At 43.4% G+C, this 70,471-nt stretch overlaps 1 protein-coding gene across 3 annotated transcripts; it reads left to right on the top strand.

The window, feature by feature from the left end:
• The first annotated feature begins 11,816 nt into the window (after positions 1-11,816).
• On the top strand, positions 11,817-57,384 carry COPB1 (coat protein complex I subunit beta 1). 3 transcript variants are annotated; one of them, XM_006126326.4, is made up of 22 exons: positions 11,817-11,988; positions 21,023-21,173; positions 25,242-25,471; positions 28,445-28,614; positions 29,612-29,726; positions 33,865-33,957; positions 35,323-35,460; positions 37,681-37,800; positions 38,346-38,453; positions 38,546-38,692; positions 39,320-39,465; positions 41,196-41,292; positions 41,949-42,109; positions 43,303-43,423; positions 43,736-43,963; positions 44,318-44,497; positions 46,164-46,308; positions 48,367-48,486; positions 48,873-49,018; positions 53,960-54,049; positions 55,118-55,273; positions 57,010-57,384. In XM_006126326.4, the coding sequence occupies exons 2-22, from the start codon at positions 21,083-21,085 to the stop codon at positions 57,067-57,069; spliced, it is 2,862 nt and encodes a 953-aa protein (XP_006126388.1). In that variant the 5' UTR covers positions 11,817-11,988; positions 21,023-21,082; the 3' UTR covers positions 57,070-57,384. The 3 variants fall into 3 exon arrangements, with proteins under 3 accessions (XP_006126388.1, XP_006126387.1, XP_075784131.1); XM_006126325.4 differs by having other exon boundaries at positions 11,817-11,992; XM_075928016.1 differs by lacking the exon at positions 11,817-11,988 and adding an exon at positions 19,841-19,939.
• Positions 57,385-70,471: the final 13,087 nt, after the last annotated feature.

Genomic DNA, 70,471 nt, shown 5'->3' with positions numbered 1-70,471 from the left:
TTCAGCAGGCCATGCTTCAGGCCCTGCAGTCTGTGGGTTTGCTTGGGCAGAGGTCCCCTAGCTCTGCCTTGCCTTGCCTCCCCAGCCCTTCCCTAGCTCCAGGGAGCCTCCTACTCCCCCAGCAGCCAGGCTCTCACTGCGGCCTCAGCTGGGGCTAAACTCCAAGGCCCTGCTCCAGGCTGGGATTTGCCCTTGAAGGGCCAGTGCAGGGCAAGTGCCATGTCACACCATCACAGCAGTGTCTAGGTATCAATAGATATCTAAAAATTTACTACACTAGCTACTTAAATAACAGCTGATCAATGGGTTTTCATTATTTATTTTAAAACTAGCTGGAGTTACCTGGCATTGCTCGGGAAACTGGAGCAACAAAACGTAGAAAAACAGCAGTCCATTACCTTTTTTTGAATGGTAGAAAAGTTGCACTGATTTCTATAGAGATTACAATATAGGTCTACATCCAACCTGGCGAGGGTGGGAGGGGGGTGCGACCCTGGGTGGAGGAGAGGTTACATGCTGGAGGGGCGCGCCAGTTTGTACCCGGGGCTGCAGGTGATGCGGGGGGGGGGGGGACAGGGTAGGGCAGGTGCCTGAGCCATTGTGCGCGTGGGGGTCAGGGCACTGCATGCCGGCACGGGGGAGGGACGGCGGGAAGCGGGTCGCTTACGTAACCTCGGCGCTGGGGGCTGCAGGCAGCAGGCATGGGACCTAGAGTGGGCGGGGCAGTGGGCACGGGACCTAGGGTGGTCCCTGCAATTCAGCATGGTGGGTTACTTTTTGATTTTTACAGCTTAAGCTCAGACCAGATCAGGTCCAAAAGTACTTTAAGAACTTCTCCTGGATGAAAGGTTATCCCGTGCAAAGTTTCGTTGCAGTAGCTCTTACAGTATCCAAGTTATTAGTGCACAAACTTACAAACATTCTCCTTTATATATTAGATACATTTAGTGCTTTTGAAAAATACTGATGTGACAAATGGAAAACGAAAGTCTGTTTGTCTTCAGAAGGGATCCAGAACCACTAGGCTACTTCTAGACTGGCATGATTTTCCGGAAATGCTTTTAACAGAAAAGTTTTCCATTAAAAGCATTTTCGGAAAAGAGCATCTAGATTGGCACTGACGCTTTTCCGCAAAATCACTTTTTGCAGAAAATCGGCTGTGGCCAATCTAGATGCACTTTTCCGCAAAAAAGCCCCAATCACCATTTTCACGATCGGGGCTTTTTTGCACAAAACAAATCTCAGCTGTCTACACTGGCCTTTTTGCGCAAAAGGACTTTTGCCCGAATGGGAGCAGCATAGTATTTCCGCAAAAAGCACTGATTTCTTACAGTAGGAAGTCAGTGCTTTTGCGGAAATTCAAGCGGCCAGTGTAGACAGCTGGCAAGTTTTTCCGGAAAACTGGCCAGTCTAGACACAGCCATAGAGTACAGCACAAGGTTCCCTGCAGCTTTTCAATATCTAACCCTTGACCTGGAAGCCTAGTAATGAAGTTTGTTCACTTCTCTGTGCCTAGTCAGTTCTTGGTATTTCTGGTGAGGCCTCCACTCAGTGATCTCCACTTTTACTGATGGTGGTTTTAATGATGTTGGATCCCTGCTTATTTAGAAATGGATTGAATAAATTCATTTCACGAGAGCCACTAAAACAGTTATCAGGTAGGTACGGGTTTTCAGAGCACTAAGGTCTAAAATGAACTGATAAAGGAAACTTATGTAATAGGCCACATTTTATACTGAATAAATGGTGAGCTTGGGGATTGGGACGACACCCATCACCAAGCCCCCTAAGTTGTTGTGTCCATGTTGTGACTTAACCGTGTGGCTTTAGTGTCATGTGCCAAACTGAGACCCATAATCCGTATTTAGCCACAGTTTGGGTTATATTGAATACCATAGAATTAAAATAAAATAATACTTTCCATGACACAGTGTTATAGATCCACTTCTCTAGAGTTCTCATCGAGGTTCCATAAACCATATCAACATTAAGCATTTTATTTGATTAAATAATATACATTTGATAAAGCAACATGAAAACAATTTGCAATTCTAACATTGGGCTGCAATAGAGATATCTGTAAAGAGACTGCTGCCACTAGCATAGCTATAGATTCTGATATGCCAACTTGAGCTAGTGTGCTAAATGCAAAATGTATATGAAACTCAGTGGTGCTCTATCAATGTGATTAACCAGAGGGGGTGAACCTAAGTCCCAGGGACTGGATGCAGCCTTTAGCTTGCCTGGATCCGGCCCCCGTGGCTCGGAGCTTCCCCCACCCAGCAATGGGGAGCCTCCGCTTGTGCTTCAGTAGTCCCACGGTGGGGCTTGAGCACACAAAATCTACTAGCCTAGGCTCCCCTAGGCTCTGGTGTGCAAAGACAATGTGGGGAGTGCTTTTCTCCTCAGTTGGGATCCATGTCAGTGAGGGGTTGGTTTTTCTTTTTTGCTTTTCATTTGTTTTCAGCCCGACTGATTTTTCTGTGGATCAGTGGCCTCCGACCCAAAAAAGTATCCCTACCCCTGTGATTAAACTCAGCATTAGTTTTTCATTTCCACAGTGTTTTACACTCTTACCTTTTCTATTAGATTTGTTTTGTTGTTAGATATTTGTAAGATATGAATGGAGGTGGGGGCTCATTCATTGTCTTAAATGTCAGGTTAAAATATATTCTTTATTTTCTTGTGTAAGTTACTGACAAGTAATCATAGAATCTAGGACTGGAAGGGACCTTGAGAGGTCATCAAGTCCAGTCCGCTGCCCCCATGGCAGGACCAAATACTGTCTAAACCATCCCTGATAGACATTTATCTAACCTACTCTTAAATATCTCAAGAGATGGGGATTCCACAACCTCCCTAGGCAATTTATTCCAGTTTAACTACCCTGACAGTTAGGAACTTTTCCCTAATGTCCAATCTAAACCTCCCTTGCTGTAATTTAAGACCATTGCTTCTTGTTCTATCCTTAGAGGCCAAGATGAACAAGTTTTATCCCTCCTCCTCCTCATGACACCCTTTTAGATATCTGAAAACAGCTATCATGTCCCCCCTCAATATTCTCTTTCTTAAACTAAACAAACCCAATTCTTTCAGTCTTCCTTCATGGGTCATGTTCTCTAGACCTTTAATCATTCTTGTTGCTCTTCTCTGGACCCTCTCCATTTTCTCCACATCTTTCTTGAAATGCGGTGCCCAGAACTGGACACAATACTCCAACTGAGGCCTAACCAGTGCAGAGTAGAGCGGAAGAATGACTTCTCGTGTTTTGCTCACAACACACCTGTTAATGCATCCCAGAATCATGTTTGCTTTTTTTTTTTTTTGCAACAGCATCACACTGCTGACTCATATTCAGCTTGTGGTCCACTATAACCCCTAGATCCCTTTCTGCTGTACTCCTTTCTAGACAGACAATATTGATTATTTGCACTTTCTGGCTCTTATGTACTTAAACACAATATCATGATAGATTTCAATCACTACATGGGAGTGTTTAAATACTTATCAACTAAAGAAAACATTTTTATTTAAAAAGTGTTCTACTCTAATCCGTTATCTAAGTCATTAATGAAAATATTGAAAACTCAGACTTAGAACTAACCCTGACTACATATGCCCTCCAAGTTTGACAGCAAACTATTTATATTTTGAGTAAGGTTTTTCAACTACTTGAGCACCCACTTGCATAGAAAATTCATCTGGATTGCATTTCCCTAATTTGCCTGTAAGAATGCCATGTGGCACTGCACCAAATGCCTTACCGTATTTTCCGGCGTATAAGGCTACTGGGTGTATAAGACGACCCCCTAATTTTTTAGTTAAAAGATAGGTTTTCGTCTTATACCCCAGCGCCCCTCCGCCTCCCCGGCTTTGCTCCCGGTGTCCCTGGTCTGCTGGAGACGGTCCCCAGCAGACCAGAGGCACTGGGAGCAAAGCCGCAGCAGCAGTGGGGTCCCGCGTCTCTGAGGCTTTGCCAGAGTAAAGCCTCAGAAGTGCGGCACCCCGCCGCCACTTTGGCTTTGCTCCCGGTGCCTCTGGTCTGCTGGGGACCGTCTCCAGCAGACCAGAGACACCAGGAGCAAAACCTCTGAGGACGCCCCGGCAGCGGGACAGCCCCGGCGCGCCTGGGCTGCCCCGCCGCCGGAGCCCCTCCGCGGCTTTGCAAAGCCTCGGGGGAAAGCCGCGGAGGGGCTCGGGCGGCGGGGCAGCCCAGGCACGCCTGGGCTGCCCCGCCGCCTGTATACCCGGCGTATAAGACGACCCCTGATTTTTGGGGGATGTTTTTTAGCATCAAAAGTTGTCTTATACGCCGGAAAATACGGTACTTTAATCAAGGTATATAATGTTTATGGCTTCCCCGTATACACAAGGCCAGTATTCCAGTTAACAAAGAAAATTGGGTTGCTTGGCATGTTCTTGGTAAGTTCATACTGGCTATTCCTTATACATCTTTTTTTTGCTAGGTGCTTATATCTGGATTATTTAATCATCCATTACAGAATCTTTCCAGCTCTCTAAGTCAAGCTGACTGGTATATAATTCCTTTTTGTTTTCCTTCTTAAAGATCAGTACTAAGTTTGCCCTTCTCTAGCCTTCTGTGACTTCACCTGTCTTCTATGAGGTCTGAGTTGCTAAGGGTTCCAAAACTGAGGACTAATTTCATCTGAATCTGCTGACTTGAATACATCTGACATATCCTAAATAGTGTCCCACCTGGTTAATATTGTGTTGAGTATTTGGTCACCATTTTACTTTTTAGTGAAGACTCAGGCAAAATAGGCAGACTTGGCTGCCTTGATGTCAGCAGTAATTAGAGCTCCTTCTATGCTAAGCCGAGGATGTGCAGTTTCCTTTGTCTTTCTCTTGCTCTTAATAGCTGTGTCGACACGACAACAAAAAGTCAGAAAAGGATACGCAAATTGCGAACCACAATTTGCATATCTTGTTCCGCTTTTCTTTTGGAAGAGGCTTTCCCAAAATTTGCTGCATTTCCACAGTACCAAATTTTAGAAAAACCTCCTCTTTCGGCACATCCTTTCTTGTACAATGAGGTTTAAAGTGATGGTGAAAGAATGCGTCCGCTTTTCCAAATTTTTTTTTCAGAAAAGCGGACGTGTTCCTTAGACACGGCTGCAATGTGGACGTAGCTAATTTATTTGAAGAGTTTTTATATCCCTTGGTAATTGTAACACACTTTGTGCCTTTCTGATATTTTTCTCTGAGTGCTTTTGTATTCCTTATTCATTCATAGTTCCACTTTTTGAGGCCTTTAATGAGCTGAGAATCAAATAAAAGAGTTCCCAATGGAGCCATATTGACCACCTACTATTCTTTTTCTATCTTTCCATATAATCTTATTGTTAGCTTTTGTGTCTTCAGTATTATCTCTTTGAAAAACTACTAGCTCTTCTTTATTCCTTGATTTTTCTTCCCATGGGATTCAACAGACTCAGAACTCATAGGCATAAGTCTGCTCTTTGAAGTCCATTGTCCTTATTCTGCTATTTTCATCTAGGCCATTTGATCGAATCATAAAATCTACCATTTCATAATCACTTTAACCTAGCTGCTTTTCACCTTCAGATTTGCAACCGAATCCTTGTTCATCAGGATCAAGTTGTAGCCTGGGGGAGAAGTATACTAGAATTTATATGAGGGAGGCTCACCAATCTGGCTAGAAGGTTCTAGGTTTCATCCTCCTTACCCCAGGTCACAAAAGTTGAGAACTATAAAGTTATTTCTGAATGTGGATCTGGGGACCCACAACAGCAGATCACAATAAAGACAGTGCCAACTTGAAACAATTTTTTATTATGACAGATATTAAGATGACAGACAAAACACAGCATACAGCATCCAATTACACAGTTGGATTCATTCACCCCTGAGGGTCATTAACAAAATCTGGTTATATAAATTGTGCTTATCTAGGTATATAGATAGAATTACCTAACATAATACCATACTCACATACCCTTCTTCCAGATGACCGAGTGTGGAAGGACCAGCCTCCCTCTGCTTGTGGGACTTTGGTGCAAGGTCAAGTATGGAAAACTTAGAAGCAAAGACTTAGAATAAGTGAAGCAAAGAGCTTAAATGAACTAAAGAGATGCTTGATGAGGGAGAAGATAGAGCTTGTGCTGGAGTCCCGAGCTTCCTTATTCCCATAGCTTTTATCTCTCTTTTGCATCATGATACCCAGCCTCCATTAACCATGAACAAATTTCTGCACCCTGAGATTTTGTGTGTACACATACTTGTTTGGATGGTGATATTGGGACATCTTTTGAATATGTGTGAATAAAATCATCTGATGCCCCACCTTGGACTCATTCCCGGACATGGAAAATCGGGAACCTTGCGGTTAGGTGCAAGAAGGCCTGGTTCCTCCTGTTTCCTTAATCCAAAATGTCAGTTAGCTGGGTCTTGCAGTTTTGGACCTATTTTAGATTTCAGGAGGCACTGAGTCATGCACCCCATCTGTGCACTGATCCAACTGAAGATTTTACCACAAGCTCTTTCATACTTTCTAAAAAGATATTAAGGTTATTTAATTTCTAGAAGATAATTAACCCTTACATATCACACTACACTACTGTTAAACCCAGCTCTTACAGGATAAGTCAAGTCCTGCAGGCCTTGCATTACTGGCATTACTATTAAAATATAGAAAAAGGGATAGGATAGGAAAAGATATAGCTGGGCAGGCTACAAAATTTAAAATGGCTATACCTTGGTTACTTCCTTTACTTCCTGAAACAAGAAGCTGTCCCTATTGTCTTCTATGCACTTATTAGGCATTTCGTGTTTGGTCATACTGTTTTTCCACCAGGTCTTGTGTTTTTGGACATTTTTGTTATTCTAGAAATGCCTTATACACCTCCTGCTATGCTCTTGCCCCTTTATCCTTTGGTCTTTTACCTGGTCTGCCTTTCATTTCCTTCTGGACCTTGGAACAAGCATACCATTACTTCCCTATTTATCATGTCTGTCCTTTTGAAACAAACTATGACAATCCATACCAATTTTTCAATGGCAAGACTTATTCCAAGTCTCCCTGCTGCCAATTAAATACTTGACCTTATGTACTAACATTCCCGTTCTTTCTGTGTATTCCTTGTGCTCTTTGCATTTGTGTATCAACATGCCAGATGTTGAGTGGATTCCCCCACCATTTTCTCTCTTGTTGCATTTCCCTTTTGCCCCTCCCCCCCAACTCGTCTTCTGTTAAGGTCACCTGCTGGTTTTTTTTTTTAACCTACCATCAGGCTTTTGTCACCTGCTCACTTTTGAACACTGCTGAAAGCCCTCCTTGATAGGTTCATGACTCTGTGTACAAAGATGCTCTTCCTCTTTTGGGGCAAGTTAACCCCATTTCTTCTCAGCAGTTTTCCTTCCCAGAATAGAATCCTATGCTTGAGGAAGCCAAAGCCCTACCATCAACACCATCTGTGTGGCCACATTTTCATCTCCAGGATGCCAGTAGGAGCCTCGCAGGCACACATAAGAGGGAAAGTGGCTCATAAGGGAAATCATGCGCTACTAATCTACTAGATAAACTTAAACAACAAATAGTCTGGTAGCACTTTAAAGACTAACAAAACATGTAGATGGTATCATGAGCTTTTGTGCGCACAGCCCACTTCTTCAGATGACCAGCATATACTAGAGTTCTTTGAGGGGGTCAACAAACATGTGGACAAGGGGGATCCAGTGGATATAGTGTACTTAGATTTCCAGAAAGCCTTTGACAAGGTCCCTCACCAAAGGCTCTTAAGTAAAGTGAGTTGTCATGGGATAAGAGGGAAGATCCTGTCATGGACTGATAACTGTTTAAAAGAGAGGAATCAAAGGGTAGGAATAAATGGTAAGTTTTCAGAGTGAAGAGAAGTAGCTAGTGGGGTTCCCTAAGGGTCTATCCTGGGACCAATCCTATTCAACTTATTTATAAATGATCTAGAGAAAGGGAAACAAAATACAGGACTATGTAGCACTTTAAAGACTAACAAGATGGTTTATTAAATGATGAGCTTTCGTGGGCCAGACCCACTTCCTCAGATCAAATAGTGGAAGAAAATAGTCACAACCATATATACCAAAGGATATAAAATGAACACATTTTTTTAATTGTATCCTTTGGTATATATGGTTGTGACTATTTTCTTCCACTATTTGATTTGAGGAAGTGGGTCTGGCCCACGAAAGCTCATCATCTAATAAACCATCTTGTTAGTCTTTAAAGTGCTACATCGTCCTGTATTTTGTTTTAGCTACACCAGACTAACACGGCTACATTTCTATCACTAGAGAAAGGGGTAAATGGTGACATGGCAAAATTTGCACATGATATCAAAAGTCTCAAGATAGTTAAGACCAAAGCAGACTGTGAAGAGCTTCAAAAAGATCTCACCAAAGTAAATGACTGGGCAACAAAATGGCAAATTAAATTTCATGTTGATAAATGTGAAGTAATGCACATTGGAAAAAATAATCCCAACTATACATACAATATGATGGGGACTCATTTAGTTACAGCTACTCAAGAGAGATAGCTTGGAGTCATTGTGGCATGAGAGGGCAGTGCCCAGCAGCTGGAGGGAGCTGGGATGAGCCGAGGCTTCCCCGGACCAATGGATGGAGGCAGGGTGGTGGTGGGAGAAGGGGGGGACAGGGATTGCTGGGACTAAGAACTGGGGAGGAGAGAGAGAGGAGAAAGCCTGAGATTGGTTGCGAGAGGGCAGTGTGGACTGGAGTGGCTGTCAGGCCAGCTGAGTCTAGGGCAAGGAATCAGATGGGCCCAGGCTGGGAGCCAGGATGGTGTGTGTTAGGGTAGTTTTGACAGGAAGGAGGGAAGGAGATAAATGGAACAAGCTGGGCAGGACTCCTGGGAGTGGTCCGAGTATGTTGGGCAGGCTGGAATCAGAGAGGCGGGTGGGGGGATCCTGCTGGGTGTGCTGGGCACTGACTGTGTAATCGCCTCATGGGGAAGTGTCAGTGGAGCCTGAATCTCCTATTCCTTTGCCTCACAGGGACTTATTGAGGAGCTGTCAGGCGCTATCCTTACCAACTCCCTCACTACTGTGAGCAGGCTCAGGTACTAAGCCCTTCGCAACTGGCTCCCTAACCACGGTGCTGCCCCTCCCACTCTGAGGCTCCCTCCCAAGCATGGTTTCTCCAGCAGAAGGGGCAGGAAGGTTCCTTGTTTTCTGCCTGAACTCTTCTTTTTGCTCCAATAATGCTATGGGGTTCTTGAGGAGAGGATCCCTCCCAGGTCAGATACAGGAGAACAGCAGAGTCAGGCCATTGTCTGTCTGGGAAGCCTTCACATCCCCTGTGTCAGTGCCTCAGTTTCCATTTTTGCCTGCCTGGGCCTGTTCCCTGTGGTTTCACATCCAGGTTGGTGCCAGTCCCACTCCTGCACTGCAGTCTAGTATCAACACCTCTCTCTTGCCAGCATCATAAATCCTGCCCTGGAGCCAGAGCTGGAGATGTACTTCCTGAGAGCTGCCCTGCATGCCGTCTTCACCTCAGGCAGGACACCTCCTAAGGGGAGAGAGATCTTCAGCTCCTCCCTGCCAGGATCAGAAGTGACCTTTGGTCCCTGCTCCCTTGATTGGCTGGAGCTCCAGAGCTAGGGGTTGGTGTGCAGAGATGGAAGAAGATGCAGTGTTGGATCCTTCCCTCGAGGGGCATCATGTTACCCTCCCAGGAGGACTTCTTCCTTCCTTCCTTACATAGCAGGCTATGTTTTGCCTAGGTGCCATCCATAGCAGCTTGGGTCTTCCCTACTTTGTTACCTACGAGGCCCTCCACAGATTCCTCCTAAGGTCATGGATTGAGGAGCCAGCTGGCACCCTGCCCTGAACCCTTGTTAATTGCCTGCATTGGGATCTGAATGAGCCAGGCCAGTACTTTATAGAGACCCACATCCTGTGGCAGGTGTAACCCAAGTTTCCCGAACTCTGACCCATAGCTCTCCTTTGCTTTGCAGAGTCTGAACCTGAATGCCAGGCTGGGGAACCTGCTGGCGAAGTCCTCGGCACAGACAGACCCTGTGGTAAGGCAGAGAGCAATTTTACCTTAACTCTGAGGAAGACTGGCAAGGAAAGACTGGAGGATCTATTTCCCACTTTGTCCTCCTAGTTCAGCCCCCAGTGGACTGTCCTATGTCAGGCAATTGGTGCAATGCACGTGTTTCACGCTCCTCGTTCCTTAGCCTCATCTCTGGGACTTCCCCTCTCTGGCTGCTCTGACCCAAGACTGTCTTTTGAGCTGGGGGTGGGAGTGGAGCACAGATGTACTGAAATCATTGGAAACAGTGAGCGGGGCTGGACAAAGGGAGGGACATTCCTAGGCCAGCTTGGACAACTAGGTCCCAGCTAGGGTTGCCAGGTGTCTGGTACTGAACCGAACAGTTCAGTATTTTCGCCTCCTGTCCGGTAAAAAAATCCAGAAAATACCGGACACCTGAAATGTCCTGTACTTTCTGATTTTTTTCCCGGCTAGGAGGCGAAAATCCCAGGCTATCCAGCTTAATACAGAGAGGTGCTTACCGGATTCTGCAGGTGAACTGTTCAGCCTGACACAGGGAGGCAAGATGGTGAGCGGCCACCATCAGCCTGTTAAGGCCAAAAAGCCTCACCATGCATTTCTTAAAGGGGCCACACTCTGTTTTTTTGTTTTTTGCTTAACAACTCTCAGGGGCCTTTTTTTGGTTCAGTATTTTTTCCAAAACCAGCTGGCAACTGTAGTGCCAGCCTGGCTCAGGCACAGGGCTCGCTCCTCTGCTACAGCCTCACAGCTCTGGGCATGGAGCAGGAGCGATGCAGTGAGAGGGGAGCGATGCAGTGAGTGATGCAACTCCTGGGGCAGGGAGGGGAACAGCCATAGGGAAGGGAAGTCACTGCCCAGATGAAGTGGCTGGGGCTACAGTCAAGCCCAGCAGTGCTGCAATGGGGCAGCTGTGGTGACACAATTGGTGACCGATCAATTTTTCTATCAGTAGTAGGTACCACCAGACATCCTCTTTTTGCTTACTTAGCAAATTCTGTCAGCCAAGATCCCCATCTATCAGCCTCTGCTATTTGCCATGGGTTCAAGACTGCCCTTCACATCCTCTGGTCCAAGACTCCCCTTCTGATTTTTCTTCCCCAGGCAGGCCAGTTCGTCCATTGTCACTATATCTTGCTTGATCCCAGGGCCTGCCCACAACATTTTGGGACCTGAAGCAGGACTCTCAAATGATGCCCCGATGCCCCCTCGCTTGGGCCAAAACTTTGAAAGGTCTCAATTCTGCCTTCTTCCTGCTCTACTCTGCCCATGGTACTGCAGACAGAATACACATGCATCAGCAGCAAACACAATTTTCTACATTCTAGGTCCTAGTGGTGCCCCCTCACAGTCTGGCACTTGAGGCAGCCACCTCAGTTCGCCTCATGGTAAGGCCAGCACTGCATGATCCCCCCCAGACAAGTACATTTCTGCCCCCTACTCAGACCCTGCTCACCCACCGGCTGCGACGTGGCCCCTTTGCAAACTCTCTAAAGAGCAAGCAAGGGCACGTGCCAGGGAACCTGCTCAGTTCGGATGCGCATGCTCAGTACCCTCCTAAGCAGGGCCTTCGGGGCGGGCGCTCGGAGTCGCAGCGTTGGTGTGAGTTGGAGCCACGCCCCCCGCGCTCTGATGAGGACACCCGGGGGCAGTGACGTGGCTGCTCAGCTAGTGCCTGCCTGGAGACCGCGGCTGGAGGTCGCGGTCACGTGGTGTGAGAGCCGCGCATGCGCGGGGCTGTATTCCCCCCTCCCTCCCCCCACACACACGCACCGGAACCAGGCGACTTTGTGCCTTGCTGCGCGCGGAGGAGGCGTGTCCTGCTGCGGCCGCCGTAGTACCGATGTGGCCTGTCGCGGGGAGTGGTTCCACGTCAGCCACCGCCGAACGGGCAGAGACGGGGCTCCGGGGGTCCCGCCGCGGGCAGCACTGGAGGCAGGTACAGCGCTTCCAGGGGCTCGGGGCGTGCTGCGGGCCGTGGTCGGAGAGCGGCCCCCGCCCCCTTCCGGAGCCGGCGGCCTCGCTCCGCTCTGCCGGGGAGTCGGGCCAACGCCTGGCCGCGGGTGCGAGGGCGGGTAACCGGCGCGGCCCCCGCGCAAGGGGGTAGCGCGCCACGGAGCCGGGCCCTGCGAGGTCTGCTCGCGCCCCGGCTTGCTGAGGCAGCGAGGTTTAACCGTCCTGAGATTCGTTTTGCCCCTGTGGGCCCGCAGCAGTTACCCGGGCTGCCCGCAGGATCCCACGCCGCCTGCCCCAGCGCCTCGCACGGGCCGGGGCCGAGGCTGCAGCTTTGCTACGAGTTCACCTCTGCTGGGAAGCGTCGTTCTCTTGGGGCTGAAACTCTCCGTGTCAAGTAAAATTGTGGAGAGTTTCAGCAAAGACCCACTCAGCTGGTGTGTGTGTAACTTCTGGGTTTTAAACGTGCTGCTTGTTGTGATCACGTAGCAGTATCGTTAAATCCATGGCGTTACGGTGCACACAAGGACAATGACAAGTTGTAGCTGTAGGTAGCTATAATAGAGGTTATGAAGTAAATCTTTGTTTACTATTCTTTTTAATAGTACTTTGTGTGCTATTTAAGTTCCTCATCTTGCAAACATTTGAATAACTTTGTGCAGGAGTATTCGCTTTGAAGTTAATGGCCCGTGCTTAAAATTAAGTCAATATGAATTTTCAGGTTTGGGGCCATGGTATTTTTTTTTATATATAGCCATTCTGTGGTATGTTGACATAGAGAATATTATAGTTAGGAGTGTTAGTGTGTAATTGAAGTCATGTGATTGCATCAAAATTTAGCAGTTACATGACTATTACATAGTCCCTGGGGACAGAGCTGGCAGTCAGTGCACTCTGGCCCTACTCATGGGGAGCCCCCTGCCATCCTGTGTTGCTGCCTCTCAGAAGTAGCAGTATGGGGTGGCAGATGGGAGTTGGTCTGCAAGGGGAGCTGGCTTAAAAACAGAGGCAGGAGCGTGGGACGGTATACCCTGTATGCTGCTCCACATCCCACAGAGCAATCTCTGTCCACAGCAAGCCTGGATGTGCCAGGACAGGACAGGACAGGGAGGGTGGGTGGGGGGCAAGCGACTCCACAGAGCCAGTGCTTCTGTCCTCGTCCCCATGCCCCGTTGCCTCTGTAGGAGGCAGAAAGGAGGGGCAGGCAAATCCATATGCGTATTTGGATCCTGCTTGCCCCCTTCACCCTCGGTGCTGCTGCTGGAATTAGCAGTGCAGGGGCAGGGATCCGTGGAGTCGGTGCCCACCTGCCCCCCCTTGCTGCCTCTGATACAAAGGCAGCAAGGGGGAGAGAATGCCTGTAGTCAACAGGATTAACCAATAAGCCTTGGTTTATCAGTTAATCGTGTAGTCATTTACATGTTGACATCCCTAAGTATAGTTACTATCTGAAGTGTTTCATTTTTTCATAAAAAATAGGAAAATGTGAACTAAAACATGCGCTTTAAAATTTTGAACTAATATTGTCGCTAGTTTTCATCAGGGAATAGTTACTTAGAAAAATGACAGTTTTTGAACTGATGATGTAAGCTGGAGATATAAAATCCTGTTTAACTGGTTAATTATATTGTTTAACCAGTTAACCGATTTAAAGAGGGGTGAGTGGGGGGGCCCCTGTCTGCCTCTGGGTGGAATGTCCCCTTCCCTTCCCTTCCTCCTCCTCCCCAGGCAGAGGCTGCTTCAGTCCAGTCAGAGCAGCCCCTGGCTGTAGCCTTCCCACTGCAGGCAGGGGCTGCATGGGCTGGGATGCCAGAACATCCCCTGCTTGTGGAGGTCCAGGGTACATGTCAGGCAGGGGCTGTTCTGGCATCCTGATTGGAGCAGCCCTTGCCTGTGGGGTGCACACCAAAGGCAGGGGCTGTGCTAGAGTAGTCCCCTGGCTGCAGTAGGCAGGGAGCTGCTCCACCACTGGTAAGCCTCAAATCCCTATTATAAGCAATTATAAATTTACCTTGCAATCTTGATATGTTTTAGCCTGTGTCTTCAGAGAGTGCTAAAATATGTGCAGTTGCTGAAAAACAGTTATGCAGCTCTGTAATTCTAGGGAATGGTTTAGGGCATTGGGGCTCAAGCAGAGTGCAAATACCCTGGGGGGATATGCAGGAGAGGAAAAGTCAACTCATACGAATATTTGCCTACTTTTTCAACATGATACATAAAAAGCACTAGCAATATCAGTACAAACTAAATTTTCATACGAACAATGACTTATTTATACTGCACTATATGTGATGCACCAAAACGTATTCCAATTGATTTATAATTGGATGGTAAAAATAAAAGAGCAGTTTTTTTACTAACTGTTGTGATGCTTTTGTATTTTTGTCTGATTTTTATAAGCATTTTTATGCAGTTATGAAATGTTTTATATTAGCACCCTGTTTTATATACACTAATCAACAATACTTGATTATGCTGTCTATGAAGTCTCACATGGGTCTCAAGATAGGGTAGGGGGAGCAGAACATTTGTATTAGATGCCATGTAAAAATTCTCAGCACTTGCTGCATATTTTGTTGCACTTATCATCATCATAAGCTCAAAGTTTCACATTTCTCAAAATGAGTAAGTTCCAGCAGGTGAGCTCATTGGGACACAAGATCACATGGGTAGTTGACATTGATGTAGTCCATTATCATAATTCTGATGGAGCTTTTAACTTTAGCAGACTTTCAGACTTATCACAGTACCCTTAACCATCTTGATGCTGCCTTTTCTTTGCTTTGGAGTGTTTGGAAAAGATATCCACATTGTCCTGTCTCAGAGCCTGAATCCTGATTAGCCTTCAGATCTCTTAGTTTTGAAAGAGAGCTGGACAAATTTTTGAGTGCAATTGTATGAGGGGGTTGCCTGTGATGGTAGTGGGCAGAGCTCAGTAGCCCTGGAGCTCAATTTCAATTTATTTCCTTTGTGCATAAAGCTTATCCTAAAGAGCTTCTGTTTTGTCACCAGGCTCAGGAAGCAGTTCCGGTCTCCCCAATGTATTGGGGAAGATTTTTTTAAAAAAATCTCCTAAAGCATCAGACAATGGCCATGGCTGGAGATGAGACTTGTCGGGGTGGGCTTGGGCCAGGTCTCTGCACGACATTCAGCTTTCTCTCAGATGCTTGACTAGCTGATTATTGCTCATTTACTCAGGATCTAACTGACCACTAGGTGTGAGAGCAGGAAGGAATTCTGTCTTTAAGTCAGATTGACAGTGACATGGCAGGTTGTGCTTTCCTTTGCAGCATATGGGTGCAAAACACCTACTTGGACTAGCTGGGTATATCTCACTTATATATTTCCTGCCATTAGAACATAGGATGGCTGTACTGCGTCAGACCAATGGTCCACCTAACCCACTATTCTGTCCTCTGATAGTGACCAGTGCCATGTTTTAGAAGGAATGAGCAGAACAGGTAATCATCAAATGATCCTTCCCTTGTCAGCTATTCCCAGCTTCTGGCAAAGAGAGGCTGGGGAAGGTGTTCCTGACCATTATGGCTATCATCCATGAATTTATCTAGTTCTTTTTTGAACCCTGTGATAGTCTTGGCCTTCACAACATGCTCTGGCAGTGAGCTCCATGGGTTGACTGCATTCTGTGCAGACATACTTCCTTTTGTTTGTTTTTAAATCTGCTTCCTATTAATTTCATGTGGTGATTTTTAGTTACTGTGTTACGAGTCATGATTTTATATAGACCTCTATCATATCTCTCCCTAGTTGTCTCATTTCCATGTTGAAAAGTCCCATTTTTACTGAATTCTCCTCATATGGAAGCCATTCTATACCCCTAATCACATTTGCTGCCCTTTTCTGAACTTTTTCCTGAATACTGCATGCAGGTATGGTCAAAAAGACACTGGAATTGGAAGTGGACATATCATGAATTTATATAGAGGCAATATACTATTTTTGTCTTACTTTCTATCCCTTTCTTAATGATTTCCAACATTCTGTTGGCTTTTTTGACTGCCGCTGCACATTGAGTGGATATTTTCAGAGAACGATCCACAATGATTCCAAGATCATTTTCCTGAGAGGAAGAGCTAATTTTAAACCCCTTCGTTTTCTATGGCTAGTTGGGATTATGTTTTCCAATGTGTAAGACTGCATTTGTCAACATTGATTCTCATCTGCCGTTTTGTTGCCCAATCACCCAATTTTATGAGATCCCTTTGTAACTCTTCACAATCTGTTTTGGACTTGGCTATCTTGAGTAACTTTACATCTTCTGCTGATTTTGCAACCTCTCTGTCTACATTTTTTCCAGATAATTTATGAATATGTTGAATAATACTGATTCCAGGACAGGTCCCTGGAAGACACCACTATTTACCTCTCTCCATTCAGGAAAACTGTCACTTTATTCCTACCTTTTATTCCCTGCTTTAAAAGCAGATACTGATCCATGAGAGGACCTTCCCTCTTATTCCATGGCTTACTTTGCTTCAGAGCCTTTGGTGAGGGACCTTGCCAAAGATTTTCTTAATTTCAAAGTAAACTATATCGCAGGGATCACCATTGTCCACATGCTTGTTGACACCTTCAATTCTGGTAAGATGGGTGTGGCGTGATTTCCATTTACAAAAACCATGTTGGGTTTTCCCCAACAAATTCTGTATGTCTGTCTAACAATTGTTCTTTACTACATATAAGCCAATTTGACTAGCTTTTGCCTGTAATTGCTGGGATCGCATGGGGAGCCTTTTTAAAAAATTGGTGTCATATTTGCTATCCTCCAGTCATCTAGGACAGAAGCTGATTTGAATGATAAATTATATACAGGCAGTCCCCGGGTTACGTACAAGATAGGGACTGTAGGTTTGTTCTTAAGTTGAATCTGTATGTAAGTCGGAACTGGTGTCCAGATTCAGCCGCTGCTGAAACTGATCAGTTTCAACAGCGGCTGAATCTGGATGCCAGTTCTGACTTACATACAGATTCAACTTAAGAATCCCAGGCATCCCCAAGACAGCTGCTGCTGAAACTGATCAGCGGCTGATTCTAGGAAGCCCCATGCAGGGGCTTCCTATAGTCAGCCACTGGTCAGTTTCAGCAGCGGCTGACTTGGGGGACGCCTGGGGCAGAGCAGCTGGGGTGCTGCCGGGTCGCTCCAGTAGCGCCAAGGAGCGGTGCTGCGGGACCAACCGGCAGCGCCCCACCTGCTCTACCACAGGCCCGAGGCTTTGCTCCACATTTCCCTGATCTGCTGGGGTGGGAGGGCACTAGCTGCGCCCCCCCAGCAGACCAGGGACACGGGGAGCAAAGCAGCAGCGGCGGGGTGCTGCACCTCTGAGGCTTTGCTCTGGCAAAGCCTCAGAGGCGTGGGACTCCGCTGCGGCTGCCGCTTTGCTCGCAGTGCCTCTGGTCTGCTGGGGACCGTCTCCAGCAGACCAGGGACACCGGGAGCAGCTTTTCTCGCCCCGGAGGTCGAGGTGGCGGGACTGCTGCGCTCTGGGTGGTCCCGCTGCCTGCGAGCTCCGGGGGGAGAGAGCCCCGTTCGTAAGTGCGGGTCCGACATAAGTCGGATCCGCGTAACTCGGGGACTGCCTGTATTACGGTTAGTAGTTAGGGACGTAAAATCCCATTTAATCGGTTCACCAGCGCAGTGGGCCTAACCAGGGCTGGAGCGGTCCCTCCCCCTTCTGTGGTGCAGCATGGATGCTTTGGCCATGTCAGGCCTGCCATAGGTGGGAGCTGCTCCAGTCTGACTGGGCCACCGGTTAACCATAAGTGGTAAGCATCACCCAGTAAGGATGATTTGGATTTGAAAACCTTCCTAACAATACTCAGCCATGAAAACCTATTCATAAGAATGGCCATAGTGGGTCAGACCAAAGGTCCATCTAGCCTGGTATCCTGTCTGCCAACAGTGGCCAATACCGGAGGGAACACAACAGGTAATCCTCACACGATTCCTCCCCCTGTCACCCATTTCCAGACCAACAGAGGCTAGGGACATCATTCCTACCTATCCTGGCTAATAGCCAATGATGGACCTAACTTTCATGGATCTATATAGCAATTTTTTGAACCCTGTTAAAGTCCTAGTCTTCATCACATCCTCTGGCAAGGAGTTCCACATATTGACTGTTTGCTGAGTGAAGGAGAACTTCCTTTTGTTTATTTTAAACCTGTTGCCTATTCATTTCATTTGGTGAACTCTAGTTCTTTTATTGAGGGAGTAAGTAAATAACTTTTCCGTATTGACTTTTGCCATATTAGTCATGATTTTATAGACCTCTACCATATCCCTCCCCCCCCACCTTAGTCGCCTCTTTTCTAAGCTGAAAAATCCAAGTCTTTTTAATCTCTCTTCATATGAGACCCGTTCCAAAACCCTCATCATTTTTGTTGCCCTTTTCTGAACCCCTTCCAGTGCCAATATATCTTTTTTCAAAGAATGTTTAAGTTTCCTTCAGTGGCCTTGTTTTCCTTGAGTGATTCTCAGTCCCTTCTGTTTTCTGTCTGTGGCGCATAATATAGTCTAGTCTCCTGGTGGCTGTAAAACTTTGGTCTCATTTCAGTTGTTGACTTAACGTGCAAGTGCTTGTTAGTATTGGTGGTCTGTATTGTATAGAAGTCAGATATAATGATCTCTAAGTCCTTTCTGCCCTTAAGCTCTATGAAGTTTAATCAAGCATGTGGTTATAAGATATTGTACAAGTGATTGTTTTTCATTTTTAAAAAAAAGAACAGTTAACTACCCTGAATAAAAAAATACTATGTAAAGCTTTGAATTTGTTTTATGTATGAGTTCTTAATAAGTACTAGGAATCTCAGCATGTAGACGACTACACGATAAACCCTGGCTTATCGGTTAATCAGTTAATCTTGTTGACTACATGCACTTCCCTCCTCCCCGCTGCCTCTGTATCAGAGGCAGTAAGGGGGGGGGAGGTGGGAGCTGGTGCTAGTGAGATGCTGGCTTTTAAGCTGTCTCCCCCTGAGCACTGGATCCTGTGGTGCCCCCACTGCCACACTGCTGCCTCTGATAGAGGGGCAGCAGCGTGGGGGGGAGGGGGGAGCAGGCAGGAGTTGGTACACTGAGGAAGCTGGCTTTCAAGCCAGTTGCCCCTGTGTATTTGCTCCCGCAGAGCTGCCTGCTCCTCCGCGCTGATGCCTCTCTTATCAGTGGCAGCAGCATGGGTAGGGGGGACAGGCAGGAGCTGATATGTGGGGAGCCGTCTTTTAAGGCATCTCTCCATGTGTGCCAGCTCTGCAGAGCCAGCTACCTCTCACAGAGGCAGTGGGGAGCCCAGGGCATGCTGCCGTGGAGCATCCTCTGTCCATGGGGAGCTTGGGCCAGCAGCCCCTGTCTGCTACAGGCCCAGGCTTGCCTCAGATGGGGCTGTGCCATGGGGTGCGAGAGCAGCCTCTGTCTCTGGGAAGCTCAGGGATAGGGACAGGGACTGCTGGAACCCCACGCTGCTGGACTGCAATGGAATCCCTAGGAGTGGGACCGGGAGTGCACTGATTGCCAGCCCCGCCCCTGGGGACTATGAAATAGTCATGTAACCATTAACATTTGATGAGGTTACACAACTATTCAATTACACACTATCCGACATCCCTAATAAGAACTACAAGTTGAATCTGCAACCTGGTTGTGATGGGGTGAGGTCACAGAAGACCCATTGTGGGTGCTTCCTAGGGTGCTGACAAGGCCACTGTCACTCCTTTTCCTGCTCTCTGGGGGCTTCTTGCTACCATGCCAAGCCAAGGCACAGAGCTGAGATCATTGCCTCCCTCCCTCCCCCCCCCCCCCCCCCCCGCCTCAATACAGACACTGAAACTTTTCAGGTCCAAGGAAATGCAATTTTGGGCCCAGCTTCCTGGGATACCACTCCCCAAATGGGATCAGAACCCCAAAGGAATCCATTAGGTAAGCCCCCTTTAACTATGAAAAGAGGAATGTACACACTGATTGCTCCCCCAGATAACAATTATTTACACTCTGCTTGATAGTAAATAAGTGATTTTATTAAGTACAAGCATTAGGATTTAAGGAGTTATAATGAGAATAGGCAGAGCAAAGTAGATTACAAACTTAAAATAACAGAAAATGCTTAGCTAATTCTAACACTAAAACCTCAGTACAAACTTATTTCCAATTCACCCTCAAACTGTTCTTGTTCCAGCTAAGCTGACAAACTAGGGAAGTTCCCTATCACTGGGGTCTCTGGTTCACTTTATTGGGTGTGCCAGCCAAAGACCAAGAAACTCCTACCTCCCTATTGTTTTATAAATTTCCACTTTGGGCAAGAATTCTCTTTCTGCATTGCACCCTTAGAGGGGAAGTTACCTCACCAGCCCCTACCAATTAGAGAGGTCCCATGACTTTGTAGGACTAACCACTGCTAAGACTTAAAGGACAGAAGGGACTGTTGACTTATGATTGCTAAACATTGAGGCATCCCAGCATTGCAAACACCCTTGCTGGCTTTCCTTTGAATATTTAAAACCACAAAACATTCCATACTGCATGTGTCTAATTGTACACACAAGAATTCTACATATGCCAAAGTGAGATATACAGACCCAACAATTAAAATTTTTAAAAGGTTAAATTACATTTTGTAATCCTGGTTATAGTATTTGTTACTGTTTTATAATACTTTGGTCTTATCAGTCACAAAGTGCTTTGCAGCCTGATTCTCAACTCACTAGACCCTGTAAGACTTGTTGGTAAGTAGCTAAGTAATAAACATATTTCATTGGTTTTTTTTTCCATGTTGCTCTTTGGGGATTTGGCATATTTGTTTTAACATTTTAATACAGTGTGTTAATAAGAACATTTATAAAGTGAAAGAACATCTTTAAGACATTTTGAACAGTTTAGAAAACCTTTACATTTAAAATTGTGGTGAAACAATGTTTAATATTTTTGTGGAAATTGCAATAAAATATTTTTGTGGTGTTTTACTGTGCAGTTATTAACAAGTTGCATTAATTCCATTTTTTCTAGACTGCCTGATATCTTTCAGAAGTAGTTATTCTATTAAGAAGATATTTGTAATCAAGAACAATGACAGCCGCAGAAAATGTATGTTATACGTTGATTAATGTTCCAATGGATTCAGAACCACCATCTGAAATCAGCTTAAAAAATGACCTAGGCAAGTAATATATTTTATGGTTAGCACGAAATTATTTTTCTTGAATTAACACTTGTAATTATTTACAATAACCTTTAATGAGAGACTTTACTTTGTTTCTATATTTTACAATCTCAAACTATGAACTTTTAAAAATAACTAAAACAATTAGTTGTCATATTATGTTTAAACCTAATTTAATAATTGGAAGACTTTTATGCATAACATTGCTATTCTAAGACAATAAAAAGGTCAGAATTCAGATCTGAACTTAAATGCAGAAGTTGAATGGGATTACTCACTCACTTAAATACCTTGATGAATTTAAAGCACCTATCCGAAATATGTCTTGCAATTTAAAAGCAAGAAACATTGGGGTGAAACTATCATTGTGTTTTATGACTTGAATACTTTCCAAGTATCCTCCTAAGGCCTATTGGAAGATGGGAAACAGAGTACAGTAAACTTCCGATAATCTGGCACCTTTAGGACCCAGGGGGTGCCAGGCTATCAGATATGCCGGACTATTGGAAGGGGGGGCTATGAGGGGTCTGGGGTGGCATCCCCCCCACCCGAGACCCCTCATAGCCCCCCCTTTGGATAGTCCGGCTCTGCCCCAGGTGTCCCTGATTCAGCCGCTGCTGGTCAGTTTCAGCAGTGACTGAATCGGGAACGCCTGCAGCAGAGCAGCTGGAGTGCTGCCGGGTTGGTCCGGTAGCGCCAACCCTTCGCGTGGTGAGACCAACCCGTCAGCACCCCAGCTGCTTTTGGGGATGCCTGGGGCAGAGCAGCTGGGGTGCTGCCGGGTTGGTCCGGCAGCACCACTCCTCGGCGCTACTGGACCAAACCGGCAGCATCCCAGCTGCTCTGTCCCAGGTGTACCCAAGTCAGCTGCTGCTGAAAGTGATCAGGGGCTGATTCCAGGAAGCCGGGGCAGAGCTGCTCTGGCCCGGGCTTCCTGGAGTCAGCCGCTGGTCAGTTTCAGCAGCGGCTGAATCGTGGAAGCTGGGGGCAGAGCAGCTCCAATGGTCTGGCTGCCCGGAGCACTTTCGGGTTCCTGATGGTGCCGGACCATCAGGAGTGCCGGACCATCGGAGTTTTAGAATCATAGAATAATAGGACTGGAAGGGACCTCGAGAGGTCATCGAGTCCAGCCCCCCGCCCTCAAGGCAGGATCAAGCTCCGTCTACACCATCCCTGACAGATGTCTATCTAACCTGTTCTTAAATATCTCCAGAGAGGGAGATTCCACCACCTCCCTTTACTGTAGTTACTTTATGGTAAAGCCTTTTTGGCCACTCAAACTGCCTCCTATACACGGAGGGTCAGGGGGGGAAACAATACATTTCTGCATTTTCTGTATGTGGAAAGATAGCACTTCCTACTGAGGTCAGTGAGAGTTAAATTAGTCCTAAATGCAGATTTCAAGGAGCGTGCCTGGTTGCAAGTCCTATTCTATCACATCACATATTGAACTGTTGCAACCATTCTTAAAGCAGAGAAAGGAGAGAGTAGAATACCTCTAAAAGCCACTTGAAATTTCAAAACCCAGTAGTAGTGTAACCACAATTTCCTCCCCATAATTCAAAAGTACCTACCTTAATGTGTTGTCAGAAGTCTGTCCATTGTGATATAAATACTTTATAGCCCTACCAATCTCTTCTAATTAAATACTAACATATGAAGTAATCTGTGAATTTAGGTTTGTTGGATTAATGTTAAACCTAGCTTTGGTTGGTTCAGGGAAAGTACTGTTGACACCCCCACCTTCACCATGCACTTCTCAAGAACTCTGTGTTGTGGAGCCTCAGACAGGGTGGTATGTCTAGTGCTTTTGTGGTAACTGTTCATTAATGGAATCTCATTTATATATCCTGTATTTATTGTATCTGAGAGAGTCTCTTTGTCAATATTTTCTCTTGTCCTATTTTTATAATCCATGTTTGTGCTCCGTATTTCAATGCATTCCTTAATAAATCTACTTGAAGGCTTCAAGTTTTTGCTGCTTTGTAATTGAGTACATATTACCAGCACTTTGGCATCCTTACTAACTCAGAGGTTACTTCTGAGCACATGCTGTGCCAAAAAAAATTTACTGTACACAATATTTTAAAATTCTACAAAATTCTGGAAGTGCTGCCAAATACATCTAGAGTCTCCAGGATGACTTTGGGGAGCACAGGCCACTGGCTGCACTGAGGCAGAGATCACTTTCCCCAGGCTGCAGTCAACCCTGACACATCCCAAGGATTGGTCCAGCCTCAGAAACACCACAGGGCCCTGCCCCCCTGTGGGTGTGGGCAGGCAGGATCCAAGTGTGGAAGGATCCACTTGTGGGCTGAGAGGGTTCTGTGTGGATAGCTCAGTGAGGGATAGGGATGTAAGCCACTAGCTGACTACCCAATAAGCATATGCTTATTGTGTAGTTGAGTAGTGACTTCACTAGTCATTCTCTCTCTCTCCCTCCTCCACCCTTGCTGCCTCTATCACAGAGTTGCAGCAATGGGGTGGGAGGGGAGCCGGTGCTGGGGGGAGTTGATTTAAAAGCTGGTTTCCCCCAGCACTATCTTGGCGGGGAAGGGGGGAGAGCAAAAGAGGCAAAGGCATAGAGGGGGACCAGCGTGAGCCAGGACTCGGCTGATTCTTGGCTTATTCCTGGTTCCCTCTGCTGTGGTGTCTGTTTATTAAATGTATTAAGAGCCATCTGATTTAAAAAGCAGATGCACAGAGGGGGAGACAAGGCACAAGCTGGGAATAGGCTCTTCATACACTTACACGTCAGAGCTGCTGCGGGATTAACTCCTGGACCAGGAGCTAACCCTGCTATGGCTCTGCAGTTTCCCTTCACTGACTAATCGAGTAGTGGATGGAAATTCCATCGACTATTTGATTAGCTGTTTACCCACAATTTAACATTCCTAGTGGGGGATTGGGCACGGAGGGGGATCTAGAGGCACATGAACTAGTTGCAGGGAGTTTTGGGTGCAGTGGCAATGGGACTGCAGGCTGGTCCAGATGAAGGTAGTTGGTGCTCAGTGGGTGAGGGGATCAGTGGGGTAGGGATCCAAGTGCAGGTGGCTCCTTGGGGTGAGCCAGGTGCAGGGTAAATGGGGGTGCTCTTTGTTGGGGCTTCTGAGTGAAGGGGGAGATGAGGCTTTGTGGAAGTATCTAGATGAGGGGGTCTGAATGCATGGGATTTGGTCAGGTGGGGGGCAGTTCTATGTACAAGGATGCTTCCTCCCCGCTCCCCCCCCCCCCCCCAGCCCCCAGAGCAGAGGAACAATAGGTGAAAGTGGGGATGTGGTAGAGCTTCCTGCAGCTTGGGGGAGAAATCTGGGGAAGAGTCTGACTCAGTCCTGGATGCTGAGCAAGGGAAGGGGAAGTCCTATCCAGCCCAGCTGGGACTAACATCTGAGTCTAGTGTATGATAGCAGCCACCAGCTGGGTCTTTTCTAGTCATGCTCCCTCTTCCACAGTAACTTTCTGTTAACTGCCCCGAGCACCCAGAACATTTCTGTAGAGAGTCACATGACCACTCGTGTTTTTCCTTTGCTTCCCTGTTAATCATGTTTTTGTGGGGAAGCAAAGAAAATGGGGCGAAGGGGAGAAGGCGTATATAAATTCTGTGCATACACAGTGGTGCAAAATACCCCCAGGAGTAAGAGGTACCTATGCAAGAATGACTGCAACACCATAATGCATTGTGATTTCCTGGTGTGGAGTATGGTCTGTCAGTAATGAAAATCCCTTCATTAGATCTGTGTTGTGAATTAACTGAGTTTCAGTGGAAGATAAATTATAGCAGTACTTATTAAACCTCCCATGCTCTTTTTTTATTCTTAAGTTTGTGAGTAAGAATTTATTAGTTTACCTTTGAGCTTATTCATGTTGTGTTCTATGACTTGATCTCCTAGATGCTACAGTTATACAAAAATGTGAGCAAGGTTTATATTATTGGCATGAAGGATCTATATTTCTGTTGCATTGTTTTAACAAGTGTTGATTATTTAAGTAATTCTGGGAGGATCTGTTACTTCCACTTTATGTATTTGCTGTGCTTACATTTGAACTCCTCCTTCCCTCTACCAGAAAAAGGAGATGTAAAGTCTAAGACAGAGGCCTTGAAGAAAGTAATTATTATGATCCTGAATGGTGAAAAACTACCTGGACTTCTGATGACAATTATCCGTTTTGTACTGCCTCTTCAAGATCACACTATCAAAAAGCTATTGTTAGTTTTTTGGGAGATAGTTCCAAAGACCACTCCAGATGGCAAGTTGTTGCAAGAAATGATCCTTGTGTGTGATGCCTATAGAAAGGTAAACATGTTTGTTATTTGTTCTTTGAGTTTATGCCCCATAACCCTTTTATCTGACCATTTTCTACGTAATGCATATCCTGGTGATGTCACATTTTGTTGTTAATAAGGAGTGGATATACCGTGTTCACTTTCTCAGTGGCCTAAGCACTCTGCCTGGCTAGGCCAGAACTGAGGAACTGCTAACCGGAAGATGTGTTGTCAAGAAAATACAAACATTTTCAGTGATGCTGTTACCCTCTCTTGCGATAATCTTCTCTGTGGATTAACAGTGTGGATGAGGAAATATAAGAGGGAGAGTTATTCTTTGAAATAAGTGTATCATAGGCTATTTAGGACTTTGACAGATGGTAATCTGCACTTAAATTAAACCTGGACTTGAAATTGCAGTACCCATGTCCATGTGTGCAATACATACATATTGGTTTCTTATCTAAAGGATGGCATATGTGCCTGGTCTAGTTGGAACAATCAGAATATCCCTGCATAAAAGTTTTTGTTTGTGTAGTTGAGCGCTAAAGGTATGGACAATTGTAGCATGATCTGCATCTGAGAAGAAAGATTGTAATTTCTTGGCCAGCTGCAGATAAAAGTTGATGTTTCTGGCCATTGCTGATTTTTTTTTTTTTTTTTTTTTTTTTTTTGCAGTGTTGGTTCGAGGGTTTTAGAGAGACAACGTGGGTGAGGTATCATATTTTATTGGACCAGCTTCTGTTGGTGAGAGAGACAGGTTTTTGAGCTTAAGGAGACCTGCAGAAGAACTTGATTTAAGCTCGTCAGCTTATCTCTCTCCCCAACAGAAGTTGGTGTAATGAAAGTGATGTCACCCATCTCGTCTCTTTTTGGTCTGGGCTGCATGGAGCCCAATTTAGTCTGTGAGTTAGCTTTCATCCACACGCTGGAACTTCCAGCAGATACCTGTTCCTATTAGGGATGTAAGTGACTAGTCAACTATCAGATAAGCAAAAGCTTTATCAGATGGTCAACACGCTAGTCAGCTAGTCTCTTCTCCCTGCACCTTGCTGCCTCGATCAGAAAGAGGCAGTAAGCAGGGGTGGAAGAGGAGGAGATGTTGGAGGGAGCCGGCTTAAAAGCCAGTTTCCCCAAGTTCTAGCTCCATGGGAGGGGACAGGGTTGCAGTGGGCGGTGTTCCACCTTTGAAATGTACAGGAGTCCCTGTTGGGGCTCTTGTGCATTTCAAAGTGGAAGCGCCTGCATGGATCCCAGAGACAGCAGGGGACTCCCTGCTCGCCCCAAGTTCCATGTGGCAGTTCCGATTTGAAATGTACAAGAGCCCCAGCAGGGACTCTTGTGCATTTCAAAGGCGGAATGCTACGCAGCACTTCCATCTTTGAACTGTAGCAAGAGCCAGGCAGCTCTTACTACATTTCAAAGTGGAAGCAACCTTATCAACTAATCGAATAGTTGATGGGAAGTCCATTGACTATTTGATTAGTTGATTAATCTAATTTTGACATCCCTAGTTCATATAAATGAAAGAGAGGCATGTAAGTGGGCATCATCAGAGGTTTACTAAGCAAAAGGGGCCTCAATTTCCTACCCTGTGGGATACCGTATGGTAATGAGAATGTACTGATACACCATGGTGCCAGCTCATTGGTCACCCAAGTGATGTTAGACTTTTTTTTTTTTGACATTGCAAAAAAGGGGAGTTTTAAGAAGTGATTAGAAAGATGACAAAGCTTGATGGAGGATTCCTCTCATGCAAAGTGGGAGCATGAGAGGGAGCATCAGAGTCCTTGATCAGAAATTTAATATGTAAGCAGTGAAGGTTGGCATCATTGGCAAAGCAGAAGGGAAATCCCTCTCAAAATCAGTGGCATAGGTATAATGGAATCAACCTGTATCCATCTTTTTGAGGTGATTGATAGATTTTGTGTCATGTCTAGGTTTGAGACCCAAACGAATATGATCCAGAAAGAAGGGTATTGGATGCCGCTTGATTATTTTTTTTTTTTTTTAATTCTATAACCTATTCCTCAGAGTTTAGAAATATGGCAGAAAGTGGCAAGTTTGTTTCTGCAGGGACTAGACCCTACAATGTTGAAGGGTGTTCAGCAATTTGCCCTTCCTCAAGGAGGCATTAATTATCACTAACAATGAAAAGCACAAACATTTCCGACTAGTTACCATTAGGAGGGTCATAATTTGTTGAATGAGCATTTCTTTTCCAGCACATTTAAAACATACTGTCCTGAAACTGTTGGAAGAGATTGTACATTTGTTCCTTTCAGCACTTACGCTTCAGCTAGACCAGACTAACACGGCTGCATCTCTGTCACTTCTGCTTTGGTGTCTGAGACTGTCCTGAGTCTTAATTAACATTCACTCTGAAATAATATGAGAGAACTTCACTGTCAGAAATATTTGTCTTTGAGATGTAGCTGAGAATCTGAAGTAATGCAATGGAGTAATGGCTTTTCCAATGAAATCTTCAAGTTACGAAAACATGGATAGTCATTTTATCTAGTTTTATTTTAATTGCCATTTTCAATCAGAATAATGTAGTAATGTAATGAATCAATCATCATGGTTGCCACTTTATCTGAAAATACTTAAGGAATTTGCTTCTTTTTGTTGATCAGGAAAAATAACTACATTGGAACCCTAAAAGTAAAAATAGAAGCTTAAAAACTTGAGCCCAAAGACTCTAAAATTGGTACACAAATGTTTGCTTCTTTTCCATTTATGACCTGCCTTCCTCTGGCTTCATGTTCAGGTTAAAGACATTTAGTTTTCCCTTACTGCATTTTCTTCTCTAAAGAGCGAGAGATCTGTAATCCCATATATAGTAATGATTCTAAATCCATCAATGTTTCTACAGTTGTGAAGAACTAAAATCTATATGCAGGGAGTTTTCATCAGTCATTTAAGCTCTTGATCATAGGGCAGGAAATATTGTAAAATGGTAATACTTGGTATTTCAGCAAACACTTTACTTTTCTTGCTTTAGGATCTTCAGCACCCGAATGAATTTATCCGGGGCTCTACTCTTCGTTTTCTTTGCAAGCTGAAAGAAGCAGAATTACTGGAACCTTTGATGCCAGCTATTCGTGCATGTTTGGAACATCGTCACAGCTATGTGCGTAGAAATGCAGTCCTTGCAATCTACACAATTTACAGGTAAAAGTCTGTGAATTATTTAAACCTTTGGAAGTCCAGTTTAATGTCAGTGGATTTCACCTGGAAAGTCCTAACGAAAAATGAGGCTAATATAAGATTATTTTTGATCCTGCTTTTTCAGTAGATATAATACCTTTCTACCATTACAGCTTTCTCAAATATAACTAAGGCCACTTTGAGTGGGAAAACTTCTGCATTTCTGCAGAGCTCCACTGAAATCAGCTTAGTTCTGGTTGGTGGGATGAAAATTGTACAGCTGTTTTGAATACATAGAAAGATGTCCAAGTGGGACAACTTTCAATTAATTTTATTTTTTTATAAATTATGTAGTGTAGTGTTATGATTTAGTTGAAAATGCTGTAGTAGCAATGTGAAAGTTGTGTTCTCAAACAAAAAGTGTAGTTGTCCGATGGAATATTACAAATAAACTAAAATTAAACCCAAACCACTGGGGAAGGTCTTAGTTACAAACGTAACAGGCAAGCAATAATTAAGCAAATATGAATGTGTATATTCTTTACATCCACAGCTCGACAAATAATACAGTCTACTCGCCCGTGGCAAGTAGATTGTAACCCAGAAGAGCTGCGTTTGGGCAATCTGCGCTCGCGGTTCGGCGAGCCCTGTTTACATCCATTCATTTTTAATGTAAATGTGTAACCTGCACCTGACGTGTGTAATGGTATTTAGACCACTTACAACAAGTGAGCTCTAGACAAAGTTGAGAGCCAGCTGGCTCAAGCTGTAGAGGCTCCTTTACTAAACTCCAGAGGTCCCAGCTTTGAAGCCACTGCAGGCGCGCTTACAGGTGCTTAACTAGATGTAGGTTACAAATGCACAAAGGATTTTTTTTTTTTTAAAGGTGACTATCAAGGGTAAATACGACATAAACATTTATGTAGCACATATGCTGTTAATTATTTAGCTGTATCACTTTATTTTTCTTATGGCTTTTTTTAAAATCCTTTTTTTTTTTTTTTTTTTTTTTTTCCCCAAGAAACTTTGAACATCTTATACCTGATGCTCCTGAACTGATCCATGATTTCCTGGTGAATGAGAAAGATGCAAGCTGCAAAAGAAATGCCTTTATGATGCTAATTCATGCAGATCAGGTAAAATTAGATAATTTTCTTATGGTGTTTTTTTACTCTTTAAACTAGAACAGAAATATTTTATAATTTTTGAACGGTATTTATTTAATAAAAATAATACCTGGTACAGGAATTTGAGGTAGGAAAGCTCATAGGATAACAAGAAAGGTGTGTACAGGCATGTTAGCAATAAGAGGGGGATCAGAGAGGGTATGGGGCCCTTACTGGATGAGGGAGGTAAGATAACCTAGTGACAGTTGATGTGGAAAAAGCTGAAGTATTCAATGCTTTCTTTGCCTCTGTCTTCATGGACAATGTCAGCTCCCAGACAAATGCACTAGGCAACGCAGTAGGGGAAGGAGGTGAACAGCCCTTGGAGGGGAAAAAACAAGTTAGGAACTATTTAGAAAAGCTAAACATACACAAATCCATGGGCTCAGATTTAATGCATCTGAGGGTACTGAGGGAGTTGGCAAATGTCGTTGCGGAGTCTTTGGCCATTATCTTTGAAAACTCGTGGAGATCAGGAGAGATCCTGGATGACTGGAAAAAGGCAAATGTAGTGCCCATATTTAAAAAAGGGAAGAAAGACAATCCATGGAACTATAGACCAGTCAGCCCTACCTCAGTCCTCAGAAAAATCATGGAGGGGATCCTCAAGGAATCCATTTTGAAGTACTTGCAAGAGGGGGAAGTGATCAGGAACAGTCAACATGGATTCACAAACTCATGCCCGACCAATCTGATTAGCTTCTATGATGAGGTAACTGGCTCTGTGGATATGGGAAAGTCAGTGGATGTGATATACCTTGACTTTAGCAAAGCCTTTGTTACAGTCTGCCACAATATTCTTGCCAGCAAGTTAAGGGAATATGGATTGGATCAGGGCCTCCCAAACTTTTTGACATGGGGACCAGTAAATCCATTCACAAACTTTTGGAGGACTGGTAGTATTAATTTGCATATTTGCATATTCATTAATCAAATGATGAATATTCAAATAAGTTGTTTCTGGTCCTCCCAGTGCTAGCTTTAGCAAAGCTTTTGATATGGTTACCCACGATATTCTTGCCATGAAGTTAAAGAATATGGATTGAGTAAATGGAGTGTAAGACAGACAGAAAGCTGGTTAGACCATGGTTTCCCAAACTTTTTACTTTAGTTGGAACCTTTTTTTTAAGGACTGGTTTTTGCAGCCCAAAAATATAAACACATAAAAAACAAACTGAGAAAATACCAGACATATAACTTGTCTTATATTTTCTCACTAGGTACATTTTATTATTACTAGATGTATCAGTTTGTAGTTTCAAACTGCCTGGCTGGTAAATGTGCTCAGGCTGCATGAGTGTGTCTACCAGCCAGCCAGTTGGCAGCTACTCGAGGGGAGGGGGAGGAGAAATAGAATCCCCAGGCCGGACTCACTCGTGCTTTTCTGGGGGGAGCTCCCCGAGATCTACATATGGCCGGGTCCTGCTCCCCCTGCTGTGCCTCTGGCCAGCCCCACTTCCCCCAATCCCCTCCCTGACAGCCAGTTCTCCCCCACTTCTCCTCCCAATCTCCCTTGCCCAGCCCTGCTGCCTGCATCCAGCCCTGCTTCTGGCGGCTGCTTCTTGCCCCCTCCTCCTCTGCCGCCACCCCCTGCATCGTCCCTGGCCAGCTCCCTACCCCGACCTCGCGCTCCCCGGCAGCCCTGCTACTGCCGGTCCCCCCCCAATCTCTCCCGGCCAGCTCCGATGCCCCAGGCAAGCCCTGCTTCCGGCAGCTGCTTCTCCCCTACTCCTCCCAATCTCCCGGCCTGTCCCCCGCCAGCTCTGCTTCCACCTGCTGCCCTGATTCCCCTGTCCAGTGCTGCTTCTGCTGGCCAGCTCTCTCCCGCTCCCCCTCCCCTGCTCCCGACCTCCCCTAGCTACGCCTCTTCCGGGATCCGAAACATCAGGCTGCAGGTTATGCCCAGGCCGGCCAAGTCTTGGCAGACCTGGTGCCAGATGGGCACTCCAGGAGCCCAGAACACCCCGGTAACCACGCTGAGGCCCGGGGTTTTTTTTTCCTGCGGCCCGGTACCAGGCCGTGGCCCATAGTTTGGGAAACGCTAAATTGGATAATGGATTGTAAGATGGATAGAAAGCTGGCCAGACTGTCGGGCCGAACGGGTGGTGATTAATGGCTCGATGTCAGGTTGGCGGTCGGTTTCTAGCAGAGTGCCCCACACATCTGTTGTAGGACCGGTTTTGTTCAACATCTTTATTAATGAGCTGGATGGACGGGATGGATCGCACCCTCAGCAAGTTAGCAGATGACCTAAACTGGTGGAGAGGTAGATACGCTGGAGGGCAGGGATAGAGTCTAGAGTGACCTGGACAGATGAGAGGATTGGGCCACAAGAAATCTGATGAGGTTCAACAAGGACAAGTGCAGAGTCCTGCACTTGGGATGGAAGAATCCCAAGCATTGTTAAGGCTGGGGACCAAATGTCTAAGTAGCAGTTCTGCAGAAAAGGACCTGAGAATTAGTGGATGACAACAGTGTGTCCTTGTAGCCAAGAAGGTTATTAGGGTGCATTAGGAGGAGCATTGCTCACAGATCCTCAGAAGTTATTATTCCCCTTTACTCCAGATGTGGCCTCACCAGAGCCAAATATTGTATTCAGTTCTGGCTCCTCCCTTCCCCCCCCACTATAGAAGGGATGTGGACGCATTGGAGAGGGTCCAGCGGAGGGTGACCAAAATGATTAGGGGACTGGAGTGCAAGACCTATGAGGAGAGACTGAGGGATTTGGGTTTGTTTAGTCTACAGAAGCGAAGAGTGAGGGGGGATTTGATAGCATCCTTCAGCTTCCTGAAGGGAGGTTCCAAAAAGGGTGGAGAGAGGCTGTTCACAGTAGTATGGATGGCAGAACAAGGAACAATGGTCTCAAATTACAGTAGGAGAAGTCTAGGTTGGATAGTAGGAAAAACTTTCACTAGGAGGGTAGTGAAGCACTGGAATGGGTTACCTAGGGAGGTGATAGAATCTCCATCCCTAGAGGTTTTTAAGTTTCGCTTTGACAAAGCCCTGGCTGGGTTGATTTAGTTGGGGTCGGTCCTGCCTTGGACAGGGGGCTGGACTTGATGACCTCCTGAGGTCTCTTCCAGCTCTGATTCTATGATTCTCTCTTGGGGCAAAACAATACACTTTTGTGGTTTTACCTTGACTGTTTAACTTGGGACACATGTACTTGCATGTTCTGTTTTGACCAAAGCTAGGTTCCTGTGTATTGTTTACTGACTGCTTATTCAGAATATGAATTTAAACTGGCTTCCAATTTTATTTTTAGAACAGCTTAATAAGTCAAACTTCAAAGATTCCCTGGTTTCTGTTGCTCTGCCCATCTGTGGTGTAGGGGATTTTTGATTTTTTTTTTTTTTTAGTGCGTGAAAGCTGTAAATGTAGAGCTCATGAAGGTAATTGCAAACACATTAAAATATTTGCCATATTTAACAAACAAATATAGCCCTTCCTCCCTTATTTAAAGACCATCCATAGATTTGGAAAGTATTTGCAAGTGTTGAATAACGAGCTAACTGAAGCTTTTACACCTCTGTTTTCAAACAGTGAAGTCCCCTTATGTGGAAGAGAGAGACACTGGTACTTGAGAGGCATAATCATTTTTAATCATATGAAGATGTGCCACATTACCTACAATTTTGTAACTTTGATTAACTGTTTATTTCTCAAACTTAAAAAACAACAAATAGTCTGGTAGCACTTTAAAGACTAATGGTCTTTAGTCTAACTCGGCTACCCTTCTGAAACTTATTTCTCAAATGACATCTTCAACTTGACTCATAAGCCTTTTGCCTGATTGGCTCAAAAATTGAAATATTTGTTATGTAGCAATAATGTTTTTAGTTAAAATGGGTTTTGACCTATTTGCTTGGTTGACCGCATCGAATTAGAAAATGTGTGTAAAAAATAATGTTCTGTAGGGCCTAAATGAATTCATTTTAATTTTGTAATTTTACTTTTGTATATTGTTTTATGGGCTCTTCTAAAGTGTATGGATGTAGGAGATAGATTTTACTACAAATGCAAATTCTAAAGCAATTGGAAAAATTAAAAGCATAGATTTATTCTAAATGTTACAATTAATCTGTTGTTGTTAATTTTATCTCCATAGGATCGAGCTTTGGATTATTTGAGTACCTGCATTGATCAAGTCCAGACATTTGGTGACATTCTTCAGTTGGTTATTGTTGAGCTAATTTACAAGGTATGGGGAAATGACTGTAATCATGTAAATAAATGTGCATTTTTACTGTATATGGAAAATGTACACTTCAGAAAGGTTGGCTGTCTAGTGAGGTGTCGTAAGTGAGCAGCTAGTCTGAGAATGATTACTGGTTGTTGAGCTGAATTGAACATCATTTCTCTTGGAAGCAATGGACTGGTCAAGTGTAGAAGATGCAAGCTAATGCAATGACATTTGCATGCATCTGCTTTGCTTCTTTTCCCTGGACTGGGAATAAGTATTTTTTGTTTGTTTTTTTTCCCTTGTTTACTTAGGAAGTACACCATAGACTAGTTAATGCAGGACATTCTTAACAAGTTTAAGGCATGCATAATACTCTTAGCTCGTGTTGCCTTGTTCCTATCAGTTACAGCAGTGGTGCGCAACCTGTGGGTCGCGACTCCCAAGGGGGTCATGGATGTCTTCCCGGGGAGTCGTGGTGCTTAGATTTGGCTGGCTGGGGGCTGAGCCCCACGGTGCGGCGCTTAGATCTGGCTGGTCAGTGGCTGGGCCCATCAGTTGGCGGCCCCTGTGGTGCCTAGATCTGGCCGGCCGGGGTCTGAGCCTGACAGTTGGTGGCCCCCATGGCACGTGGGTCGCAGATCAAATAAGATTACGCACCATTGAACTACAGGATGTAAAGTCCCATTTAATGGGATTTAAAATCCCATTTAATTAACCCAGAGGTGGGGAACCTTTTTTGGGTTGGGGCCTGCTGACCCACAGAAAAATCAGTTTGGGGCCAACACAAGTGAGAAACAAAAAAGAAAAACAAACTCTTACTGATGGGGTCCCCGACTGAGAAGCAGAAAAAAACTCCCCACACTCCCTTCCAACACCAGAGCCTGAGGGAGCCCAGGCTAGCAGATTTTGTGTGTTCCAGATCCATGGTGGGATGGTGGGAGAGCTGGAGCACCAGGGCAGGCTCCCCAGTGGGGGTAGGATCGGGAAGGAACCCTGAGCCTCAGGGGCCAGATCAAGGCAAGCCGGGGGCCACATCCAGCCCCTGAGCCTTAGGTTCCCACCCCTGGGATAACCGGTTGTTTAACCAGTTAGCCGATTCAAGGGGGTTTGGTGGATTGGAGTGACCCCAGTACAGGAGGGATTGGCAGGGGGGCTCTGCCAGCCCCATGCGGTTAATTTTTACCTGGTAAGCATAACCTGTTAAGGTTATCCATTCACATCCCTACTATCAACCTAGAGTGAGGGGCTCTTCTCAAAGCTGTTCCTGTTTTTCACTGCCTACTATAGTGAAGTAATTAAGGAACTAATGAGGATTCTTTTACTTTTAAAATAGTTTTTTATTTTTTCTTCAGTAAGCTTTCCATCTATTGTTTTCTCATCTAGGTCTGCCATGCTAATCCATCAGAAAGAGCTCGATTTATACGCTGTATTTACAACTTACTGCAATCATCTAGTCCTGCAGTAAAATATGAAGCAGCAGGAACACTAGTTACACTGTCCAGTGCACCAACAGCAATCAAGGTATTGCAGTGATTTATGATCTTCAAGAATGCTTTAATAACTTTTCTATGTTACACTGGGTTAGCATACATTACCGATTATTACATTTAGTATCTGACAGTTGATGTTCTTTGTCGAATGACTGTTCTGACACTAGAAAAATGCTTGAGCATCTTGTGAATATCTCTCTTTAGTATGGCTAAAGTGAGCCTCTGGATGTTTTCCATTGGCCAGCAGGATTGGCCTCTGATTGCCAGTAGACAGATACAAACATTACACAAACCCCATCCACAGTTGATACTGTCTTGCAATCTTTCTGGCACTCTTAGCAATGAATCTAAATGCTGAATAGTTTGGATGAGAATGTAGTTTAATTTCTTAGTTGTGGTCCTTTTAGATTAGAATTGAAGTGTGTTAATGGGATAGAGAAGGTTAGAGCAATCTTGTGCTATTGCTGCCATTTCTCTACCCATTTTATGGGTAAACAGAAGACTGTAATATAAATGGCTATCAGTCTGAAATTAAAATAAATCACAAAATAAACTTTACCTTGAATGGTAACTTATAAGCTACTTATTCTAAGCAATCTGTTTTACCTTGCATTTTGCGGTGATGCTGGAAGTACCTTTTCCGGATATGGCTACAGTGCAGTGCAGTGCTTAAGTAGTTAGAAGCAAATATTAGCATATCTGGTCTGGGTTTCATCTATTGCGGAGACCCAACATTTATAGAAATCAATGGGAGACTTTTTGTTCATTTCATTGAGCTTTGGATCAGGTCTGTGTATTGTAAATTGGATCAGGTCTGTGTATTGTAAATTGGGATCAGCAGGATTAAAAGTGGTTGGTTGTTTTTTTTTGTCCTGAAGAGTTATCTGAATATCCTAATGCAGTGGCCTCCAACCTTTTTAAGCATGAGATCACTTTTTGAATTTAAGTGCAATCCAAGATCTACCTCAAACCCAAATACTCTTGCCTCCACCTCCTTTGTGCCTCTTTTCTGAGGCCCCGCCCATGCTCACTCCATCCTCCCTTACTCCCCCATTCTGCTTCACTTTCACCAGGTAGGGGCAGTGGGTTGGAGTGCAGGCTCTGGTCCTGCATTAATGGATTTGCAGTGTAAGAGGGGCTCTGAGCTGGCAATGGGGCAGGCAGTTAAGGTGTTGGAGGGGGTTCTAGGTGCAGGCTCTGGCAGGGCATTTGGATGCAGGGGTACTCAGGAATAGGGCAGGTGCTTGTGGTGCAGGAGGGAGTTTCAGGGTAGGGTTTCAGGATGTGGGCTTCAGCTGGGCACTGCTAACCTCAGGTGGCTCCTGGGTGGTGGTGCAGTGGGGCTAAGGCAGGCTCACCCCTGCCTTGACCCTGCACCACTCCCAAAAGCAGCCAGCCCTCCATCCCAATCCCTGTTGTACCCACTTGTCTGCTCTGTGGAGATAGGATACAGAGGGAGAGGGGGCACTCTGACATCAGCACCCCCCCCTCCCCTGCCCTGCCCTGCCCAGCAAGCAGGTAGCTCCTGAGGGGAACAGCTCCAAGGCAAAGAGCAGGAGATGCATAGAAGTCGGGAGAGGGGCAGCTGAAGTGCTGGCACTTGATAGCCTCTTGGATCACCTCTTAGAGGCTCCAAGATCTATCTGTAGATCTCGATCTACTCGTTGGTGACCACTGTCCTAATGGTATGATCTTTGTGAGTGTTCTGTAACAGTCTATCCTGGATAAGTATAGATTACTCATTTGGTAAAGCTTTCCAAATTGGCTCCTTAATGTGCAGCTGGGCTTACATTTTATTTATTTCCTCTTTTAGTCTGTAAAATTTGTAGTGCGAATATAAATAGTGTTATAAAAGCTGGTGAGATTATCTTTTGTGAGCTGGAAGAACAAAGCTAATTTAGATGGGATTTTTACTTCACCATTGCCTTTGAACTTTCTGGAGTTAGGGAGTAGTTAAAATTTTGGGGGGGTATTTTTGGCTAGCATCTCTGTTCAATAGTTAAAACTGCCTTGTAGCACACACAAAGCTACCTGTAATGCATGATTGGGTGAGCCCTAAATTGGAAAATGGTTCCAGCAGTTGAAATACTAGAAAATTGTTGAGCTGCCTAGTTTCTCTTATATATTATTAAAATAACCCATCCAACGTTTTGGAATGTGTTCCTTTATTGGATTTCCCCCCCCAATTGGTGTGTTCTAGGAATGCTTAAAATGTTTTTGAAAAGGCTTTCATTCTTTTATGATCATTTAGGCAGCAGCTCAGTGCTATATTGACTTGATTATTAAAGAGAGTGATAACAATGTGAAACTGATTGTCTTGGATCGCTTGATTGAACTGAAGGAGCATCCTGCTCATGAACGTGTGTTACAAGTAAGTCCTCTACTGTTGTTACTTTTTTCCCCTGGGAAAACCTATTTTAGATTTTACTTCAACTAAAATAAAAATAAAGTTCTGTTTAATATGGTTAAAAAAAAAGTACTTTTGACATGTGAAATTATTGGTGTATTTATGAAACTGCTGGATAGTATTTTATATTTAAAATTACTGTACTTTTATTTGGCAACATGAGAATTAGCAGTGATAAGGGGTGACTTGTTTGGAAAACTTGAATGACTCAGTTTGTTTAAAAGATTCTATATGCAAGTACAGTGTATTAGACAAATATTTTTAATTTCCTTAATACAAAAAAATCAGGTTTCAGCTACTAATCTCAGAACAAGAACAAAGATAAAAATCTTAATTGAGACACAGAATACTTTTGTCAATATGCTGTATACAACTTGAAAGGTGTACTCTGTAATTCTGTACTTTAGCTTGCAATTTTTATATTTGCATGAAAAACACTTAATGCAAGAAAATAATTTTTGTCTGATTAAATGTTGGTTTTGAAATTTAAATTCGCTGATTGATTTCAGGATCTGGTTATGGACATACTGCGAGTGCTGAGTACTCCAGATTTAGAGGTGCGCAAGAAAACCCTTCAGTTGGCTCTAGATCTTGTATCTTCCCGAAACGTGGAAGAGGTAAGTGCGTGTTTTTCTTTTTGTGCTTTTTATTCTACCTTGTTCTTCAGCGAAATGTGGCTTACCTGAAATTTATTTCATATGTTTTATAGCTGGTGATTGTTTTGAAGAAAGAAGTAATTAAAACAAACAATGTGACAGAGCATGAAGATACTGACAAATACAGGCAGTTGCTTGTTCGGACATTGCATTCCTGTAGCGTTCGGTTTCCAGACATGGCTGCAAATGTTATTCCTGTGGTATGCAAATATTTAATTAGATTTACAGTAAATGAGTTTTAATGTATCTCCAAAATCCTTGCTACCTTTTTCAAGAAAATAACCGAAGCTGAGATCTTACCTCTTAATAGCTTCTTAGTAATGGATTTATTGTAAATTATATTTTCATTTCTCTAAAATATATGACTCCTTCATTTCCTGGTTACTCATCTTTTTATAGTGTTGTGGGGTTTTTTGTTTAAAAAAAAATTCTTGATGAACAGAGATTGGAAAATTGTTTTTATCATTGCACAGTAATCCATGCAAATAAAAAAAATGTTTCAAGATGCTTATTTATTGGAATGCACAAGTTTTGTTGGAAGTACGGATTTATGAATTCTTTGATCTCTAGGGAATCAATATAAAAGATACATAGTGCTCGCTCTTCTGATGCAGAAAGAGTAGAACTTTGGGGGTCCCAATCTTATATCAGTTTGTACCTGAATGCAAATTACATGCCAAGTACTATATTCACTTTTGATTCTTGTCTTTTTTCCTTTTGTTCCTGTTCAGCATTTGGTATTATAACTATTCTTGTGAAAGTTGTGACCATTTTGAAGTTATGTAGCTCTGCTGTTTTGAGCTCACATTCACTCTTGTTTGTCTTAGTTGATGGAGTTCCTAAGTGATAATAATGAAGCTGCAGCTGCTGATGTCTTGGAATTTGTGCGTGAAGCAATACAGAGGTTTGATAATCTCAGGCTTCTTATTGTTGAGAAGATGCTGGAAGTCTTTCATGCCATTAAAGCTGTTAAGTAAGTTTAAAATATTTTTAAAGAGTACATTGTACATTAACTAAATTTAAGAATTTCATGCACTTTGAAACTCTCTGAAAGGGACTATTAGATGAGAATTTTATTTTGAGTGAACTTCAGAGTACAGTCAGCCCTACTTAAATTGAATTTATATTTGACAGGAAATTATTTCTAGATAATCTTTTTCCCTTCAAATGTGTGTGAAATCATAATTCATATTGTATTAAGTGAGGAACATTGACTTAAATCTCATTTTTATTATGCAATTGTTAGTTGTTTGCTTTGCATTTATTAGATGGCAGCATTGACAATGAAGACTAACTCTAAAATGTTCTCTGTTGAAATAATCTAATGTTACCAAGGGATGATGACAACATGATTTTTTTAAAATTCTATTTAAATACATTTGAAGGAAACTAGAAATTGTATACTGCCTGTTACCAGAGAACTCACTGTAAAAGAATTTCAGTCAGCATTGCAGAATATGAAATGAGGGATGGCTTGAAGGAGGTCACACTTCCTTTCCAGGGTACTAAAATTTTAGTTTCCTGGTAGACCAGAATTTATGGCAGAAGTGATCACATTGTTTTGATATAACACCATTTTTATTACTGTAATGCCCAGCTCACATTTCAGTCATGGCTTTACTATAATCCAGATCTAATTGGAGCTTCCTATTGGAGAGGAGATGGACTCAATTGAACAAGTGATTGTTTATTCGCAAAACCTGCTTTAATTGAAATCTTCCTAGATTATTTATTTCCTTATTGACCTGATAGAAGATTTATGACCCAATTTTTATGTATATGGTTTATTAGAAACTGTTAACCTCACAGTAAAATAGCAATTCAGCTAAACAGTTGTAAGGTGTTGGAATTTAATTACATGTTAAGATTAATGTAGCCAGGAATAAATCCTTAGCAGAAAACTCTTCTTGCACAGTTAGTTTTAATATTGAGTTTGTTTGATAATACAGTGGGATAGATTAGCTGTGCCAAAAAGTGATCAAGACAATCAGCTCACATTATTGATAGAAATGTAGCCGTGTTAGTCTGGGGTAGCTTAAGCAAAATGCAGGACAATGTAGCACTTTAAAGACTAACAAGATGGTTTATTAGATGATGAGCTTTCGTGGGCCAGACCCACTTCCTCAGATCAAATAGTGGAAGAAAATAGTCAACCATATATACCAAAGGATACAATTTAAAAAATGAACACACATGAAAAGGACAAATCACACTTCAGAACAGGAGGGGGATGCGGGGGGGGGGGGGGGGGGGGAAGGAAGGAAGGTAAGTGTCTTTTACCTTCCTTCCCCCCCCCCCCCCCCCCCCCCCGCATCCCCCTCCTGTTCTGAAATGTGATTTGTCCTTTTCATGTGTGTTCATTTTTTAAATTGTATCCTTTGGTATATATGGTTGACTATTTTCTTCCACTATTTGATCTGAGGAAGTGGGTCTGGCCCACGAAAGCTCATCATCTAATAAACCATCTTGTTAGTCTTTAAAGTGCTACATTGTCCTGCATTTTGCTTCAGCTCACATTATATAATTTATTAGGTTGTTGAACACTGTATGCACAACATATTCTCTTTTCCTTATGCTTTAACTCATAATCCTATAAAGCTGGTCAATGGAGCACTTCCTCATTGTGCATTAGAGCACAATGGAAAATATAGGTCAATTTCTGTAGTGCTTGAAACCATGCCTTAATTAAGTTTCTTATCTCAGGATTTATAGGGGAGCTTTGTGGATTCTTGGAGAATATTGCAGCACAAAGGAAGATATACAAAGTGTAATGACAGAAGTACGCAGATCACTGGGAGAGGTATGTGTGTATTGTCTATGAACTTTCTGCTTTTGTTTCTATATTTTTATATGGAAAGTGTCTTTTAAGAGGATTTAAAAATTGATAGATGAAATAGTATTTTGAACTTCAGTAGTTTTCAGGCTCTGTCATGTACAGTATTGCTCTAGAGCAAAAATTATTCATGACCTCCATAATGTATCATTATATATTTCTGAAAATAGTAAACTTTCAGCTATTGTTGTACTCTCAGGAAGCAGTATCTAATTATCTGATCATCTCATTGTCAGAAGAGGAAAAAAAAATCCTTATTGAAAAAGAATGACAAATTTGAAAATATAGGATGCAAGTTGACTAGTGTGTATCTGTTTACAAATAGAGAAATTATTATGCTTTAACTTCTAAAAGGCATCCAAAACAACATAGTGATGAATAAGGTTTATCCCTGTCTTGGGATGAACTCCTGAGTACATTAATAACTCCTTCAAAAAGAAATTTTAGAAGTCCTCCAGATTATGATGCTATAATTGACATTTCCCTATTTAAGAAGCTGAGAAGTGACAATAGTTTTATGAAAAAAGACTACTTTCCTTAAAAAGATTCTTTAAGTTCAAAATCTTTACTGAATTCTTCATTGATTTAGCATGTATGTAATGTCTCCTTTTCTGCAATGTCAGATCCCAATAGTGGAATCTGAAATAAAGAAAGAAGCTGGTGAACTGAAACCTGAAGAGGAGGTGACTGTGGGTCCAACGCAAAAATTAGTGACAGAGATGGGCACCTATGCAACACAGAGTGCCCTCAGTAGTTCCCGACCTGCCAAAAAGGAAGAAGACAGGTAGTTGGGAATTTTGTATTTTATGGGTAGTTACATTAAAAATAGCTAGAACTCTAAAGCTTTTCAAAATTTTTTCTCTGTCTGAAAAGGAACTTCTGAATGTATTCACCTAAACACTTCTTCCTAGGAGAAGGCTTTAAGTGTGTGTTTGAAACTTTCATTTGCTCTTCCCCCTCCCTCTCCCCCTCCCCCCCCCCCCCGGTCCCTCTCCCCTCCTTATTTATGTTAGTCTCCAATAGCAAACTTGTGTCTACTACCCCTTTATTTCTTAAATGGGCAAGCAAAAAAAGGGTGGTTTGATAATTCACCAAAATATGGTGATGTAGTGGCCATAAAATATGGAAATTGCCACCTTTTCTAGTGGTTTTTGCTGTTCCAGAAAACAATGTATTTAGGCTGAAATCTGTTTTTCTGTGAGACTAGTTCTAGTTAAATGTTGTTTTTTTAATCCTGGGTTGATCTGTAGCTTTATGATATGGGCTAGCAATGGAAATCGGAGGGTTTTTTTCTTCTATTATATTCTCTACTTTCTGTCTTCTCTTCTATCATTCTCTTTCTTTGTTTCCTCCATTTTTATCTATGATTTTATCCATTAATGTTAGTAGTTTTTCCTTTTCTGTTTTAGTCTCTCCCTTTCTGTTCAGTACTGAATTATTACCTGAGTTTTATGGTAAAGACCATTGCCCTCTTGAAGGTGATTATCTTACAGATGATACTTTGACCACTTGTTATCTTTAGTCTATATGTGGCACTTTTAAAGTGTGTAATGTCTTGGCCACATTCTGCCTACCTAAACTTCCCCTACAACTTTAGTTGGATATGGTGTTCATCATTTGTTATCTAAACTATTGCTCAATATTCCTGTGCTCTGATAAACAGTTGCATGTTCCATTTCATTAGTGGGTGATTAAATGATTACTGTACTCTTACCTATTTCACAGTGGGTTTTGTTTAGCTTAAGTTCATACCTGTACAGATCTGTAAGATCCTTTGATGATAAAAGTGAAAAGTTATTGTCCTTGATGCTTCCTACTTCCCTTCTAACTTTGTGTGTGTAAATATATAAAACATCACTTAGACCTTGCAAACTGTCTGTACAACACTTGTCTCTCAATATGAGAGTTAAAGTGAAGTATGGAGTGGGGAGACAATGTCTTCCAAAACTAACACCTCATAATTGGCCTTCTTTGCAGACCTCCATTACGAGGATTCTTGCTGGATGGGGATTTCTTTGTTGCTGCATCCCTTGCCACAACTTTAACTAAGATTGCTCTACGCTATGTGGCTCTTGTTCAGGAAAAGAAGAGACAAAATGTAAGTCATATTTCCTCTGGCAACTCTTACAGATCTGATCATAAGCTTTTTGAGAGAGGCACAGAAAGAAAATGCCTACATCCCTTGAGTGTTTGATAGATGGTAAGTAATATGGTCCCAAATATTTCTTACTAGTTTCTGACTAGTATGACTGGTGGGTCTCTTGGTTTCTAGGCAACAAGTCGTCACCATGACAAATCATCTTACTTACTGAGATCTAGTTTTAACTCTTAATCATAGATTAAAATTAAATATGTATGCAGTTCTAGGGATATGTGAAACTTAATCTTTTTTTCTCTTCTCTACCTGTAGTCTTTTATTGCTGAGGCTATGTTACTAATGGCCACAATTCTCCATTTGGGGAAGTCTTCTCTTCCCAAGAAGCCAATTACGGATGATGATGTGGATCGTATCTCCTTGTGTCTGAAAGTTTTATCAGAATGTTCTCCTCTAATGAATGATATTTTCAATAAGGAGTGTAGACAGTCCCTTTCTCACATGCTGTCAGCTAAACTAGAAGAGGAGAAACTTTCTCAGAAGGTGAGATATTACACTTGGAAAACAGGGTATGCTGGAGGAAAGATTTTGCTTGGCCAGGGAGGGAGCTGCCCTGGCATTGTGGAAAAGCCTCAGGGGAAGTGGCTCTGCGTGCTGCCATTCTGCCATCTGGTGGCAATATGCAGATCCACTTTCTGCTCAGTTTCATGGGTGTTCCTAGGCTCGGGAGAACCTGAGTGTGGTGGTTCAAGAGTGTAAATTTCATTGTGTAATCATAAAGTTTGGGGTATTTCAATTTTGAACAAAGCTCGTATCAAGGGACACTTGAGCTGTATAAAGTTCACTACTTCAGTGTATATTAGAAGATGGAATTAATATCTTGCTTTCTTACTACAGAAAGAGTCAGAGAAGAGAAATGTGACCGTTCAGCCAGACGATCCCATTTCCTTTATGCAGCTTACTGCTAAAAATGAAATGAACTCAAAGGAAGATCAATTTCAGCTGAGCCTTCTGGCAGCCATGGGAAATACACAAAGGAAAGAAGCTGCTGATCCCTTGGCATCCAAACTGAATAAGGTAACGTATAATTCAGTATCTTAGTTCTGTAAGTGTATTGCTCGCTCCGAGGGTCATATCTTGAAGATTGGGTTTATGGGGTCTAAGAAATCTTATTAAACTCATCGTGCATCTGAAAAGTTGAGTTAGGTTTCCTTGTTGGAGAGAGAGACAGGGAGTCCTGCAAAGTGAAGGGTCTTTTTGCTGCCTATGCTTCATGATGTTCCTTTGGTCCCATGCTATAGAGTGGAGGAGGTGGGAAATAGAAAAAGGAAACTGGAAAGTGGAGAGGTAATGCGATGTGGAGAGGGGAACTTGTTTTTTGGATGACTCGAGCCAAGTAAGGTTAATTAGGGTGGTGAAAGGAGAACAGGGAGCACTATGGACTGAAAAACCTTTTCCTTACTCCCCAAATCCTGAGGCTCTTGTGGCCCCATGTAGTGCTGCTTTGCTCCATTTTCCTGCCATCTACTTCCCAGAAGCCATTCAGGAGGGTCTAAGGGAAAGAACCCCTATTTAGCTACTCACTCTGGGGGACCAGGAAGCATAAATATTTAAAAAAAAATCAAAACCAAAAAACCTAAGCAACTTTCCAGACAAGAAGACTTGCCAGTATTTGGTTTTTGTTTATCTTAATCTTAGCTCAGCATTTCATGGGTTTGTAATGTTTGGCTTTTTTAAAAAATAACTCTAACATCATTGTAAGTAGAAGATGGGTCAAGTATTCTGTGGTTTAGAGTTTTTTTTTTTTTTAAATCCTAAGGATCTAATACATATTCTGAATTTAAACTCACGTTTAACAAAACCACGACTATGTGCATAATGAGGGTCTGGTGTCTATTAATCTTTTCATATCTGAAGACCCACTTTAAATAGTGAATTTTATTAACTTGTTCTTTAACAATTTTTAAACGGTAATTAATTTCAGTTTCTTAATCAAATTTCTATAGATAGGGTAAAGAAATAGTTTTTTCAGGGATGGGCAGAGATTTACATACAAAAAAGCTTTTTTTCCCAAACCAATAAGCTAATAGTGCAAAACTAAACTAAAGCTCTAATTTGTGTGAATCTCTTATTTCATTTGCAATTTTGTCTTAGGGTACGTCTACAGTAACCACCCTCATTCGAACTAGGGTGGCTAATGTAGTCATTCGAACTTGCAAATGAAGCCCGGGATTTAAATATCCCGGGCTTTATTTGCATGTTCCCGTGCGCCGCCATTTTTAAATGCCCCATAGTTCGAACTACCTGTCTGCAGCTACACGGGCTAGGTAGTTCAAATTAAAGCTCCTAATTCAAACTACTGTTACTCCTACTGCAATGAGGAGTAATGGTAGTTCGAATTAAGAGCTTTAATTTGAACTACCTAGCCCGTGCTGCGTGTAGCCGCGGGCAGGTAGTTCGAACTACGGGGCATTTAAAAATGGCGGCGCACGGGAACATGCAAATAAAGCCCGGGATATTTAAATCCCAGGCTTCATTTGCAAGTTCGAATGACTACATTAGCCATCCTAGTTCGAACTAGGCTAGTGTAGACGTACCCTTAGACAAAATTTGGTCCCATCAGTCTTAGCAAATATTTTTCTCTTGTTTCTTTACCATCTCTACCATTGTGTGACTTTGTTCAACATTTTAAACTGACAATGGGCAAAGATGTTTTAACAATTTGTTAATCTTTCCTTGATAGGTTACTCAGTTGACAGGTTTTTCAGACCCTGTCTATGCAGAAGCCTATGTTCATGTCAACCAGTATGATATTGTATTGGATGTGCTTGTCGTAAACCAGACCAATGATACTTTACAGAACTGCACGTTAGAACTAGCCACCCTAGGTAAGGAATAATCTAGTGCAACAAGAATATTTGGTAATATAATTGGGTCATAAATTAAGCAACAGACATTGTTGAGGTAGAAGACATAGCATTTCATACTATAAATGCATAAATAATTGTTCAATAGAACTGACAATTTATCTTAATTTATTTTAAAATGCCTTTTGAATAATTGATTTTTCACATGGCAAGTGAACTTTCTTCTGTTAGTACTGATGTGATCATGTGCTTTTACGTAAAATACTTCATCTGGTTTCACACTGATTTTTGTCATGCTTCAGTTAGAAAAATAGCTCAATTTTCAATTAGTTTTTTCCCACCCCAGAAACATTGCAGTTCCTCTAGTCGGCTCTGTTCCGATTGCTCTGCTCCTGTGGTGCATAGGGGACAGAATTGAGCTCAACATTGTAAGCACGGAGGACTCCCCAGTGAACATATGTAAAATCACTTTTCATAAACACTTTAAAGTCAGACTAAAATTTGAAGGAAAAAAAAATCAAATCACATGGAGGTTGCTGTGTATTGGTTGAAGGGTTTTTTTTTTTCTGTCTTTATTTTCCTTCATATCAGTTTTATACTATTAAATATATTGGTATTATAGCCCCAGTTACTTTATCCACAAGCTCCAATACCTTGACGGGCAGAAGCCCCAAGCCTGTGGATGGAGTTGAAGGGATGCATCAGGGGTGTTGTCCCTCCAAACTGCAGTCCCAGAGCAGAGCAGTCTCAGGGACATCGCCACACCTCCCCACCTTTCCTCCTTCTTTACCACCAAGTGGCCAGGTCAGAGATAAGAACTTGGAGCCAGGTAGATGCTGCTCTGGCTTGTTCCATTGAGCACACAATCATGGTGCTCCCCCATCTCCTGCTGGCGCCTGGGGCTGCAGCTGCTCCTCAGTTCTCCAGCCCCCTTTGACTGTTCATGCAACACGCTTCATGGCTGGCAGAGTCCTCTCGGAACAGTGACCAAAGTGACTGGCAGAGTCCTCTGGGAGCAAACCGTCCTGCATGTGGAGCTACATCCCTGCCTGCACATAGTCCCTGGTTAACCGCCTCCATGCACTCCACATGGTTTTCAAACTTTTTGAGCTGAACTCTCCCCTTTGAATTAGTTTTTGGTTGCACCTACACCCACTTTCACAGGCTGGGTGGCCTGCTGAGATGAGTCATAGGGTAGAGGTGGTGGTCTCCCCCCAGACTCCACTATGCGGAGCTGGTCCAAGCCCTGGTGGGCCTTGTCCCTTCCCCAAATTTAGAAATCAAACAAGCCTTAACTTTTTAATTGAATATATAAATTTAATTTGTTCTTCAGCTATCTCATATGGGGATTGTGGAATCTCCTTCATTGGAGATATTTAAGAGGCAGTTAGACACCTGCAAGGATGATCTAGACCAGGGCTACTCAACTTTGGAAGCTCTGGGGGCTGCAATGATACTCTCAGCACATACCGAGGGCCACAACTTAAGCGTGGTTGCATATATATGCAACTAGCTTCTTTCACACCGACGGGCATGAATACAAAGATTAAGGCAAGACTACACAACACGCAGGTCCTATTTAAGTCCGTTCTGCTGATGATAATAAAATGCAATATTTACCCGATTTCTGCCCATATGACAGCACTTGTATTGAGCAATGACAGTCCAGGAATTTAACTACTAAAACGCATATCAACAGAAGACTGTTCTATTGACTACTTTTTTGTTTTGGCTCCCACCCGTGGGCTGTGTGGTGAGCGCCGTGTAAACCCAAACCACACCATGGGCCACAAACAAATGCCCATGGGCCACGTGTTGAGTAGCTGTGATCTAGACCATTCTTAATCCTGTTGTGAGGACAGTGGACTGGACTTATGACCTCTCGAGGTCCCTTCCAGTTCTAGTGTTCTATGATTCTATGTTTGTTCAGTGTATTTTCGATACATTGTGCTTAATGGCAATTTTGAGAGATTTTTAGAATTCAGATCAGAAAGAGTAATCTTCTGTGTCCTGAAACTGATAATTGGACTTTATCCCATGTCTGTTGGTAAACTTTTCTTTCAAATTTTTTTTGAACAGGTGACTTGAAATTAGTGGAAAAACCATCTCCTCTGACACTTGCCCCACACGATTTTGCAAATATCAAGGCTAACGTCAAAGTAGCGTCAACAGAAAATGGAATAATTTTTGGTAATATTGGTAAGTAGACAATTTTTTGTACAATCTTAAAAAATTAAAATACTGAACTTCCTGTAGAGAATTATTTTAAAAAAGCATTCAATGCTGGAAGAGAAGTGAAATTTTAAATAAAATTTTAAAAAAACATGCTGTTGTAACCCAATGTTTATGGATGCCTTGTAGAAGATCATTAGATCTCAGAAGTATGAGCCTCTACTATGTGAACTAAAAGGCCCACATCTGTTAATTCAAAGGCTGTTAGGAGACTTTTAAACCTCTGATTCAGCTATTAGAAGAGGACAGAGACCAAAACGCTGCATGTGTTGGTTATACTGGCAAATTGCACTTGAACACGTGTTTAGAAATCTATAATTGGTAAACTTGTGGTTTGTGTTTCTTGTTTGCAGTGTATGATGTATCTGGAGCTGCCAGTGACAGAAACTGTGTGGTCCTTAGTGATATTCACATTGACATCATGGATTACATCCAGCCTGCTGCTTGCACTGATGCAGAGTTCCGCCAGATGTGGGCAGAATTTGAATGGGAAAACAAAGTTAGTTCTTCTTGGTGGTGGTCTGTTTGCCATTGTTACCAAGCTTTAGACTAGTACTTTATCTAAGCAATTTGTCAACTAAGATCATCACTGAAAAATGATTTATGACTGTAACAAATTGGAGTTTTTAACATAACTCAAGCTTTCACTTTAAAACATGAAGGTTGCTGCCCTTTCCATTCTGTAGATAGCTTGTCATATAGAAGTTAGGGGTTTGGCAGAAGACAATTGTTACACTAAGCAATGAAAGCTATCTCCTAATGTCGTCATTAGAAAAGCTACTCCAGGGTATGAAATGAAGTCCCCAAGCAGTAAATCTGTAGAATGTTGGTTTTGAAAGTTTCATTCTTCTATTGATTTCCTGTTGTCTGTTTACCGGAGCCAGGCCTTTATGTATGATGAGCATGTAGAGCTTCACCTCCAATCCAAATAAGGTTCAGTTGCAGCTGCACAAGTTGGCTCAACAGTGGTGCAATACAGTGTATGAAGTCAGCCACTTACTTTTGTGGATATTGCAGAAATCTTTACAATAGTCAATGCCTTTCAGGTTTCAGAAAATCCTAGAAAAGTAGGACTGGTAGGGACTTCATGAAGTCATCAAGTTCAGGCACCTGTGCAGAGGCAGGAACAAGGAAATCTAGACTGTCCGTGACAGGGGTTTTTCTGATCAGCTCTTGAAAACTTCCAGTGATATGCTTTCCACAACCTCACCTGGAACCCTGTTTCAGAGCTTCACTACAATTATATAAAGAAAGTTTTCTTAATAGCTAAGGGTACGTTTAGATTACATGCTTCTGCCAACAGAGGCATGTAAAATAGGCTATCCAACATAGTCAGTGAAGCGGGGATTTAAATATCCCTGGCTTCATTAAGATAAAAATAGCCACCGCGCTGTGCCAGCTCAGCTGATCGTCAGCACAGCTTGCGAGTCAAGATGCAGATTGGACACATGAGCTGGCACAGCGTGATGGCCATTTTTATTTTAATGAAGCTGGGGATATTTAAATCCTCGCTTTATTGACTGTTGGGTAGCCTATTTTATATGCTTCTGTTGGCAGAGGCATGTAATCTAGACGTACCTAAACTTATCTCCTTGTTGTAGATTATGCTCTTAACTTCTTGTTCTACCTTCTGTGAATATGGAGAACAGTAGATTACAGTGCTCTTTATAAAAGTACTTAAGACAGCTGTGTGAGACCAGATGTTTTCTCATGGCCCCATTGGTTTAACTTTTTCTTGTGTTAGGTTTTCTAAACACTTTATTGTTTTTGTTGCTCTCTTCTGGACTTTCTCCAGTTTGATCACATATTACTTAATGTGAAGCACCCAGAATTAGGTGCAGCCCTCCAGGTAAGGCCTCACTGTTGCCAAAGGGATTGAAACCGTTATCTCGCTTATTTTGCCTCTGACTCTCCTGTTAATATGCCCCAAAATATTAGTCTTTTTTTGTGGGGGCATCACACTCTTGATTTGTGTTCATTTGTAATCCACTATGTCCCCCAGACCCTTCCCCACAATATTCTTGCCTACTCAGTTATTCCCCATTTTGTAGTTGTGAATTTGACTTTTCCTTCCTAAGTGAAGTGCTTTGCATTTATCTTCGTTAGATTTCATCTTGTAGGTTTCAGATGAATTCTCAGTTCTGTGAGGCAGTTGTGAATTACATTGCTGTCCTCCAAAATGTTTGAAACCCCTCCTAGTTTGGAACTCTGAATATTTGTATAAATATATTCTCCATTCCATTATCAAAGTTATTAATGAAAACATTGAATAGTGCCAGCCTCAGGATTGGTCCCCACAGGACTACCTAGACACAATCTTCCAATTTGATAGCAAACCTTTAAGAGCTATTCTTGAGTATCGTCTTCTAACCACTTCATAGTAATTTAATGTAGAATGAATGCATTTGCAGTGTTTGCTTGGGAGAATGTCACGGAATTGTCAAGCCTTGCTTAAATGTAAATAGATCCTATCAACTACATCTGTAGCCAAAAGACTAGTAACTATGTGAAAGAGTGGAAGCCTCAATAATTTGCAGGCTCTATGCACATTTAACAACGAGAAGTCCTGTGGCACCTTATAGACTAACAGATTTATTGGAGCATAAGCTTTCATGGGCAAAGACCCACTTCGTCAGATGCACATTTAATTGGGCAACTCCTTAGGGCCATTACAGAGACGTCCTTGGGTGCTGTGGCGCCTGGGACATGTATACCAAGTTTCTTTTGCTGGGGGTTTACTCCCTCCAGCTCTGCCCATACCTGACCCCTACTCCACCCTCTACCATAAGCATCCTGTGCCTTCACTCCTCTCCCCTCCCCCTAAGCACTGCTACATTCCACAAAACAGTTGATCTGTGGCAGGCAGTAGGTGCTGGGAGGGAGGAAGAGGTGCTGATTTGTCGGGCCACTGATGGACAGGAGGCACTGTGGGAAGAGGAAAAGGGAGGTTCTTGTAGGGAGGCTGCCAGTGGCTGCTCCAGCCCTGGAACATGGGACCTTCCAAAGTTCAGGAGCTAAGGCAGAGGGATTCATTGTACCGAAGTATGGCTCTGGGTCAATAAAATTTTAAAAAATCTGTACAATCCCCATCTGAAATAAAACAAACAACAGTTGTACCCAATTAAAATGAATGCTAACATATACTTTTCAGCCATACTTTTTTCCCTTCGCTTTTTTTCCTCTTCTCTGAAATACCTCTTTATATTTCTTCTGTCTGGTAATAAAAGTCTAAAACACCAGAGCTGGGAGCTCCACTAGTCCAAATGGTAGGTCTTCAGCTTTCCTTTGTTAGCCTTGACAGTGGTTGAATTGGACAAAGAGCTGCTTCAAAAAGCCTGGTTTCTGTGGTTGGTGGTTTGTACCAATTGTACCCTTTTCCTTGGGCACTGCTTTAAAGCCAGATACTGGATTTATTGGCAAGGTTTGAGCCAAGGTCCTACTTTTTGTGTAAGTCTTGTATTGTGGCAGCTCTTATAAAAAGGTCTTTCAGAAGAGGCTGTATTTTGCGTTTCCTGGGATTTTGAGGCAGTAGAGCTCTCTGGCTTGTTTTTTCTCATCTCACTTAACTACTTCATCCAGACTTCTGAGTCTTGAGCCTGGAGTAATCACTGGTCTTCAGTAGGGATGTGTGAAAGGCTCATTGGTTTTGGTTAACTATTGGGGGGCTGGAGTAGCTCCCTGCCCACCGTGGGTAGGGGGCTGCTTCAGTCCCGCAGGGCCTGCCGTTTACAGAAGGTGCTCCAGCCTCCTGGAGAAGCCCCTGTCCACAGCAAGCCCAGGCACATCGCAGGCAGTGTCTGCTCTGTCCAGGCTAGAGCAGCCCTTGCTTGTGGTGGTGGGGGCTGCTCCAGCCCAGCCATGATGGGTGGGGAGGGGGCCACTCCACTTAACCAGTTAAATGGGATTTTACATTCCTAGTCCTCAAGATACAAGATCTAGCAAAGGCAATTCTGTCTTCAGGTATTCTGATATGGGAAAGTTTCCAGCAGTGAAAAGAGGGGAAATGCATTCACACTTCTCTACACAACCTTTCTTGCAGTAACCTGATCTCTTTGTGGTCCCTTCTGACCCAGGGCTTTTGTTGGCCAATCAGCATAGTAAACCCATTCTCCCAAGGAATTTAAAGTAACCACCTAAAGCCTCCCTTGTATCTCAGGCCTTGTCCACACTGGCATGTTTTGACTCAAATAACTGCGTTTTGTTGACAATAGTGAGAGCGTACTCACTACAGAACAACTTTTGTTGGGAAAACACCCCGTTTTGGTGACACAACTTCCACCCCGCTAGAGACTTTTCTCTTTCCCCTCCCTTTATTATTGGCAAAGAGCCAGTGAACTCTTCTGTTCGTTTTAATGAGAACACTGGCTTTCGCCAGTATCCCACAATGCCTGCCCTGATGGCTCTGCTTAGTGTTTTGTGATCTCTGGTGTCTGGCAGGCATGTGCACCTGCCCTTACAAAACTCCAGGAAGTATCTGACAGCTGAATGAGCTACTCTGTTTAGGGAACAAAGCATTAGAATGCTTCTGTTCTGCTGTGCACTAGAAAGACAGCAGCAGGTGGAGGGCTGTTGCGGGAGAAGGGCTGGAGAGACTGCTGTGCTGCTTTGACATTCCTCAGCACAGAGAGCTCACAGGAGGGAATCCCAAGAAGTACAGGGATCAGCTGTGTCTTCCCACAGCACTGCACTGTGAGATGCTTACCCACATTGCTTTGCTCTTATCTGTTGACTGGGTTCTAGCAATGTGGCCATGAAATGTTGACAATGGAAGGCAAAACAACTGGTTTGACCGGTTTTCACTTGTGCCGTCATTTGCATGTCGACAGCACTTTTGTTGCCATACCTTCCCAGTGCAGACATAGCCTCAGTCATAGGTCATAACTACCTATAATCATCAAATTTCTAGTGCCACTTCAGAGTATAAGTTATCTTTTCCAAATTTCTGCTCTTATTACGATTATCACACCTAAATTTCTGTTGCAGTTTCAACAGAATACAGTACTCTTCTTCACTTTCTATCCTAAATAGTCACAGTATTGTTGTACAGTGTTTAAGAGTATCATAGCATGCTATTGAATGGCTGTTGTTTTCCAAGAGATGGCTAATTTTGGGGGGAAGGTGCAGTAACCTCTGGCATTGATCATGGTTATTATATGTATCTTTGACTTGTTCTGGTGTTGTAATTCAATTGTACACATTTAAACTGTAACTAGACTTGAAGCAACCGTTCATGGTAAAGGCTTTTTATATAAGTTTTGCAAAGTATGACATGCATTTACTCTGACTAATATTTAAATATATGGTAGAAAGTAAGAAGCCATCCCTATTTAACCGCTGGACAGTGGAAGATGAAATCTTTATGTAAGATACTACAACATAAAAGAACTAATATCATCAAGTACTTATAGGATAAATAACAATGACTCGTTCTTTCTTTTAGGTTACAGTTAATACAAACATCATTGATCTAAATGAATACTTACAGCACATACTAAAATCAACCAACATGAAATGCCTAACCCCAGAGAAGGTAAGATGCTTGCTGAAAATTCTTCAAACACTTTTTAAACAAGAGTAAAATTACTGTGCAAGTATGAATAGATTTGGGTGCCAAAATATACAAGATCCTCTTCCCCCACCTTTGGAATTCTTCTTGGATATTGAGTGTAGTCTTTGAAACACACAGACACTGCTGCACACACTTCTCTCTTTAGGGAGAGGATGAGAGAACAACACACTAAAGATGTCTGGTGCTTAATTCACTGCTGAAAGGTACTCAGATACTGATGATGATCAACATAATGTAGCAACCTGTATAGAATAGTATTTTCTGATGCCCTTTTTGGAGTTATTTACCTAGTCTAGTTTCTGAATGTGTAAATCTCCACCAATTACATAGGGTTTTTTTGTTCTGAAAGATTTTAGTATTCTTTAGTATTTAATATAATTTAAAAATGTGTTCTCTAAGAAGTCTAAAAGACAGTTCATATTCACTGAGTCATTTTCAACCAGTTTCTGGTTCTAGCTGAGCAAGAAACAGTTACTAAAATGTCGACTAGCATGTTGTCTTCATACTGATTAGCTCTTTTTTTCAGTAGGTTGAGACATCTTTCTTTCAGTAGGAATTGACCTTTCTTAAAGCCTTTTTGCTATGCATTATCTCAGAGCCTGAAAATGCCAGTTATGTCTTATTTAAATGACTTGATTAAACTTTTGTCAGCTTTCATTTTAGAAAGATCTATTAATGTTACCTGAACTCTGGTTCTGAAGGAATCTTACACAATACTGACAAGGAGTCCTGTGGCACCTTATAGACTAACAGATGTATTGGAGCATAAGCTTTCGTAGGCAAAAGCTTTGCCCACGAAAGCTTATGCTCCAATATATCGGTTAGTCTATAAGGTGCCACAGGACTTCTTGTTGCTTTTGCAGATCCAGACTAACACAGCTACCCCTCTGATACTTTACACAATACTGTGCTTAGAATGCTAGGTTTCAAACATAAAACCTGCTTAGTTGTGCTTAATATGGTTCAAAATGTGTCTGTCAAAGGACAAAGTCTTTTGTAAAGAGGTAAATTCGAGTGTGCTTTCTCCAGGCTCTTTCTGGTTACTGTGGCTTTATGGCTGCCAATCTGTATGCACGGTCCATATTTGGAGAAGATGCACTTGCAAACGTCAGCATTGAAAAGCCAATTCATCTTGGACCAGATGCTCCAGTTACTGGCCACATACGAATTCGTGCAAAGAGTCAGGTAATGGCTTCTTTTTAAAGCTTTATCTCTAATTTTTATTATGAGTCCTATAAACATTTGGAGAGCTTGCATTGTATTTCAGGGTTAATTCTTAGTATTATTTAATAGATTTACAACTTTCAGGAAAGTTGAAGGAAAATATACAGGGAAGGGCAACAAAACTCATTAATCTGAGGAGAGAGTCAGAAGCATGAGGATGTTTATGTAGAGTTCTGCACAAATACAGAATTTGTATCCACATTACTCAATAATTGCTATTGACTATTCATTCCATTAGAAGCATCTGGCACTGGCTACAGTTGGAAGACAGGATACTGGTCTAGATGATTGTTGGTCTGAGCCAGTATGGCTGTTCTTATGGGATTTTGTGTATATGCTGTGTACTTATAAGAAATCAACTTATATAAAATATTCTCACTTCCAAAAAAAATTTGTGCAAGTATTTTGGTCCTTAGAAAACTTAGCCTTGAAAAAAAGAAACTAATGTGTAAAGAAAGCTTAATGTAAGGATTCCTTTAGGACTTTCAGGTTCAGAGGAACCATTAACATTGCAAGATACTACTAGAACAGGGGTGGGCAAATACCAGCCCCTGGGTGGGATCTGGTCAACCCCTGCTTCCCACAGTTCCCATTGGCTGGGAACGGCAATCCATGGCCAATGGAAGCTGCAATCATCCATACCTGTGGAGATGCGGGTAAATATAGCGTTGGTGGTCTGCCAGGGGCTAACCCAGGTAAATCACCACCAATTTATTGCCCACTCCTGTACTAGAAGAACTTTTTTAATGGTTTTAATAGAGGTGGGTAGCATGTTTACCTTGGAACTCTTACATAAGACACTATGCTCAGTTAAAGCTGCCATGTGGTCTAACCTAGGGAGTAATTCATTATTGGTTGAATAGCAGCTGGAACTTTGAATTTCCTGACTTCTGTTAGTTTCACTGAGGCCCTTTAAACACAGAAATATTATTCTAATTGTGGGCTAATATTTTTATGGAGCTCAAAAAGATTTTTAGGGGGCTCAGCATGTTGACAGCTAGTTTCTGCGTTTAGAATTATTTGAATTATCATATTCTTGAGCTTTTCCAACCCTCTGTTTACAAAGATCAGTCCAGATGCCAGTAATTGAAACTGCTGGACTGACAGAACATTTTAAAATGATACTGTGTCAAGTAGGAATGTAAAATCCTGTTTAATTGGCTAACTAGTTAAATGTAATGTTTAAAGCGGGTGCATTCCTCGCTCTGTCCCCACTGTGGATAGGGGCTGCTACATCCAGGCTCAAGTGCCCCAGTCTTCAGCAAGCCCCCACCAGTTAACTGGAACTGGGAAACCTCACATGTTAAGGGCAAGGCTTACCATTAACCATTCACATTCTTAGTACAAAGGATTAAAATTCTTGAGTCTTGCTCTCTTGGGATGGTGATAGAGCTTTCTAGTAGCAAAAGAGAGTCTATTTACAGCTCATTTCAGTAAAATGATATGCACATGCCTAGTTTATTCATGCTTTTTGGAAACTGTACTATATTTGTAGCTATACATAAATTCAACAATGGCAACATTTCATTTAGAAATATTTTATTTTCTGTGGAATTAGTTTCATGCATTTTGTATACTGAACTGTAAGTTGTTATTGGTACAGAGGGTTTTTATCGGGTGGGAGGGGATTTTGAGATTGTAGTAATACTATGGAATATCCAAGGTGTGAACATCTAGCCTTTTTTATTTCCTTACAGGGAATGGCCTTAAGTCTTGGAGATAAAATCAATCTGTCTCAGAAGAAAACGAGTTTATAAACTTTACAGATCTTTTACAATTATGTTTTAGATATGTGACTTGTTGGATTCAGGATATCTTATACTCTTTCATGTTCTGTAATTGTAGAAGCAGAGCTTTTGTGCTTAATGCCTTCCAGCAGATAATTTATAGCTTCTTCTGTCAATATTGAGTAAAACTTTAAAACCTCCATTTATTTTTTTCCCTCTCTACCCTAGAAGTCATGTATACTTTTATCTCTCTAATATATATTATTTCACAGTACAACAAACAAATCTAAGCCAGTGTGGTTTTGTCCCTGATTTATAAATAAACTCTGTATTACTTGCTCACAACGTTTGGTATTTCAAGGAAGTAGTGTGTTATTGCTTGCAATGTTGATTGTAAATGAATAGCCCTGCAGTGCGTAAATATGTGGCTATGTAACTTTTAAACTAATACTATGATATGCTCAAAGGAATTTAAACGTCAGTGTTAAATCAAAGACTGTCTTCTATGCAGTTGGTTTTGGTAATTTAATCACTTGGCACTGGCAAAACTTCAATACTAAGAGCTGATATGGATTTCATTAAAACTAAACCACATCCTTTAAGCTGATTCAGTTTGAGAGAAAATGGGAATAGTGAATTAGGAAAATCTTGGTGTTTCATTTTTATTTATAAGTGTTTCTAATAGCATATTTTGCTCACCTCAGAATACCTAAAACTGGATGTGTGCAACCGTGAGGATTAAAAACATCATTTTGCTTTAAACAAAAGTAGGGATGTTAAATTGCGGTTAATTGACTAATTGAATAGTTGATGCATTTTGCAGTGTCTCCGTCTTTGAAGTGAAAAAACAGTCCTAGGGTTTCTAGAAGCCTGGGGTCAACTGGGGACTTCCCACTGACCCCAGGCTCTGTGCAGTGCTGCCACTTTGAAATGCAGTCGCGGGAGCCCGGCGTCAGCTCCTGTGGTGGCGTTCCAAAGCGGCAGTGCCATGTGGAGCCTGTGATCAGTTGCAGTGGTCCCCAATGCGGTGCCCGTGGGCGCCATGGCGCCCGCCAACAACCTGGACTGGCCCCGCCCCCGGCTCCAGGTGCGCGACACGCGCTGGCGCCAGGTGCACGGCACTCGGGCGGCCCCAGCCCCGGGGTACATGCAGGTGCTCGGGCGTGCGGCGCTCGAGCGGCACCGGTGCCGGTCCCAGGTGCGCGGCTCGGGCGGCGGCCCCGGGCCCACGACACAAGGCGCTCGGGCGGCCCCGGCCCCAGACACGGCCCTGGGGCACATGCTGGCGCCGATGCCGGGTGCAAGGGCATCCCCGTCCCCTGGCGTGCCCCCGGATGCGTGGCCCCACCCTCCTCGGGCGCCCGGCGTGGTGACTGGCCCCACCCTCCCGGGCGCCCGACGCGTGAGTGGCCCCACCCCCTGGACGCCCGGGAGCCTCTAAATATTGGGGAGTTAAGGAGTGGGCTCCGTGTGGTGCTGCTGCTTTGAAACACTCCCGCGGTGGCGTTTCAAAGTGGCAGTGCCACACGGAGCCTGTAGTCAGTGGGGGAGTCCCCAGCTGACCCTGGGCTTCAGAATGCCATGTTGATTTTAAACTTCTTTATTCCAAATGTTCCCCTAGGTCGCCCTCTTTCTCCTGAGGTGGGTCCATGTTATCATTTGTGTTAAATATGTGAATTGTTTTTGGCTTGAGGCTTTAAGTTAGTGCTCTTTGGTTATAATGTTGTTGTAATTAACTCTTTCCTGGGGACTCTGAAAATCTTGTGCCGGTTACATCAGTGAAATCCACAGTAGTGGATAGAGTGGAGTGAAGTTACTCTGAATTTATACTGATGTCATGGATTAGAATATGAACCATTATCTTCTATAGTGCATATTCAGATAAACAAGAATTGCTCCTAATTGCTATCTATTTTTGGGGAGGTACTCCCAAATTAATAAAAACAATAGTTTCAGAGCAACACATTCAATTATCAGAAAAATGTTTAGTCACATCTTAGGAGCAAAGAAAACCCTTGAAGCCAGTTTAAAATGTGCCCCTTTCCTGAATGGGAACAGGATTAGTATAATATACTTAAGGAGATTGCACCCTACGAATGCTGCAGGCCTCAAAGCTATGGTAACCTCTTGAGCTGTGACTATCAGGACCTTTATTTCCCAAAACTTGTTGGCAATAAAAGCTGTAAGCTGTAATTATGAAGTTATAGACAGCAATAGAACAGTTTGATGGAAGTCTCTCTCTTTTGGCAGAGCTCCACAGAGCCATTTGCTAAGGTGCTGTAAGGGGTATAAGAGTTAGCAAAATATATTTCACAGCAGGCTGTAAGCATTTCATTTGGAAAGAGCATAAAAATAAATGTTCAGCCCAGGTTGTGTGTCTTTAAGAATTTCTCCTGTTTTGTAAATATCACACCTTTTATAATTCCCCAAAAGAAATAAAAATGAAACAGATACTGGTGCCAAACTTTCACTTGAAAAACACACTGCCATAGACTATGTACACAAGAGTAGTGTTCTTCAGGACACTCTTAGTTTGATAGTATAATTTTGGTCTCGTTTAACAGAACCCTTGGTATGAGCTTGATGAATTTGGAGGGAGTAGTTGGTGGAATTGGAATCTGAGTCATGTGGAAGTGCCCTTAGTTCCCTTCTGAGCTGCCTCAGGTGTGCATTGATGTGTATTCCATCTCCATGTACTAGAACCCATTATGGTTTCCTACAGACTTTTTTTTTAAAACAAACCTATTCGTTCTGCACATGAAGATGTAATTTCTATTTTTTGGGTCTGAGACTACAATCTTAGAGATTTATCTAGAGCAGGATTCTGCTTTGCATAGTATGGATCACATCCCAGGACAGATCTTGTGGACCACCAATCCTCATACACATGAGTATGTGGCTTGCCTACTCTGTGACAACTGAACAAACACTATCCTTGTGATAACCACAGTGATTGCTTATTTGGAGAAGGAATAGTAGGAAAATATGCTTCACTTTTAATGTGAGTTAGCCCCTGGAAATGAGGCAAGTCAGGAACATGTGACCAGCAAAGATTCTATAAGCCACAGTTGAAAGACTGCTGTTCTAAAGCCTGCAATGGATATGGGGCATCTGAGTCATTGGTATGGAAATATAGGATGGGTTTCAATGGACATGAAAACGGAGTCCTAAGTTCCCAGATCTCAGTTAGCTGTGTTCTAGAAGAGCATTTGTTGCTTGTCAGTAGAAACATTACTCAATCAAGATGACCACTTCAGGATTTGATCAGCTAACATAAAACCTCACACAGTAAATATAGAGAGTAAATGTTTTTCAAACATTTGGCTTAGCTTGTGAAACTCAGAACTTGAGCAACTCCAAGCCAGTGGCATATTTCTGAGAAAATATCTGATGGGAGATGATCCTGTTTGGCTACAAAGGATGTATGGGGGAAAAAGCAAGAAAATGTTTGTACTTGTGACATGTAGCCTAAATACAGCTCCCAAATTGTTCATTTATTAAGTGAATTTATCATTACACAAGAGGGTGCTGTCATACAACTGATTTGAAATTTGGTCATTGTAGTACTTTAAAGCAGTGTTTCTCAACCTTTTTTTGCTCATGGCCCCTTTCTGAGCCTCACTCATCATACGCCTGGCAGTTAAGTTTGGGTGGCCCCCCTTAATGTTTCGGTTTTTTTCCTCCATGTGGCCTCCTAGAAGTAAGGCATGACCCCCTGGGGAGCCATATGGCCCACATTGAGAACCACACTGCTTTAAAGCATTAGTGAGGAGGAAGGAAATGCCCTTAAAATCTAGGGGGTGTGAGGGTTTTTTTTGTTTGTTTGTTTTTGTGTTTTACACTAAATAGCTACAGAATGAATATGGCCTATAGTTTAGAACTGTTTGAATGTTTTTGGTATTTTCATAATGCTTGCTTCGTAAGGAGTGCATGATGGTGCCAGCAGCTCATCTTACTAATACAATGCATCTGGTTCAGTGCTGACTTTCTCCAGGGGTTTTATTTTTCAGAATCACAGTGAGACTGTTTAATTGTGTACATCTGGCATAAGGAATATCTCATGGATGAAGGGCATGACAATGATTTCATTGTAGATTAAATTTAAGGAGTCTTAACCATCACTTTGCACATTCATTTTTAGCAATGGCTTAAGTAAACGTGTTTTATTAAAACTGCAAATATACAACTTCTCTGGACCTTTCTCCTGAGGTTCCCCTTTTATGACCATTTTGCATAGTTTATTATTTTAGCCCCTCTTGGACACTCTAGTATTGTTTGCAACTTGAATGTATTACCTAGAATGATCCAGAGTGGAGTGCAGGATCCAGAGTGGAGTGCAGGGTATGTGGGGATTTTTTCCCCCATAATGAGAGAATCTGAGATTTCAGATTGAGCATTACTGTGAAGCAAAGACCTTTTAAAAAAATTAGAAACAGCGAACATATGTGCACACATCCTCTCCTGAACAGCCAAGAGCTGGTAGGTTGGGCCCTCACTTGGAATATGGGTGAATGTTGCTTTGTTTTCCACATCCCTGATAAGTGTCCTAACTACTAGTCTATAAACTAATCTGAGTGGGGAAGGAGGTTTTCTCTGACCTGAATTTCTGTCCTAGACCTGAGAGATCTTCCTGACAAAAATTTCATAGAAGCTATACATTTTGGTTTTAATAGACTGGTATTTTCTGGTTAAAAGAGTTTATTAAACATTTTCTGACCAACTCCAATCCAGAACCACCAATCATACAGAGCTGGTAATGGGGTGGCATCTTGATTGTTAGTCAGTCATATTTTTAATGTGTCCTAGTGTGTTTTAATGTCAGGCAACAGCTCCAGGGAAGGCATGAACCCTTTAAATAGAAGCAGTTGAAAGGGTTCTAGTGTCCTGGTTCCCAGACAATGCACTAGCAGCGAGGCCGGGAGCTATGAGCCCTTAAAATAGCAGGAGTTGAAAGGGCTTGCAGGTCCCATTCCCAATGGGATGCCTGGGAGCTGCAGGGGAGGCACGAGCCTTTCCAACTCCTGCTATTTAAAGGCCTTCCTGCTCCCATCCAAGGCTCTGCCCTTTCCAGGGTGGCCCGTGACAACTTCAAACATTATTGCTTACCTCTGCTCTAACCTTTGATAGTTTTTTGGAAATAACCTAGAGGTCTTAAATTGTAGGCGTTTCCATGAATGTGTTAAATAACCAAGTAACATATTAGTTCATGTATCTACTTTTCTGATGGGTTGTGATATTAACACCATTTCATTAAAAAATGAAATTTTTCCTCTTTTTCCAACAGATTCTGTATGGTGGAATTGGGGTGGGGTCATTTTCTAGGTTTCTAATTATTCATGTTCACTGACAGGATTCTTGGAAGTATTTTTTTTTGTGAGTTTCATATTTAGAAATGTTTGAAAATCAAATCTTCATGATGTATTAAATTGTGTATTTTTGGCGTTTCTCATCTCCCATGATTCCACGGTCTTTCATCTTAACAATTATTGATAGATGTATTAAGACAGGGTTTGTACACACTGGATTGTCTGTAGCTGCACACTGTTGTCTTGAGTACACACTGCTTATCCCCCAAAATCATAGGTGCTGAGTCCATGGGCTGGAGAATGCCTGAGGAAAAATGATGGGTGCTGAGCACCCACTGGCAGCCCTTTATCAACCCCTCCCCTTAGGGTACAGGTGGGCAATAATTCACACGGGGACCGCCCCGTCAATGTTGGTAAGCTGTCATGGCCATACTTTTCTACTGTATTAATGGTGTGCTGGGTCTGGGAGGGAATTTGGATGCAAGAGGGAGGTCCAGGTTGGAGCACAGTGTTGGGTGAGGGGTGTGGGTTCTGGGAGGGAGTCTGAGTGTAGGGGTGTGGTCTGAGCTGGGGCAGATGGTTGCTGTGTAGGAGAGGGTGCAGAGTCTAAGTGCAGGAAGGGATTCCAAGCTGGCCAAGGCGGTAGGGAAGCAGGATAAAGGTGCAGGCTCTGTCCAGGAGGTGCTTATCACAGGTGGCTCCCATCCAGCGGCACAGTGGCATGCTCAGGCAGGCTGCCTGCATGTCATGGCTGTGTGCTGCTCACAACAGTGGCTGGCTGCTGCTGGCACATCTCTGTGCCCTTGGGGCATAGGGACAGTGAGTCCATATACTGCATGTGTATACACACCCTGCAGCTCCCAGTGGTTTCTGGCCATTGGGGAACAGTGAGGATAGTGCTGGGGGAAGAGGTAGCATGCAGAACCACCTTCCTCATGTCAAGGGTGTGTGGAGAGGTGCCAGCAGAGGCTGGCAGCTTCTGGGAGTGGTGTGGCATCATGACAGGCAGGCAGCCTGCCTGAGAGCCATGCTGTGCTGCAGGACTTTGAGCACCCCCAGAAATTTTAGACGGTCTGGCTCCAGCCTGTAGCCAACATTTTGCCCACCCCTGCCCTAGCACCTCCTGCCTATGACTGGCCCCTGACCATCTGTGGTGACTCCCTCCCTCTGCATGCTTCCAGCCCACCACCATCAGCCGTTTCACAGCATTCAGGATGCTGCGGGGGGAAGGGGGGGGGGAAACTTGGGGCACTTAGAGGAGAGGACAGAACTGGGTGTGAAGAGGCAGCATGGGAAAAGAGGCAGGGGTGGGGTCTGGGGCAGAGGTGGGAGTCGAGCAACCTTCTTCCTCCCACTTTGGAAAGTCAGCCTATGTGCCAAGAATGACTTAAGCAGATAATTACAAACTGTGGCTCTGGGAAAAGACAAGAGTTCAGGGCTCAAATGGTGGCCTCATCCATTCCCTCCATTGAAGGAAAAGGCCCAGGCAGGGACCATTGGATTGTGGGATCCAATGTATGGATACGCCAGTGGTCTCAGTGAGTGGGCTTTGGCTACAACAGAACTGAAGTTTCCGGAAAGATGATGATTGTGCTGGGATGGGTCCTTCTACAGAATATTAAGAAGAGACTCTGGACACTGGCTAACTCAGTAAGGAGCACTTGATACTAAATCTTATGGGGGATGGTGATGCTGATGCACATCTGGGCTCAGGTAATGAAGACAGAGAAGGTGCTACATTCCGACTAGAAACCCACAACTGCACTAAGGCGAAAAACCACAGCGTGGTCTGCAAAATACCTTCCATGTCTACATCAATGCAAGGAGCATGGCGACCAAGCAGGATGAACTAGAAATCATGGTATATGAGAAACTTTGACTTTAATTAGCATTACAGAGATTCGGTGGGACAGCTCCCTATGATTGAAGTACTAGAGGTTACCTCCCAAACCTGGCATGACCACAGATGTTCCTGTATGAGAGTGCCCCAGGGCAGGAGGGCCCAGCAGCTGGGTTGCAGCAGTCTGGGCAGACTGTGATTGGAACTGGCTGCTGCCTGCCAGCAAAGGCCAGGACCACAGCAGCAGGAAGCCTGGGGGGCAGCGGGGCTGTAGTAGCCCAAATAGTGGTGGCAATGGCAACGTGATTGGGGCTGCTTGCTGCCCAGCAGCAGACCAGCAGAATCTGCACCTCTGGGGACATGTGCCGCCTGGCAGTGGGGTTGGGGCTACGGAAGCCCAGCTGGCCAGCAGTGGAGCTGGGGCTGACCTGCAGACAGCCTGGCCAGGCTGAAGGAGCCAGCAGCAGGCTGAGGGACTGGTGTCAGGACTTCCCATTGTATGGCAATTTCCCTCATCTGGGATGGGTCATGTCCTGAGGCTGCCGGACAAGAGAGATCCAACCTATAGCACTGAGGGATATCGCTTGTTCTGGAAAGATCCCTATGGAGGAAAAGGAGGTGCTGCATTGTCACTGCACATAGAGGCTACGTCTACACTGGCATGATTTTCCGGAAATGCTTTTAACGGAAAAGTTTTCCATTAAAAGCATTTTCAGAAAAGCGCATCTAGATTGGCAGGACACTTTTCCGCAAAAAAGCCCCGATCGCCATTTTCACGATCGGGGCTTTTTTGCGGAAAACAAATCTCTGTCTACTGGCCCTTCTGTGCAAAAGTTTTTTTGGAAAAAGACTTTTGCCTGAACGGGAGCAGCATAGTATTTCCGCAAAAGCACTGACAATCTTACATGAGGTCGCCAGTGCTTTTGCCAAATTCAAGCGGCCAGTGTAGACAGCTGGCAAGTTTTTCTGCAAAAGCAGATGATGTTGCGGAAAAACTTGCCAGTCTAGACAGAGCCAGAGTGTATATACCTTGCTCCGAGATCCAAGAGGAAGTGAACCACAGCCCTACTTGAGCATATATGGATAAGGATTAAAAGGGGATAAAATTAGTAGTGATGTTATAGGAGGGGCCTCTTACAGACTAAGAAATCCAGAAGAGGAAGTGGATGAGGCATTGTTCAAGAAGGTAACATTAGCAAACACCCGAGCTACTATTAATGGAGGCTTCTAATTTCCCTGATGTCTGTAGGAAGAGTATTACAGCAAAATATGTCTTGCACATTCATAACAGATGGAAGGGACAGCTTTCTGAATCAGAAAGCCAAGGAAACAGGTCATCCATTTTAAATCTGTTTTTGACCAACTGGGTAAATTTGGGAAGAAGTGATCGTGATTGATAGAATTCAAAATCCAAAGGAAAGGAGGACATGAGACCAGAAGAACAAGGACACTGGACTTCAAAAAACAATGCATAGAAATGGTAGGCAAGTCCCAATTAAGAAGAAAATTAGCAGAAGGAGGTTAGCAATTCCTAAAAGATGTAATACTACAACCTCAATATCAAACTATTGTAATGCAGAACAAAGATAAGAGCCCCAGGAGCCTAAGATACTTTTTAGCTATCAAAAAACCAAAAGGGTTACATGCAGGAAATAGAAGGAGGGGCATGTCACCAGCCCAGGAAGTATTCATAGGAACAGTGCAAGCGTGTAGGGACAAAACCAGGTAACCAAGCAAGGAACGGGTTACATCAGAAAGATTATAGACAGTGAGAAACAAATGTCAGACAGAATAGAAGGATCAGAGATGATGGGGGTCCTTTGCTCAATGGAGGTGATGAGCCTGCAACAGCAGACAAGAGGCAGAGCTGCTCCATGCCTGCTTTACTTCAGTCTTCACAAAAAATGTGACCAGATTATCAGCAAAACCATCAGCTATTTTAGAGAGTTTGTATGTCTGTCCATCCATTTGTGAGTCCGGTTGTTCTAGGACTTCTCCTCACTGTGAGAGCTAGGACCACCACATCTGATAAGCATTTTCCTCTTATCCTAATGTAAAGCAAGGTCCAGGTTTGGTTACGCCAGGATAATGGGATGTGTATAGAATGTGATTGTTTCTCATCAAACCAGAAGGGAGGGTGTAATAGTAGGGATGATTATACTCATGAACAAGGCTCGCCAAGCGGCAGTGAGCCCGCGGTTTGGCACGCTGCGCATGCGCGGCTGTGCCGGCTTATAATCTACACGGGCAGGTAGATTACACTAATTGTCAAGTCTTGCTCATGAATGACTACAGGGGGACAGCAACTGCCCCAGCTCCAGGGAGCAGCTGCTGGTGAGAAGCATGACCCCTGCCATCCTGGGCTGCCCCCAGTGAGCAGCTGCCCCCTGTGTGGTGCAGCCCTTGCTATGCCAGATCAGCTTGGGGAAGAAGCCGGTGGGCGGGCAACATGGCATAGGCCAGCTCCACCCCTAGGCAACACCGGGTAAGATGTTTAGCAGACTGAAAAGAAGAGATGCAGATCAGGATAAATAAAGACCACAACAAAGATCTTCTGACTAACTTGAATTAATTCCAATCCGCAGGGCCTGATGCTGTTCATACCAGGGTGCAAAAGAAATTTTAGAGCCACTGGCAATCATGGAATACTAGGACTGGAAGGGACCTCGAGAGGTCATTGAGTCCAATCCCCCTTCCTCATGGCAGGACCAAATACTGTCTAGACCAGTGGTCTCCAACCTTTTTACACCCAAGATCACTTTTTAAATGACAGACCAAGCCAAGATCTACCGCCCCGCCCCTTCCTTGAAGCCCCGCCCTCTCTATTCTCCTCCTCTCCATCACTTGCTATCCCCAGGGAGTCTGCGCCTAGCTCTAGCTGTGAAAGCCACAGTCAGCTGTCTGGGGTGTTTCAGCCCTCCCGACCTCCCAGCTCCCACCATTCCTCGCAGCTACTCACCTGTGTTGTTGCTCAGTGAGTAGCTGCTCCTCAAATGAGGAAATCTAATGTAAATGTACTGCGCAGGTGCGCCGTTCAGAGAGGGCTCAAGAGCTACTCTTAAAGCCCCTGAGATCTACCGGTAGCTCACGATCTACTGGTTGGTGACCACGGGTCTAGCCCATCCCTGATAGACATTTATCTAACCTACTCTTAAATATTTCCAGAGATGGAGATTCCACAACCTCCCTGGGCAATTTATTCCAGTGTTTGACTACCCTGACAGTTAGGATAATATTTGCAAACTCATGGATGACAGAATAGCTTTGCTCCCGTCTCCCAGGACCTCATGTAGGGCCCATCTTCAAAAGGTGAGAAAGGGAGGGGTGGGAAACTATCAACCAGTCAGTGATACCTGGGAACCTACTGGAGCAGTGGCCCCATTACCATTGTGAGTAACATACGCAGCTCTGCATTTTTATATGAGCTACATCCACACACTCTGTACTGCCTCTATGGGTCTGAGGATTTCACATGAGTTGCAGCTGCATGCTCATTGGGCTGAAGCAGCCTGCTGGTTGTGGGCTCAGACATACACATGGGAAGTAAGGGTGCAGTGGGCTGCAGTATCTCCCCATTTTGCACCTACATTCCCCTCCTCTGATTCTGCACTCACTTTGCTAGTTCCTAGCCTCTGGGGGGTACCCTGGAGTCTCACTGGCCCAGTCGCCCCTTGGGATCCCGCTGCTCTCAGGGTCCTGTTGCTTGTGGGCTCTGCAGCCTGCCAGCCCTAGAAGGCATCTGCTAGCTGGGTTCTGCTCCTGGCCTTAGCTTTGGGCTCAGCTGGGGGCAGACAACTCTCCCAGACCAGGTGGACTGGGCACCATGGTGTTCAAACTAGGAGAGTTGTCGATCACTGGAGGGGCACAAACAAGTGTAAGAGGTCCATAACATGGCATCCTCAGCCTGAAAATTGTTCCAGCACCACTGGGTTCAGAACAACGTACAAAACATTCTGTTTGCAAATACCTGGCGGAAGAAGGGGTGATCACTAGCAGCCAGCATGGATTTACTAAAACCAAATTGTGCCAAACCAGCTTGATTTCCTTCCTGGACAAGATAAATAGTTTGATGGACAGTGGGATGCAGTGGACATAGTATGTCTGGACTTTAACAAGTCCCTCCTCATGCTTTTATAAGTAAGCTAGAGAAATGCAGGCTTCAGGCAGGGGGAACTATGATTAAGTGGACACATAATTGGTAAAACAATTGCAAATGGAGTAACTATTAATGGAATGAATTCAGATTGGAAGGAGACCACAGGTGGGGTCCCCCAAGGATCTCTTTTGGGTTTGGTGTTAGTCATAGCAATTTTAGATTAAATCTTAGGGAAAACTTTCTAACTAAGAACAACTTGCACAATGGAAGGAACTGCATAGAGAAGCTGTGGAACTGTCAAAAAGAGGCTGTGTGCCTGTGTAGTCATTCAGAAGAGATTCAGATGCCACCCAGCTGATTAGCAAAGCACCCTCAGCCACATTTTGTTTCATCTGGTGGTGCACAGTCACACATGTCTCTATGCACATAAAACATTTAGGCTACGTCTACACTGCCACCCTTTTCCGGAAATGCTTAAAACGGAACAGTTTTTCCGTTGTAAGTATTTCTGGAAAAGCACGTCTACATTGGCAGGATGCTTTTCCGGAAAAGCACTTTTTCCGGAAAAGCATCCATGCCAATGTTGATGCGCTTTTCCGCAAAAAAGCCCCGATGGTTATTTTCGCGATCGGGGCTTTTTTGCGGAAAAGACTACTGTGCTATCTACACTGGCCCTTTTCTGGAACAGTTTTTCTGGAAAAGGACTTTTGCCCGAACGGGAGCAGCATAGTTTTTCCGGAAAAACAATGACGATTTTACATTAGATCATCATTGCTTTTCCGGAAAAGCAAGCGGCCAGTGTAGACAGCTCACAGCTTATTCCGGAAAAGCGGCTGCTTTTCCAGAATAAGTGGCCCAGTGTAGACACAGCCTTATTGTCTACACAGATGGAAAAAATTAGAGGGAACATTGCTGGATTGCTGCGTATGATGATTTACTCACAAATCCTGCATCTTGACAAGGGTTAGACCGATGACCAGAGCTAACCCTGTGGTTCTGTGAGTGTTTAACCACGTATAGCATCTTTACTTTTTTAACCAGATTCTCTATAGCATTGTCTGAGCTCTCATTTTTCCCTTCCCTTGAATATTTTATAATTGTGCCAAGAATGATCTGTCATTTCATACACTGTTCCAGCATAATATAGCATACTGAATAAAGACACACTTGTCTTTATGCTGGTTTCTCAGATGAAGTATATCATTATTTTCCAAAAATATTTATATACAATGGAGTTACAAATTCCACTGAGTTACAGCCACTGAAATTCATTCTCTGAAAATTGCCTCTGAAGAAAATCCATATAACATTTAACTCTAAATTACCTTATTTTGAGAGCTTAAATAGGACAGAGGTATAGAGGACTAGACCTGGACAAAAACTTTACTGCAAAACTTCTCTGTCAAAACAAAAAGGTTTTGTGGAAAAATATCTAATTCAAGACACTATATCACTAAGGGGCATATTGTTTCCATCAGAATAACAATCTTATGGTTGAGTCGCCCACTGACGATGTGGAATACCTATGTTCAGTTCCCAGCTCTGCTGAATTCAGAATAGGGACTTGAAGGTGAGTGTCCTCTGTCCTTGCTGATTGCCTTGCCTTGTGGATCTATTGGCTGTTCTAGAGTGGGTTTGGCTCTGTTTTGTCATTAAAAAAAAAAACTGTTTCAGTTTTGTTCCAATGCAAAATGAAAAATATCAAACTTCTTTTGTTCAAAATGGAATTGTTTTCTGGCCACCATAAGTCCCGTATTGATTGCCTGCACCAGGGCCTATCAGTTGGGTGTACAATATGGTTCACGGTGACATCATACAACATCCATATAATGGGAACCTGAGGTAACACATGTCGCTACATATACTACATTCTTCCATATTTGGATTATGTATAAAACTGAAGTTCAGTTCCTCATTAGTGGATTTCCAGTTATAGTTAAGGTCCAGGTTGTCTGCATAACACAATACTCAAAGCATCATTCAATTCCTATTTAAATTAATCCTAGTAGTGTTGGGCCCTTACATCAGCATTTGTCAGATCTCATCAGATTTGCTTGTCAAAGACACAAGAAAATAAGCCATTTAAAAAAAAAAAGTGTCTCACCAGGCAATACTCTCATTCTGTAGGAATTATCTAGAAACATGTAATGGGTATTTTCCAGATGGAGCAAGTGCATCTTTAACTATAGA

Source organism: Pelodiscus sinensis, chromosome 4 (genome assembly GCF_049634645.1).
Source record: "Pelodiscus sinensis isolate JC-2024 chromosome 4, ASM4963464v1, whole genome shotgun sequence".
Classification (NCBI taxonomy): domain Eukaryota; kingdom Metazoa; phylum Chordata; order Testudines; family Trionychidae; genus Pelodiscus; species Pelodiscus sinensis.
The sequence above is the reverse complement of the archived record's forward strand: the minus strand, read 5'-3'. Positions and strand labels throughout refer to the sequence as shown.

Coding starts and splice junctions, on each gene's coding strand:
- COPB1 (XM_006126326.4), top strand. CDS start 21,083: ATGACAGCCGCAGAAAATGTATGTTATACGTTGATTAATGTTCCAATG. Junction 38,693..39,319: donor CTGCAAATGTTATTCCTGTG/GTATGCAAATAT, acceptor TGTTTGTCTTAG/TTGATGGAGTTCCTAAGTGA. Junction 42,110..43,302: donor GCCAAAAAGGAAGAAGACAG/GTAGTTGGGAAT, acceptor CCTTCTTTGCAG/ACCTCCATTACGAGGATTCT.